This window comes from Carassius carassius, chromosome 5 (genome assembly GCF_963082965.1).
Source record: "Carassius carassius chromosome 5, fCarCar2.1, whole genome shotgun sequence".
Taxonomy (NCBI): Eukaryota; Metazoa; Chordata; class Actinopteri; order Cypriniformes; family Cyprinidae; genus Carassius; species Carassius carassius.
This window is the reverse complement of record NC_081759.1, coordinates 10,066,128-10,117,604: the sequence shown is the minus strand read 5'-3', so window position 1 is coordinate 10,117,604 and position 51,477 is coordinate 10,066,128. Positions and strand designations below refer to the sequence as shown.

At 34.5% G+C, this 51,477-nt stretch overlaps 4 protein-coding genes across 6 annotated transcripts in view; 1 reads left to right on the top strand and 3 right to left on the bottom strand.

Moving 5' to 3' along the window:
* Window positions 1–1,375: 1,375 nt before the first annotated feature.
* rnf167 (ring finger protein 167) lies at window positions 1,376–10,474 on the bottom strand. Its single transcript, XM_059549727.1, has 9 exons — window positions 10,320–10,474; window positions 10,041–10,121; window positions 9,805–9,945; window positions 8,818–8,905; window positions 8,418–8,508; window positions 7,438–7,543; window positions 6,409–6,502; window positions 4,657–4,737; window positions 1,376–2,908 (listed from the first exon to the last, which is right to left on the bottom strand). Exons 1-9 carry the CDS (start codon window positions 10,407–10,409, stop codon window positions 2,454–2,456), a joined length of 1,227 nt encoding a protein of 408 aa, XP_059405710.1. The 5' UTR covers window positions 10,410–10,474; the 3' UTR covers window positions 1,376–2,453.
* A 7,611-nt stretch (window positions 10,475–18,085) lies between these two features.
* Window positions 18,086–22,713, bottom strand: spag7 (sperm associated antigen 7). The gene is made up of 7 exons (XM_059549075.1): window positions 22,550–22,713; window positions 21,992–22,059; window positions 21,799–21,887; window positions 21,422–21,506; window positions 19,405–19,494; window positions 19,054–19,210; window positions 18,086–18,493 (listed from the first exon to the last, which is right to left on the bottom strand). Exons 1-7 carry the CDS (start codon window positions 22,632–22,634, stop codon window positions 18,375–18,377), a joined length of 693 nt encoding a protein of 230 aa, XP_059405058.1. The 5' UTR covers window positions 22,635–22,713; the 3' UTR covers window positions 18,086–18,374.
* A 1,808-nt stretch (window positions 22,714–24,521) lies between these two features.
* Window positions 24,522–35,064, bottom strand: slc25a11 (solute carrier family 25 member 11). Of its 2 annotated transcripts, XR_009433829.1 has the most exons (9): window positions 34,861–35,064; window positions 32,824–32,976; window positions 32,280–32,486; window positions 28,742–28,832; window positions 27,974–28,064; window positions 27,674–27,773; window positions 26,792–26,843; window positions 24,932–25,429; window positions 24,522–24,897 (listed from the first exon to the last, which is right to left on the bottom strand). XR_009433829.1 is itself a non-coding variant. In XM_059549725.1 (8 exons), exons 1-8 carry the CDS (start codon window positions 34,941–34,943, stop codon window positions 25,274–25,276), a joined length of 933 nt encoding a protein of 310 aa, XP_059405708.1. In that variant the 5' UTR covers window positions 34,944–35,064; the 3' UTR covers window positions 24,522–25,273. The 2 variants fall into 2 exon arrangements, 1 of the variants encoding a protein (XP_059405708.1); XM_059549725.1 differs by having other exon boundaries at window positions 24,522–25,429.
* Window positions 35,065–47,449: 12,385 nt separating this feature from the next.
* LOC132140763 (voltage-gated potassium channel subunit beta-3) overlaps window positions 47,450–51,477 on the top strand; it is a 70,730-nt gene continuing 66,702 nt past the window's right edge. For both annotated transcript variants that reach the window (XM_059549723.1, XM_059549721.1), the window contains exons 1-2: window positions 47,450–47,492; window positions 48,101–48,471. In XM_059549723.1, the coding sequence (XP_059405706.1) occupies window positions 48,182–48,471 (290 nt within the window). In that variant the 5' untranslated portion in view covers window positions 47,450–47,492; window positions 48,101–48,181. The remainder of the gene's footprint in view (window positions 47,493–48,100; window positions 48,472–51,477) is intronic.

The window sequence follows — 51,477 nt, the reverse complement described above, 5'->3', positions numbered from 1 at the left end:
ATGTGTTCTGTTTTTAAGGTTTTAATTCAAAACATTTATTTTGTAAGTGGTAACACTCACTCACAAAAAATAATAATGCTACTGAACGAATAATGAATTACCAATTACTGATTACCAATAACAACACTAGCAATAGTATTTGAACATATAATCTTAAAGTAAACAATTTTTCGAACGAGTATTTGCCACTGGCATTTTTTAAACTGATTGTATATATATATGTATATATATGTATATATATGTATATGTATATATATATATATATATATATATATATAAATAAACATATTTTATATTCATATATTTTTAAAACAAGAAAAATGAAACTTTTATTATAATATGTTATAATACTTTTATTATAATATGTTTAGATGTAATATAAACTTCGTTGTTTTCCTGTTGAGTTCAAGTAGTTTATATTTATCCAAAGATCATCCAAGAATCTTTGTATAAATTGTTGTGAAAATCCAGTTATTTATTTATCAGTCTGTTCAACATACAATTAGGCTGTATAGATATTAAATGGATCATTTAATAGATATTTACACTCACTTCAACTAACCTACAAAGCCATTCTACAGCATAAGTTGAAATATGTGATAGTATGTCTATTTCATTGTCCAGTAAAGAACCCGTTCCCTTTAACCACAGGAAATCATGTTCAATTAAATATCTCAATCAGCTGCTCTACAATTTATTATATAATAACTATTTTTATCACTCCATACATTTTTTTTTTTTTTAAGAAAAAGGCCTCCCAGTCCCAGGGCACAGCATTACGGTGTTATTTGTTAAATATTTTAAATTTGAGACAAATAGAGCAAAATGTTTTGTCTCATTGATTTTCAATTTGTGATTTCCATGTCGGTGATGTCAAAGACTTGAGTTTGAACCTTGAACTGAAAGTGAAATCACAATAAAAATTTAACTTGGGAAAGAAAAACAGACACGTCATTTATTTGACTGATTAGTGATTTAAAGGAAGAAACATATGGTATTACTTTTACAAATGGAAATCTGAAGGAGGCACAAGTTTATTTAGTACAGACAACACAGTTTAAGGACAGTAAAAGGTTATGAACATTGCTATTAAGTCATTACACTGTCAGCTATGATCAAAGTCAATTTGAATTTCAAACAGCAGCTAGCATTTATATTGCAAATATCTATATTTAACAAAGAATAAGACTGCTTGTCCATCCAAATTTACAGCTTGCATCAATAATGATAATAAAACTTTTAACTGCAAACATATGTATTAACTGTATATCAACATGACAGAGAATAATGCCATTATATGATGAAGAAAGAGAGGAACAATGAACTGGTTCAGACAGTCAGTTTATGTATTAAAAAAAGAGATTAAAAGTTGTAGGTTGTAGTAACCTAAAGAAATCCTGTAGAATGGTATTTTTTGATCGGTTAAACAGGTTGATTTATGAAGGTGTTTACTAAAAAATAAAGCAAGTTAGTTTTCAAAAATGCTAATTCAGAACTCTGCAATATTGTTTGTGTGGCCTCTGTATGTACAAACAAAATAAAAAGACTAATTTACAAACTGGCAACCTGTCCTTATTGCACATAAATAGTGACAGCAAGAAATAGTCCACCCAAAATTGAGAATTCTGTCACTATTTACTCATCATTTTGTGGGGCTTTTTTCTTAGTAAAACACAAATGGAGAAATTTAGTAGAATAAGGAAGCTGACCAAGCTCCCAAATTGACAATCAATCACCATTAAATTAATCCACGTGATTAATGTGCTATATTCTACATCTCTTGAAGTCATATGACAGCTTTATGCAAGGAACAAAGCAGAATTTTAAAGGGATACTTCAACTAAAAATCAAAATTATTCTCATTTACTCAGTATCATGTCATTCTAAACCCATAAACCTTTCATTTATCTTCAAAACACAAATGAAGATATTTTTAATGAAACTTGACAGATTTCTGTTCCACAATTGATTGTCTACAGACCAAAACTTTTACAAGTTTCAAAACGGGCTTAAAATTGTCATAAAAGGAATCCAAATGAAATCTTGATCGGTTTAGTCTTTAAGTCACTTTATATAACGAACTGATTCAATTTAGGATTTTATTTGCATATTAATTTGAATAAACACATACATGGCCACATCAGAATATGGTAAAAGTGGTAAATATGGTAAAAGAAAACACTTACTTAACACTTGCTTGCAATGACATGAGGGTGAGTAAATGATCTGTTCTAATTCATTTATTTATTTATGGATGGACTATTTTGTTAAGAAATCGTTACATTCACTTAACAAAAAAAGTTACTTTTAAAACTTCTATTTTTACTGTCAAAAAGAAAAATTGCTGTGTAGTGTTGATTGCACTAGCAATGGGGATGCATATCTCAGCGAGACTGGGGCGCGCTAAATATGAGCTCTGTGATATACAACAGAAGCTGTTTTTAATCGACCCCTCAGACTCGCACAGCGCCCCGTCCGATGAGCTCTGCGGTATCGCTATCTGAGGGGTGACCCTCCTCCTCATCAGTACCTTCATCAGAGTCCTCTACGGGTGAGTAGTACTCATCGTATCCCAGCAGGGGCACGTCAGGCTGGGGTGCATGCGGCAAGCATTGTGCGGAGGTTGTTACTGTAGCGATGACTGCCTCTGACGTTACTGTGGAGGCGTAGGTGGGAGGCGGGCTGGAGGAGGCGGGGGACGAGGGGTTGGAGGGCCGAAGGAGAGGTGTGCGCTCTGAATCAGCCTCGCTGGTCACTCCTTCTTCTTCAGCCTCATGTGGCACCGACTCTCCGTCGGAATCTGAAGAATCTGAGTATTCTGGGTTGGGACGGGTCACGCGTTGCTTGCACACTGGGCAGGTTTTCTTAGTTTGGGTGAGCCAGGGGTCCACACATCTGCAGTGGTAAGCTGAATAACGGAACAAAAACAGCTATGTTATGGTATTCTGAACAGGGACAAAAAATAGCTCTTTCTTCCTTTAAAATTATTTTTTTACAATACATACAGTCCTTGCCACAAGTGTGTAAACGTTAAGATATGTTAAATATTTGTAAATAAGTTTCTTATACTATCCAAGGAGTCAAGTCAAGTCACCTTTATTTATATAGCGCTTTAAACAAAAAGGATTGGGTCAAAGCAACTGAACAACATTAATTAGGAAAACAATGTGTCAATAATGCAAAGTTATAGTTAAAGGCAGTTCATCATTGAATTCAGTGATGTCATCATCTCAGTTCAGTTTAAATAGTGTCTGTGCATTTATTTGCAATCAAGTAAATGAAGTGACTAAGCAATAGGGCTGCTCCGATCACGATCGGCCGATCGTTATGCGCATCTCGTCAGTAAAGCCGGTTCTCTAATCAGCGGTAAATTCCCTCAGGTGCGTGAATTCACATAGAGCAGCTGTTACTACACAGAGCCATTGTTAACTGAGAAGATGCGCAAATCCACTTCATTTTCAGTGTTTATTTGCGCATCTTCTCAGTTAACAATGGCTCTGTGTAGTAACAGCTGCTCTATGTGAAATCACGCACCTGAGGGAATTTACTGCTGATTAGAGAACCGGCTTTACTGACGAGATGCGCATAACGATCGGCCGATCGTGATCGGAGCAGCCCTACTAAGCAACTAAGCAAGCCAGAGGCAACAGCGGCAAGGAACCAAAACTCAATCGGTGACAGAATGGAGAAAAAACCTTGGGAGAAACCAAGCTCAGTTGGGGGGGGCAAGTGCTCAAAAATACAATAAAACATTATTATTTTGTGAAATAGTATTAAAAAATAAAAACTTTTTTTTATTAGAATCACTCCAGAAGACGAGTAATGATGCTGAAATAAATTACAGAAATAAATTACACTTTAAAATATATTCAGATAGAAAAAATTGTAAATTAAATTGTATTAATATTCCACATTTTTGCAATTTTGACTGTATTTTCGACTAAATAAATGCTGCCATGGTGAGCAGAAGAGACTTAATTAAAAACACTAGAATCATATTATAGAAAATCATAATGTTTCCGAACTATTCACAAGCGCTGTATGAAAGCATTATTTAAATTGAAGATAGTAAATAATACATATTTACTAACATAATTAGTTTTCCTTTGTGGTTTCAAATTCAAGCTCACAGTTAAACGCCACTTCTTACATAAACATTAAAAGACATTGAGATTTTGTTGTTGTTGTTTTGGTGACTTTAGGCAGGAATTTTTTTTACACACAGAGATTAAGAGACAATTTTGAAAGACAATTTTTCCAAGCCATTATTTTAGAGAGCATTATGGCCTGATATTTATAATATCACACTATTTTATATAAAAGTAGTAAACAACACATGCATGGAGGATTCTTGCAATGAAATTTTTACATAATATTTACTAAAATAAGTAGAAATAAATCACTTAAAAATTGTTAATTTAAAATAATTGAACTTGATAAAAAAATATGTACAAATGCAGCTTCTGTGTGCGAGAAACCTCAAATGTGTCTCTGATCAGGTCCAATCAGCTCGAAATGTTTCACTTTTCTTTTTCAAAATCAACTAAACAAAAAGTCAAACTAAAAGATGTCATTTCTTGTAATATATGTGCACTTTATCTTTAACAGCCAAAGGTTAGATATGTTTAAATACACAGACTTGAGCAGCTCACTTACCATGGGAACAGGGCAGCACTCTCAGCTTATCTCCCTCTTCATATTCATCAAGGCAGATCGCACACACATCATAATTATCACCTGAGAAAAATATGCAATTATTAAAGTGCTAGATGATCCAGTCACACACACTCTGAGCTCTGACACCAGTGATCGTGAGTCTTCTTTGTTTGACCACGTGGTTTATCTCAGTGTTATTTCAGCGTCATTAAGATACTGTATAATGTTAATATTTTGAATTAGAAGTAATTTAAAAAAAAATTCTTTATTGTTAATTTTAGTTAAGGATTTTGTACTTTTATATGTTTTTGTGATTTTATTTTTATTGATTTGAAATGTATATCGTTTTTATTAATTTTATTTCAGTTTTAGTTAAGGATGTAACCATTAACCGGGAGCCGGTTGAAAATCAATTCAAATATGTGACGATTCAAATCGGTTGAGATGCTAAACAAATCGTGATTCAATTAGGGGTAGGAGTTTATATGAATATATGAATGTAGTCTGAGGGGAACTTAGTGTCTTTAGAAAAGTGTAGATGACATTTTTTTTTTTTTTCATCTTGCCTCTGTATAATGCATATTAAAGTTAATAAGTGCAGCACTGCTTTGTTTACAGCGGAAACCAAGCAAATGCTTTAAGCATCACCTGCTGGCAGAGAGTGAATCTGTGTCTCATTCAGCTCATCTGCTGTTTGTCTCATGCAGATATTTTTTATGTATAGATTAACAAAACTGAAGTCAAATCATTCTGTTTTTGCTTAAAATCTAGAAATCATACAATCTAATTTAGATTAAAAACTGCTCATGTTGCATGTATGCAGCATCTTTTTTTGGAATCATGATAAAAATGCAGTTGTTGCCTCTTATTTTAAATGGAAAGAGCACAGTAAAAGCCTTATTTTGTTTATATGAAGAGATTTATTTTATTTGTGTTATTTATTTGATTTGGGGTTTGTTTTAAAATTTCTTTTTTGTTTTGTTATTTACATTTACATTATATTTAAAATATCTATTTATCTATCTATCTATCTATCTATCTATCTATCTATCTATCTATCTATCTATCTATCTATCTATCTAGCAGATGCTTTTATCCAAAGCGACATACAAATTAGGACAATAGAAGCAAACAAATCCAACAAAAGAGCAATAATATGCAAGTGCTATATTAGCATATTATTATAGTGTTATATTTCAATTTCACAAATAAACTTGCAGCAATTTGTTCAAGCAATAATAAAAGGACATATTTAATTTATTAAAACAAAATTTTATTTTGTTAACAAAAAATCGTGAATCGACTAGAATTGTACGTTGAGTGAATCATCACATCCTTAGTTTTAGTTAAAATTGTTTTATAACACAAAATTCAACTAAATAAAAATGTTTCTTTGGAAACTAGCTGAAATTAAATAAGTTTAGCTTTTTTTTTTTTAATATTTTCTTTCAAATAAAACTTGCGCAGGAGTAGTTGCGCTAACTAAGATAAGATTTTAGTTCTGTGTATCTTTACACCACCCAAACTTGATGATTTCATGAAAAAAAAAAACTATCACTATCTCTCTCTCTCTATATATATATATATGAATTTCTCAGACATATCTTTGCCTTCTAACTTGCATTTCAGTAATTGTGTGTTTTTGTTGGTGGAGTCAAGACTATTTTCTGTGAAAAATAAAGGCAAACCACAGATCCATAGAGTTTATGTAATGTTTAATACTAAATAAACCTTAAATAGTTTCTTGCTCACCTTTAACAAACTTGTGAGTGGGGATTTTTTTCAGCTGTTCTTTGGAGAGTCTGTTTTTCCGAAGTCTCTTCCTGTGCTGCACGCACCGCACAATCTGGACCAATTCAAAACACAACATTATTATCAATGATGCACATAAGTTTCGCATAAGTTTGATTAATGACAGTACCTAGAGATTTGTTTTGGCACTCACTCTGCATGTACTGTGACCCATTAAATATAGCTTTAAAAATTTGAATAATTAATAATAGAATTATTAGGACTTTTATTTATTTATTTTTTCATAAAAATAAAAAAGTAAAGCATAATAATGCTATTATATTTTAAAATAAATAAGTGAGTATTAAAATAAAAATAAATTACTTAATAATAAAAAATATATAATTCTAATATCTACATTTTTTTCAAATGTAAAATCAGCAAGCTTTTATTTTGCCAGGTTGCCAGTAAGTAAATATATGCACTGCCAGTTTTATGGCTGCCGAGTGAAGCACGTCAGAGAATTACATTTTACAGTTTTGTGTTTTGCTCTATCAGCGCATAGCTTAGATTTATGCTTTCAGTTTGAATGTAAATCTTATACAGTATTCCAGTTAGTCAACCCTAAACAGGGATTATGTATTAATATGAGTATGTGAACCACTTGTGCACATGTGCATCCCTGATTATAACCCACCAATGAATGTATCATGATCGACTCTGTTCCAAACTCTTTATAGCTGCCTACATGGACAACACTGACATCACTCCTGACATGAGCAAAGCTACTGCATGCTCTACACTTTTTTCATACATTATGATAGTTCTTGGTGCTCCTTTTTGAAGCTTAAAAGCTCCAATCATTTTGTGGAGAGTAATAAAGAAAAGAATAATGGATTTTTGACTTTCATGAGCTCTAAGCTGTAAAATATGAATATAGCATATTATACTATCATTACAATATTTGTAAAAAAAAAAGTTCTAGACACCTTTACTTCCATGCACGATTCTTGTGTAAATCCACAATGATATTTATAAAGCAGCACTGACCAGTATGATGACCATGACAATGATGATCATGCCAACAACTCCAGTGAAGGGGATGAGATAGTAGGTCAGAGGGAAGGAAAACTCAGGCTTTAGAATCACATAAGCCCTAAAGCAAAGTGGGTCAACAAACAAAGTTACGCATACAACCTCAAAAACATACCTTTATAACAACCTTTATAACAAACTTTGCCCTGAAAGATGGTAAGCTGAATAAAATAATTCAAGTTTATCATAATGCTCTCTGACTGAAATTAGAGTTGTACACAAATTTAAATTGTGCTTCAGCATGGTATTTTGTTACAAATTTAAAAAAAGAGAAAAGATTTACTGAAATTCCTCCTTTACTGTTTACAAGAGCATCCAAAAAAGACATTACCAGAAGCTGAATAAGTAGGTCTTTAAATGGTTCTGTATTTTATAATTTGAAAATTCTATATGACAGTTTATGACCGGTTTCATTTGTTGACTATTTTGGGTCGCTACATAATTTCCACATGTCCAATTAATTTTTTTTTCATAGCTTTGATCACTTACTACTGGTATTAATACTAAAATGGTACAGTATATATAATAAATATTAATTATAGTGGAGTACATTCGGAAAAAGGAACAAAATCTGTCATTAGGACAGTACATTTTCAAAATATATTAATATACCAAAAGATGTACTAAAAGATATTTTTTAAAGTAACTCTGAAGTATTAAAATACACAATTTATGGGTAAATAAGGTACAAATGTGTACCTTTTGAAAAGGTACTGCTTTGGGGACAGCTTTTGTACCTTTTTTTCTGAGAACATAACGTCCCCAAGGAATTATTAGTTTCTCTCTGCATTCCGAGTAGTTTTGAGATACTGAGCTTCAAAGATTTTGTGTTCCATTCGACTGTGTAGTTAGAACCTTTTTGTTTTTTAAATAAAAAGTCACATAATCCATGTTCCATTTTCTGAAAGAATGTATGTAGACTTTATTATTCTCACCCTTTCTCTGGTATGATGAATTTGAGCAGTATCTGGGAGGCATAGTAGCTTGTGAACACAGAAGGAATCTCGATCTCCTCCGCAATGGTGTCTAAACAAAAACAAAATGGACAAAAAATTTACTATATTGCAAATACGATAAAGTATGCAAAAGTCTTACAACAAATGTCTTAAACCCCTTTCAATAGGGGATCAACTGTTCTGAAAAATTCCATAGATAGACTTCAAACATTCTATATACATTCACCACTGCTTATATATTCATTTCTTAAACTTTTTTTTCAGTTACTAATAAGACTGTAGTATTCTGATTACTTGTATACAACAAACCTATGAAAATGCACAGGTGTTATTTCTCACAATTTCTCAAAAGAATGTGGTGTGTGTGTGTCAATCTCACCATTGCTGTATCCCATACTTAGAAGTGAATTAGAGAACATGTTGTGAACTATGGCTGCACTGAAACCGGCCTGCTGTGCATGGAGCACCTATAACAAAAAAACAAAACAAATAAAAAAAAAACAATATTGCTCACATATTCTGTTATTCATTGTACATTAAATGTACCTGTGACCATATAAAGTCACTAACATTGTGATAGCCTTGACATTGGATAACAACCTTATGAAAATGAACTGTGCTTCATTGTATTGAATGTGCACTTATAGTGTACTTGAAATCTTTTATTTTTTTAAATTTATAATATTATTTACTTTCATGACTGTTTCTTTACAGACTTAATTACTCTTAAAAACTGCTCTGTGATAAGGTCAAATGAAAGGTTTTGCTTTTTAATCATTATGTTTAGTCATGCTTCAAAGTGCACTTATTTTGTTGTGTTGACTAATATAATAAATCTTACTAATATAATAAACTTGATGTTCCATTTAAAGTTAATATGTTTTAAATGAACTACATTGTGTTTTTGACTTTATCATTACAATTGTACATTTACAAATATATAATATAAATATATAATATAAGTTCATGAAACAAGTTTCAATTGAGATTAAAGTATTTTAGTTTACCATAAATACTTGTCAGTACATTAGGCAGCAACCATATTTCCAAGACAATAGAAGCACTTATGAAATTAGACAGAGATGCACTTAAGTCCTACTTAAGAGGGTCAGAAAGAATGGACGAAGTGGACAAAACCATAACATTTACTTCACACTCAAGTATATTAAAGTACATTATTACCATAATATGTATTTTATAAGCATGCCAAATTGTACTTCTTTTTCACAAGCTGACATTGTCTTTTGTCACATGCTTTTAGTTGTATATATATTCTTGTCAGTTGACCATATTACTTTACACTCCAACTTTTATAGCCCGCATTTTGGTATCTATTGGAATAGCACAGCTGTGCAAGAACATTAACCTTGATATCAAAGTTACAGTCATAGCGTCGGATAAGGACAATGTATTTTGTAGTGCTGTTGGGATCGGAGGGTGTGGGAGAAACTGGAGGAGGATCTATAGGTGTGCAAGCATTCTGAGGATGAGCTTCAACCAGCACACCCTGGAAGAGAGAACAAAAGAGAAAAGTTAGTCACTCATATGTAGTGACTTTATTCACTGGTCAAAACTACAAGTCCAGCAATAGAGATGAATTACCATGAGTCCGTCTTTTGGCAGAGTATGGCCGAAGAGAGCAGGCAGATCCTCAAACAGCATGGAGGTCATGTTACTGTAATGCTGCATGGAATAGAAAATAGGCCATTAGCAGCTGCAGTATAAAGCCATTATAAAGCAATCAATTGCTTCGCATTATAAAATTTATATTGACTGTTTAAAGGTAAAGTTTGTATATTTGTTGCAACCAAATACCCAACAAATGTACAGTACCATAAAATCCTCTATAAAACCAATGAAGACCTGAATGCAGACACTCACAGCATATATATATGCCTGGCCAGGAGACGGAGCCATAGTGCAGAACAAGACTAGCACTGATACGCCCAGCTGCGCCCCAACATACACCATCCTGAATTAGGCTGGGCCCTGTTGAGGGCGATCAAGACCTGCACACAGACGCATGATTTTACAATCTTCAACATGACAAACATTTTCAATGTTGACTATTAAAAAAAAATTTCTTTAATAATCTCCTCAATACATGAATCCCTGTTTATATACAGATTTATTTCACTTTAAAATAGGCCTAACTGTTGACTTACGAAACAATTCTAAGAAAGCACAACTCATGATTAATAATTTCTCACACAAGCAACACTCATTACGTTGATTACGTTTTGGTGTACTCTTCAAAATGGCAGAAGATGGTAACTTTGGGAGAAGAAGTGCTGAATAAATTACGTTATTATTGTTTTCTTTGCACACAAAAAGTATTCTTGTAGCTTTGTAAAATTACGGTTGAACCCCTGATGGACATGGACTATTTTGCTACATTTCTTTGTGTTGATTGTAGTAATATCATTGCATCATTGCAGCTCTCGGATTTCATCAAAAATATCTTAATTTGTTTTCTGAAGATCAACAAAAGTCTTTGAGGTTTGGAACAACATGAGGGTCAGGAATTAATGATAGAACTTATTTTTTGGGTGAACTAACCCTTTAAAGAGCTTCTTTAAAATGAACCACTTTTAATATGAATGCATCAAACCAAGTCATACGGAGAAATCCAGATTACTCATCTTTCCAATAACTAATTAACCCTGATCATAAAATGTACTGAGCACATTCAGCGATTTCAAGTGCTACTAAACTGAGCAACTGCTGTTTACATGAGTCATCAACAATGTATGAGGAATTAAAACTGCTTGAGAAAAGTCTGTGAAGTCCACATTTTGTTAACCTCGATCAAGCAGAACAATTTTATTGGGTTTATTTCATAAACTCTCCCTGTAAGGAACTGGTGAAATTACAAATTTCAATTTAATTCATTTCATTTCAAGAAAAACAGAATATTAGATAACACATGCATCATAAGGTGTGTCTAAAAGTCATCCAACGTGTTTTGCAGATATGTAAATGGACAGTTTTGGTTCCTTATTGTCATGGCCAGATCAAAATGCTGAGACTTTCTAAACAGGAACTGTAATTGTCACTTTCTTGACCTGCTTATAAAAAGATCAAGAAAAGAAGAATCAAAATGTTCTTGATATTTACACATAGAAGAGGCTACTCAGCAATATAAAAAAAACATACTGCAAGTTTCAGAACTCAAAACCTACTCTCAATATTAATTATTGTTTGAAATATGGTAGAATTGTGTCTGTTAGTGGATGTAAAGAACCTGCATCTCCAGGAAACCTACATAGATTCCCTAAAAAGCTGAGCAATAGAAATGCAGGGCTGGAGTTTATATTTAATGACACATCGGAGTGACTGAAACCTAATATTTAGTTTGTTCTTCACATTTCACAACGGTCATTTACAGTCACTGTCTTTGAAGAAATAAGTCAACAGTTATGTTTATACTGTTTTGCATTGCAAATGATTGTGTGGTTTCAGTTTTTTCTGACTCGGGCTCAAACATACACAGCTCTATCATGCTGTAAAATTTGCCCTTTCTTGGTGAAAAGATATATATATATATATATATATATATATATATATATATATATATATATATATAATATATATATAGCAAAAAACTTTATAAACTGTATGTTTATCAAATGATTTACATGTTCAATAAAGGATTATGAGGATGCACATCTATAACAACATGGGTATTACAATATAAACATGGTTTATGACGATCCTACCTTTGTCCTTGTAAAACAAAAGACTTAAAAACCATACTAAGTGGTGTTTTTTTAATATTATTATTAAAATAGCCAGTATTTTTTTATGACGGGTAGGTTTATGGTAAGGGGTGGCCAAAATCGGGTGGCCAAAATTCTGGAGAGCCACTGTGACAGTCCTGCAGTTTTGATCCAGTGTTGATAAAAACTCACCTTTAGTAACCCTTACACCTTGATTGGCTGGTTCAGGTGTACCTGAATAGGGTTGGAGTGAAACTCTGCAAGACTGTGGCTTTTCAGGACCATTGTAAACATTCAGTCTGTTGATGTTGTCAAGAGATACAGTTCAACAGGACAGGTTACTCTAGTATTCAGCCATTCGGAGATAATAGTCACCAGCCAACAACTAAGAGCTCTTAGCCAACTAACAGTAGTGGCATTTCATTTGCATGTAAGTTTGTTATCTAATCATGATAAATCATTAAATACTTAGTATTTCAAAAAAACACCACATCTGCGAAGAACACTCGTTATCTATTAGTGTTGACTGCCGCTTTCAAGTTCTCAGAGGAACTTCGGTGTATTGTGTTTGTATGTGTTGCAACGCATTGTTTTGTTATTCATTATTCTAGATTTCTCCACAAACATGGAACTAACATTTTTGTTTACAAAATGAAGTGTAAAGGATGCGCATTGGGAATGACATTACTGATGATTTGCGCATTTTACCGCCAAAACCTTAGATAATTCTAGGGAATAGTAAAACTAAATTTGCCTTTTAGCCATTCTGCTAAAGTAATATTTACTTGCAGACTGTATCGCTATTTATGGACAATACAGGCTTTACAACCACCAACAATTGCAACTTTTTAAGCCCACTTCTACCGCGAATTCTTTACTGACACAAGTCAAACACACAACAAATCAGGGCTAAACAAAATCCCGAAACTCCTCACTGGTGACTAACGTTATGTTAACGAACGAAATACAATCATTCATCAGAAATTGATGATCATCTCTGACTTGGAGGCTGCTACTTCCCGATCCCTGTTGTCTCATACAAGATAATATTTCCGATACCCCAAAGTATATCCCAAGTGTACAAACAATTCAATGTAAACAATGACAAGGACTCAGTTAAAATGTAGTTGAGATGCCTCTATGTTAATTCTATACTCACTGCCAGCTAACGTTAGCTGGCTTAATGTCTCCCAGTCGCGTCTTCGCTTTGACTCCGCTAAAATCGTTGTAACAAGCAGTTTTTCTCCCAAAAATGCTTTTTTCGAAGATTACAGCTCATGGATCTGTGTAGGTTTTTCGATGGACTGGCCTGGTTCGCCCCTTGGTGGAACTATGATCACACGTTTGTTTACAAGTTTGCAAGGACAACGGGAAGTGCGAGAACTGCAGTTATCGCGAGAGATGTTCGAGTTTACCAAAGGTTCGTGGATCCATCTGGATATACACGAAGGAACTGCAGGGACTGATGTCCAAGGCGAAATGAATGAATAAAAACTGAAAATAAAAGTACATACATAAATAATATAACAAGGTGATAAAATTAAATAAACAGAAATGTTCTGAATTATTGTAGGAACAAAAATAGAGAAGGGTATGGGTTAATTATTGCAATAAATGTTTACAATACAATAAGTTAATGAAAATATAAAGGCCAAACTAAGAAAAACATGTATAAAAATAAAAAATAAAAAAAAACCTGTATAAAATACATTAAAAAAATAAACCCAAATCTATGACACCACAATATTCTTTGTTTGATCCATCTAGTCCATATACATAAGGACATAAAGATTCACAGCTCAGAATGATGGAGAAAATGTGTTAGCTATGGATGAGATGATATACAACCTGCATACAGTGTTCGAATTGTGTCAAAGCTCTTGGGGGGTCCCCCCCACCCCACCCAAAAAAAACAACAACAACAAAAAAACTAATAAATATATAATAAAAATATATATTTGTATTTATTTATGTCATATAATAATATAATTTCATTTACTTTACTTGTGAATTTAATTTACTTTGTGTGTTTCAGAACATTTTTTTGCAGCTGAGCATTTACTATATGTACAATTAAATAAAAATCTATATACTTTAAACAGGGCACATGTATGCATTTTATTTAATTAAAAATCGAATTTATCTTGAAAGTAGTTACATAACCCTTTCATATTTTCTAGCGGAAGTTGTCATAGTTGGGTAAACTTCTATAGTGGTGAATGAGAGACTACATTAAATATATGTTGTCACAATAGTGTTTCTACAAGAGGGAAAAAAATAGAAAGAATTTGATACGATCACGATGGTGATGACCATTAATCAATTTCTATCTCTTGATTCACTATCAATTCACATAGATAGGCCTACTGTACTTACTTTTCTTGGGTTAAATTCAGTATTTTCTTGCATTAATTAATATGCCTCTTTGCATTGAATTTAAAACCCTTTTCTCAATTTAACCTTAAATACTACACAAATTGTATTAGGCTATACATAATAACGGAAAATGGGATACGATTCATAACAAAAACGGTTGATCTGCATGTTTGTCTTCGGCGTAATAATCAATGCATGTGTGTCTGACGCACAATTTGTGAGAGTTAGCTATAAAGGTAAATCAGTAGCAAAACTCGAGAGGTTGAAGATCTGAATGTGAGAACTTGTCATATTAATATTTGTATTCGTAAGTTAAAATTTACACTCACAGCTCTGATGTGAAAAGTTGAATCTTTCAATTTGCACACACAGACAATGATCAAAACACCCGTGTTTTGAATTGGAAGTTGTAGATTAATAGTCACAAATGTGTAGAATGACATTCACACAAAGAAAATGACATACACACATGTTTACGACATATTTACTTTTGCACTTTACTTCAGTTTCGCTGCACAACGTCAAGTCGGCACTTACAACCTCTCAGATCTGGAAGTACAAGTTCAAATCCTAGCGCTCTGACTTTTGCTACTCTTTTTGCGGTATTCTGTTGAAAAACTCACTTGTGCACTTGTATATGCAGATGTGAGAGAGCAGAGCTGGGGGCGGGGCTTTGGTGCGAATGAAGACATTTTATTGGTCGATGCCGGACCAATGAACAACGCCAACTGTTTTCACTGAATATCATTAGCTTTGACAGGATTTTAAGACACTGCATTCATTTTGCCATTCAGGTATTATCTAGTAGAAAAATAATGCAACAGATTTTATATGTATATCCCACTGCATATCACTGTACCAGAGTTGCAATATAATGCTGTTTTTATTATTTTTATGTTTTATAAAAATAATTTTAACATCTTCATTGGGTTAAATTCCTAATTTGCTTGTCAGTAATGAATCTTTTTAAATGCAACATTATTATTATTAATTTTTTTTAAAATAAAAATCGAGTGTTTAATGATGTCTAAATGTACATTAAACAGCAAAACCTAAAAAATAAGCACTTATGACCAGAAATACTGTTTTGAGCAACTAGTAGAGCTAAATACATGTATTTATTAAACATCAACAAGGCCATCAGTGTTTAAGCAATGGAATTGCATATGAATATTATCTTTCTGTCCACCAAATGCCTCTAATTTAAAGCGTGCCTCTTTGCACTGGAATTTAAACCTAAATACTACAGTTATTGTAGTATAAATAATAACCATATTAGAAAATGTTATATTTCAAATGGTCATTCATGGACCATAATTATTGCGCATATTATTTAGTACCATGATCTCTTCAAATTAACTAAACAGGACTGAGTTAACATGTAGTATAGTTATTTTATTGGTTAAAAGTTACACCTAATTGTTTAGTCAGATTTAACTGCCAAGTAATGCAGTTAACATAATGCTGTTCTATTTTCTAGTATAAAATGCTATTGTAAGGCATAGTCATTAGTCAACGTAGTTATCCATGTATAATCAATGCACTTTATGTGTTACAAATTACTAGAAATCGCTGCAAATATAATGAAACTACTGTCTGTCCCATTTAATACATTTCAAGCATATTGACAAAACGGATAGTTTAGTACTATTGATAGCTCCATGAACCACGTGACCGCGTGGCGGTGAGATCAAAGCATGCTCTGGTACAGCGAGTTTACTCTGCAATATGCAGTGGGATATACATATAAAATATGTTGCATTATTTGTCTACTAGATAATACCTGAATGGCAAAATGAATGCAGTGTCTTAAAATCCTGTCAAAGCTAAGGATATTCAGTGAGAACAGTTGGCGTTATTCATTGGTCGGCCATCGACCAATAAAATGTCTTCATTCGCACCAAAGCCCCGCCCCCAGCTCTGCTCTCTCACATCTGCATATACAAGTGCACAAGTGAGTTTTGCAACAGAATATCGCAAAAAGAGTAGCAAAAGTCAGAGCGCTAGGATTTGAACTTGTACTTCCAGATCTGAGAGGTTGTAAGTGCCGACTTGACGTTGTGCAGCGAAACTGAAGTAAAGTGCAAAAGTAAATATGTCGTAAACATGTGTGTATGTCATTTTCTTTGTGTGAATGTCATTCTACACATATGTGACTATTAATCTACAACTTCCAATTCAAAACACGGGTGTTTTGATCATTGTCTGTGTGTGCAAATTGAAAGATTCAGCTTTTCACATCAGAGCTGTGAGTGTAAATTTTAACTTACGAATACAAATATTAATATGACAAGTTCTCACATTCAGATCTTCAAACTCTCGAGTTTAGCTACTGATTTACCTCCATAGTTAGCAACCCTGCTTTGTCATCGTTGACATAAAAAAAGCCTTCACCTATAGTGTCCTTAATTAAATTAACACTGTTTTTGAGCAGGTACGCCCTGTGTCAACCAAGCGTTTTTAGGCAGCTGAAAAAGCCAGGCGCTCTGCTGAAAACGCCCACCTGTAAGCGCTTGAGAGCGCTTTTTTTCAGTTGAGACCACTGATCTATATATGATATCTTTATTATAGATCAGTGGTTGAGACGCTTTGGTTGCTATTATACAGAATAACCGATAAACTGTTACTTGTATCTGATTTGGTAAATAATTTGTTTTCTGACTTAAATGCTCTGGATGCTCAGAAACCAGCAATATTAATTTATATTCCATTTTTCTCGTTGTTGCGCTTGTTGACACGTCATTGTAACAAATAACAGTTGTGACCACTGATCTATCAGTGGTTGTGACAGGCGATTAGTGTGGAATTTGGCCCGCCCCTCCTGCACTCTGATTGGTCAGCTGACTAGAAAGTGACAGTGATGAGCGTAGTGTTTTATCCAAAGATGAACATTCTTCAACTCTCGGCGCGAGGAAAAAAAAAGCCCAATGCTCAGCGCTCGGCGTGAATAAGACGCTCAGCGCATGGCACGCTCAAGGCGTTTTAAAAAACGCGGCGCTCCCATAGAGAACAACTGAAAAAATACGCTAGCTGCGGGGAAAAATGCTTTGGTGGACGCGGCCTTAAGGTTACTAGATTTAAAATTATTTGTTTAATTTAGAATGGGTGCACGCTATGTTTTTTTTTTCTCAGAATTAGTGAGCTAGCATCATAAGATAGAAAAAACAACTATTGACAGACCAAGATTATAATAAAAGTGACTGTCCGATTCTAAGATAAACACTTATTCAGTAGCAGTAAATTAGGTGTACTAAACAATCATAAAACAAATAAATATGATCTTACCGTCATTGTGAGGTAAAATAATGAGGAAGGATCACTCTTGTCAGCCAATCACACAGCGACGTCGCGCCCGCAGTCTGTAAATTCCTTCAGAAAACAGCGTGTGGCGCACTTGAGCGTATTTTCAGACGCACATCTAATTTGAAATAGCTTTTTATGGGAGCGGCAGCGCAATACTTTGATAAAAAAAGATAAAGCTAGGTCAAATATTGTTTCCATTTTAGTTTTAATGAAAAACCAGGGGGGACCCCCCCAAGGTCATTTTTTACTTTAAAAGGAGCCATTATATCACCATGCCAAGATACAAAAGGAATTTTCAATATTAAATAACACATTTCTGTTTATTCTAATAATGATTTCTAAAAACACATTATTTGAGACAGTAATATAGAGGTGAAAGCATTTTTGAACAGTACGGTTATCCTGCGGCAGTTTTAAACTGCCTTTATGTGCATGACAATTCATCTTTATCAAACCCTGCTCTTCATGTGAAACACTGTTCAATCGCTCTTCTGTTCTGCATAATAACGGATTATATACACAAATACACACACCACTTTCACACACTGCTGCCGCTGCCAGTGGCCTCCACCTCGCCTTTCTTCAGTCTTTTTTTGGCTCTGATCTCATTCATGGCTTCTTCAATGGAGCGAGTGTCTCTCTTATTGGCCACAGGGACTATAACAACAAAACAAACACGATTTCTAAAAATCAAGGCAAAAGCGGTGTCCTCTGGTGATCGCATTTGTTAGAAAGAAATTACAGTATTTTATACCTCACACAGAATAACAGCCAATTTTACTACCACTACTTTTCTTAAATGGGACGTAGTTAAATTAAATTAAAATTACATTTATGCATTTAGCAGATGCGACTTACATTGCATTCAGGTTAACAATTTTTCCTAACATGTGTTCCCCGGGATTCGAACCCCCAACCCTGCGCTTGCTAACGCAATGCTCTACCACCTGAGCTACAGGAACACTTGCCTTGCAGTGCTTTAACATGTAATCTTGTGCATTGGGCATAAATTATCATCTTATTTTTTCGGATTTTTCTGTCTCACTATCCTGTTGCAAACAGTAATGTTTTTTTACTTTGGTGTTTTACTTAATAGTCCTTTATGCTACTAAATATGTATGCCTTTGATCATTTAATAATTTTTTAGGGGATAAAATTTGGATGATTCAGATTTAAAGTGTTTTTACAAAGTGTGCAATTCCTTTAATTATACTCACCACAGCCATATGCCCGGTTGGCTTGAAGCGTGTGGGCGGCATCTTTAGCAGCAGATGTTCCAATCAGATGGCTGTATTTGTCTCTGTAGTTTGAATTGGGTGACACGGGCCTCTTCTGAGTGTGACTGGCCTCTTCCATCTCCTGTGCAGCCTGTTCCTGAAGAGTACAGTAAAACAACTTGAACATGGTGTTCCAAGTAGTCAAATTGTGAGATAGCCAATTATAAAGACATGAACTTACAGAAAAATTAACTCAAAGCAAAGTTCTCCAAGATAATGAAACTACTTTCTCTCCTTATCTTACTTCTTTGAGGTTTTGAACAGGTTCTTGCACAGCATTCGGGATATTACCTTTAGCCGACGTCTCTCCTCGGCTTTCTGCGGGTCCCACTTCTCACCCTTGCGATAAGCCTCCAGTTCTTCATCTGATGGTGCAAACTCCTTCATAACAAACACCCAGCCAGTCAAACACAATAAGCATTAATACAGAGCAGTGGTGTAATGTAGCAAAGTAAAAATACTTTGTTACAGTACTTAAGTATTTTTTGGGAGTATCTGTACTTTTCTTTTTGTTTTTTTTATATTTCAGCCAACTTTTTTTCCTAATTTCCTAATTAAAATGTATACTTTACTCTGATACATTGCCCCGAAGCATATTCGTTACTTACTACAAAAGAGTCAGAAGAACACAGACTGCAGGAAAACAGGTTTAACGAATCAGTTGTCTGGCGTTTGCAAGTAAGACTCATAAAAACACTTTTGCTCATGGGCAAACAAGTGCGCATCTTGCACAACCGCAGATGTTTTCATTTTCCACTCAAGTCGAGTCTGGGGTGTGCGATATACAGCATTGTCTGGGGTAATACGATAAGTGTTGTTGTAATGATGTGCAATCTGACGTTATCAAGTAGGCTATATCACCAAATCACACAAAGAGTGCCCGCACATTGATTTATTAGTCTATTAAAACTCAAATTCCAGCCATTCTAAATTGTAGAGGGCAAAAATGCTTCTGAACGCTTTTTATATTTATATGATTTAATGTAGGCCTAGTTAACAATTTATATCACACAAAGTGTACCGTTTTTCTGCAGATGCATGAACACATTTAATAATTATTTTATACAAGTTCAGTAAAGCAATAAGTGACTTACATTTTTTTTTTGCTCAATTTTGCTAACAAAAATAGTTCCAACCAGATCACAGCACTGTTTTGAGCAATGGACGGTGTTTCCTTATTGAATGAATCAGCTTTTTTAAAGAATAGTTGAATAAATTATTCAGTTTTTCACTCATTAACCCGATCAAGTGCTTTGTTTCTGAATGAATCGGCCATTTGAATGAATTGGTTGAATCTCAATGACTCACTCAATAACCTTCACTTGCCGTCACCTACTGACGGTTTTAATTTCACATTTCGCCTATTTCTTTCTTTTTTCATGTTTTTAATTATATACGATGTCAGTATACAATGTTTTATGTTAAAAACAAAAGGCATTTTTATACAACTGTAAGTGCAGTTTAAATGAATCCATGTCCCCTTTGAGATGTGTACTGTGTAAATACATGGTATTTCAGATGCAGATTCCAGAAATGTTTTCTTATGTTGTAATGAAAGACAGTAGCTGCATCCTCCGGAGGTCGCATTTGAAGGCTGCATACGTCATCGGGGATGTCTCATTTAAGAAAATGAATTATAATAAAATTGACTGTTATTCCTTGTGATGTTTAAAATGCTATAGTTTATTTTTTACTTTGCAATTTAATGGTTACTTTTCTTAAATGAGACTTCCCCGATGACGTATGCAGCCTTCAAATGCGACCTCCGGAGGACGCAGCCTCTGAAATGAGACACAGCGACTAAGTACAGATGAAGTGCTTCTCATTCTTACCCAAATATACAAAATGGAAGAAATGGTTAAAACTGAACACAATCTTGTTACTCAAGCAGTGTTTGAACATTTATTTATTTATTTGCTTCTTTTTTATTTTGCATTTACTTGTATTTCTACTTTTAATACTGAAGTACGTTTAGGAGTTAAAAAATAATTTTCATACTTAAGTATGAAGATGACTTCAACTTCTACCAAAGTAATTTTCTGGTAAGATATCTGTACATTTACTTGAGTATGACTTTCAGGTACTTTATACACCACGGGCCAGAGTAGAACTGATTCTGAGTCTGGCTTCTCCTGTTTTTTTTTTTTTTTTTTTTTCTCCATTTCTTGGATCCCAGAATTTTAAGTCATTTCATAATTGTTGCATTTTGCTAAATGGTTGTTGTCCTGTTCATTATACACAACACTAAACACAAGGAAACACATTTACAAAGATCCTTGTGTGAGGAAATTGCACAGTACATACGAACCTTTTTAAACAGCATGACATATCTGCTCTCTTCATCCTCACCAAAAGAAAACGATGTCAGTCCAGCCACCTCAGCCACATCATGCCTAAGAGAGATGGAGGTGTTTTGCATGAACTGAATGTCACACAGGAAAACCGGTAGTCCTGCCTAAAACTCATGCCACTGGTTAAACCAGTAGTTGAATGAGAGCAGTGGCATACTTATTAAACTAGAATAGCAGTATGCATTTAAAATAAACACATTCTAACATTATTTACATTGCACTTTGGTAATCCCAGCTGATAATGCTATTCTGGAGAACATAAAATTTAACCTTAAACCAGAAATTGTACTTGACAATCTGAAATCTCTCATATATAACACAGTGTTGAACTCACAATATGCTTCTCTCGATCTTGCCCATTGGGTCATATTTCTTCTTCTGTAGTGTGCTGTCCTGAATGAACTCTGACATTTCCTTCTCCATCTAATGGAAAACCACACTGATTTTCAGAAACAAAAGCTCACTATGTCATACGATCATGTTTATGCGGGACAAATAAAGTCATAAGTTATAGTCATAAATTATACCTTTTTTCTAAACTCTGCTTTCTTTCTCTTCTCATCCTCCTCAATCTTCTTCAGTCTGGCAGCTTGTTCTGCACAGTTACAGTAAGAGAGGAATTAGAATAGACAATAAAATTACAAAAATGTCAAATGTATGTGAACTGTCTGTGAAAAATGTAATAAATACATTAGCAAACGTTATCATTGTTTATGACAATTTTGTTGTTGCAGTAAAGCTTAGACATCTGGGTGTAAGTTCCTCCTTTTTTCCTCATTTTAAAAGTCACTTTTGCATAAAAGCACGGCTTATTCATGAAGCAATTTAATAAATTAAGTGTATAAAAAGAGATAAACAAACCAGCTATGACGTCTAGAAGCTTTTCAACGGCAGAAGTGAAGAAACATGACGTATGTACTTGCATCTAGCATTTCTTAGGCGGTGATTGGCTCATTTTTATTACAGCGTTAGTGTCGCAGAGGACACTCAGATATTTCTAAAGTTTCACTTGGAAACCTACAAGCACACCCAGGTTCATTTTCCGGAATGTAAGGAAGTGTATCTGTAGGCTTAAAACTTTCTACCTCTAGCTTTCCGTCGGCTTTCTTGGTCGTGAACGGTTGGAGGCTTTTCCATCGAGCTCAAGATCGAGCCCAGGAGGTCCGCCATCTTTGGACTGTCTTATTTTCACCGGAAGCTCGCTGCATTCTTGAAATGGCATTGTGGGTAATGTAGTCCAACCACAGGCTTTCACAATGACGTCATTAAGACGCTCGCTGTATTTTGAATAGTTTGATCTTAAAATTATGAATGTGGTGGTCTAAACTTTCTAGATTTTACTTCTTTAAATAATACTTTCAAGATAAATTGGTTAAAACACTATTTAACTAACCCTGATTCATTCTGGAATACTCTTCCTAATCTTGTTTTCTCTAAGGTGGGTTGTCTGCCTTTCCTATTGTTATGTAATTACAATATCACCAAATTGCCCCTTAATTTGTCAAATTTTCATAAACAAGCGCTTTTGGCCTGGCACCTAATTTATAAACACAATTTTAGTCCTCTGTACTTTATTTGGAATAATTGTGATATTATCTATAAAAATAAGTCGTTATTTTTCCCAAACTGGGTTAAAAACAATTTTATTTTGGTTTCTCAATTAATCAATTCTGATGGATACCTGTATTCATATTCAGAGTTTCTTAACAAGTACAATGTACCTGTCACTCCAGGAGAGTTTGCTATTGTAATGGATGCCATCCCTAATGGAGCAATAACTCTTCTCAGAGATTCAGCTAGATCCCAGATTTCTTTATCAGTTGCTCATCCTTTTGATACAACGATTGGAAATATTTGTTTTTTATCTAACTCTCGTATCCGGAACAAAAAAATTAGACAGCTATTTCAAAATGAGATTGTTTCTCTCCCGTACATGTGTCGTAATGGCCAATTTGTCAATATTCCATGGAAGAAAGTGTGGACTTTGTCATCTAAATATTTAATAACCAATAAGGTTAAGGATGTGTCTTACAAATTACTTCATCTTTTTTATCCTGTGAAGCTTTACTTAAAAAAGACACTTTATGTTCTTTTTGTGGTGCTGAACACGAATCCATTTCTCATCTTTTCTGGGAATGCACATATACAAGTCTGTTCTGGAAGGATTTTTGTATCTTTGTTCGCACATTTTCATCACAGAGCTTCTCTTTGTTATACAAAGATGTTTTATTTGGTCAGCACAACTTTGATAAAGATTTAAAGGACCAATATTTTTTGATAAACCTATTTATTTTTCTAGCAAAATTCTTTTTACACAAATGTAAATTTCAGGATGCTTAGCCCTACTTTTTTATTTTCTATAAGGAACTTAAATCCTACCTGGACACTCTCAGTACATCCAGCAATTCCAAAGCCCTTAAAACTGTCTCATTGTGTCACTTGCATAATATTCTCCTGAATATATAATTTGTAGCTGTACTCGCAATTGCATTTAACCCTGGCATTGATTTTGTATGTTCTTAGCAATTCAATAAAAAAAAAAAAATTAGTTTGATCTTAAGATATTCAGCATATGATCGACATTGAAGCTTCTGAATATAAATAAATGACGGTGTACAATTATCAAAGAACAGTGTCTTTGCATTGAAGTTTGCCAAAGGTTTTATTACCACGTAAGACTCTCGTGTTGATTCATTAAAGCATAATATCGGCCCTTTACATCAACTCAGTGTAGATTAATAATTGCTAATTAATACCACATTATGCATATGAATCATTTTTTTGATTTCCATTCAAGGTATTTTCGTTTATTCTGGAATTGTCTTCTCCTCATTTATTTACATTTGAGAAATTAAATCAGTGTAATATTTGTACAAGTAATATGTGATCAATTATTATAATTCTTTCTGGTGCATGTCAGGACCAAATGTTTAAACCTGAAATCCACCAGTACAACTACAACTGTTATTTAAAATGGTTTCATTTAATGGACTAGTTTTATTCAGAATGCAAGTTGTTAGTTGTTTCAGCATAGCAAGCAAATAAGAAACACAATGGTCAGTATTTTAATTCTTTACTTGATGAAAGTTACAGTAACAGGATTTTTAAAAAGCTGGGCTGTTTGTTTGATTCGACTCTTCATTCAAAACAAAACTTACTATGCCTTACATACTAGAAAGATATCAAGTTGTGTCTAGTTTTGTAACTCCTCAGACCGGAAAATGAACCTTATTATATCATTGAATACATCACAATGAGCTATAGGGTGTGGTAGTGGCCTTTACACACCACTTTATATTCTACACTTTCCAGTTAACTGTGCTCAACGTTGGCAAACACAACCAATGTTCACTGCAAAGCAGTCCTTTATGTTGGGACATAGGGTTGATTGGGATCATAGGTATTTTGACCAAGAATCAGAATTATATCTGCACTGCCGTAGATTCCTCACAGCTACTTCTGTTGACAGGTCAGTACAGCTGTTGACCTTAAAGGGGGAACGTTTGTGTGGAAGGTGGGGGCGGAGTGGGTGGGTTACATAAATATCATTTAAAACTAAAAGAGGGATATGACTGGTGTGAACAATCCCTTAATTCAATTCAGTTTATAGTTAAGCTAGTCAGTCTGTGTAATATGAGAGTCAATATTGTCTTCACAGTCACCACCACAGCAAAGGGTCACAAACCAGTTGGTAAAGTGGCTCTGTTACCAATCATCAAAAATGGAAACTATTCTGGTATAGGATGTGGGAGAGAAACACAATGTGGAATTATGGCCTGTGCTGTCCACCGATGACCTTCAGGACTAATCTAGGAGTCAAGGAAATAGATCTTGTAGAATTTGTTCATCTGCTCCAGGAAGATGAAGGTGAGAACTGTATGTGGCCCGAGACGAGCGTAATAAGGAGTAAAACCCTTCCACAGACTGAAGAATCCTTCATTCCTTATGACCTTCACCAACACATCCTACAAGAAGAGAAAGAGAGAGTGAAAAAGAATGAGAGGGAGGGTGGATTTCTAGAGGTTTTACTGATACTATTAAATCTATAATTTTTGTCTCAATGTCAGGTTTCAACAGTATATTCAATTTAATGGATAGTACAGTACAGACCAAAAGTTTGGACACACCTTCTCATTCAAAGAGTTTTCTTTGACTATGAAAATTGTAGAGTCACACTGAAGGCATCAAGGGCTATTTGACCAAGAAGGAGAGTGATGGGGTGCTGCGCCAGATGACCTGGCCTCCACAGTCACCGGACCTGAACCCAATCGAGATGGTTTAGGGGTTTAACTTCTTCAAGACTGTTGGAAGACCATTTCAGGTGACTACCTCTTGAAGCTCATCAAGAGAATGCCAAGAGTGTGCAAAGCAGTAATCAAAGCAAAAGGTGGCTACTTTGAAGAACCTAGAATATGACATATTTTCAGTTGTTTCACACTTTTTTGTTATGTATATAATTCCATATATAATTCCACATGTGTTAATTCATAGTTTTGATGCCTTCATTGTGAATCTACAATTTTCATAGTTATGAAAATAAAGAAAACTCTTTGAATGAGAAGGTATGTACGGTACAAACCTTTGGTCTGTACTGTACATATATCTACTGAATGCAATCACTTTGATTATAAACTAAAAAAAAAAAAACACTAATTACAACAACTTGATATAATTGTAAAAACATGAAAACATTATAATTGACCATGGGCGCTGTAGCAAAAAAATGGCTGCTTCAGGTGTGTGTTCACGGTGTGTGTGTGTGTGGGTGCACTTTGTATGGGATAAATGCAGGTTCAGCAAGCTCTCAGATTTCATAAAAATACCTTAATTTGTGTTCTGAAGATGAACAAAGGTCTTACTGGTTTGGACGACAAGGGTGAGTAATGACAGAATTTAATTTTTTTTTTTTTTTTTTTACTAAAACAATTTATTATGTATTATGTATTTATAATGTATTTTCAGCAAAACTGAAATTATGTGTATTTCTATGTTTGTGTCAACACTGCCACAAAATAAGAAAAAAAAAGCCCTTTGAAATTATGGTGGGACTGACTATTACACAACACGACCATAACACTGGCACTGAAAACATCATGCTGTCTCGGCCTGCTGCTGATCACGTTACTGTCGGTGCACTAATACCTGAAACCAAATGCAAATCTATATTTTACTGTTCCTCTGGGTTTCCTCCAAGACAAGGGGTTTTACAGAAACTTGATTAATTTCCTGACGTTCTCCCTGCATCAGTGTGACTGAAAGGACAAAACTCCAGCAGTCTGAGATCGGCTGCTTAAAATGCAAAAACTGAAAAGGAGTTGAAAACTTACCAAACCATTTTTGTACTCTGGCTTCCCATCAATCATTCTCATGTTCTGGATTCTTTTGAAAAAAAAAAAAAAAATGTCAACATTAAATATGAAACAATTTCTACAGAAAACAAACAGAATCAGCTGGAAGACTTTTTAATATTTTGAATCTTCTGTTTTAAGCCAGGTGCTGTTTAATGGGTGAATCATTTGTTATCTGTAATCCTATGTTTTAGTTTTTAATCCACTTGTTCTTAATGAGAACGGGCCTTTACTGTCATATACATTTGGTCTGTTTTTGGTTACCCTCATTTGCTATCATTTCATACATAGAGACTGTGTATTCTGTGATATCAGTCACCATTCTCTCTACATATGAACAGCAGTATTAAAGTCACAAAAAAACAAACAAACAAACAAAAAACATCTTAATTTGTCATTAGCATGAATACGTAAGATAAGATACAATATATCATAATGAACTATCATGTTGCCTTAGATCAGTTACTGTAGCTTAATTATCAGTCCCAGAATTTACAAACCTAACCAGAAGACAACTGAACAAAACATGTGCGGTCAGTTACATGCGTTGTCCTGCACTCATCATTCCACCAATGTAAGATTTTGATATTTTTGGAACCCAAAAGCACACTGATGCACAATTTCAGGGGACAATTCAGCAATATTAATGAATTTCGTGGAATGTTTAGATTGTTTTCTGCAATACTGATACACCTGTCGTCAAGCTAGGTCCTTATATACTGTAGCAAATATATTGCAAGATTAACAATATAGCAAAATCTCGAACGATAGACACTTTATATTATCATCATAATATTGTCATACCACCCTTTCTCATATAGTAGTCTAGTAATACATCCCAGGAATTAAAAGTGATTGTACCTGGTCTTAACAATGTCTACAGGCATGGAGGCAGCAGTGGTGACTAGTCCACTGATCATACTGGCACAGAAATGACACAGGATATCATCTCTGAAATATCCTGCACAGAACACAGAACAAGAGAGATGCTTAAGTTCACTGCAGCACAACTCACTCATTCAGAAGAACACACAGAGAATGATACATCTAACAGGGTAAATAAATAAAAGTTAGCTACCATCTATATCTGATATTCGCTAGATTTTCAAGAAAAGCTAACAACACAAGTTTGTGACTGATAAGATAAAAGAAGGCTCATACCAGAGTCCAACAGTGCTTGTTTGGACTGGGAATATGAAGCAAGTTGGGCTGCGTTCACAACAACTGCTCTAGCCATGGTGGGTATGCAACCCTACATTAAAAATAAAACAATACATGCATCATTAAGTGTACACAGGGTTTCTGCAGGTTTTATGAAGGTGAATTAAAAACATTAAGAAAAAGTGAAGAATTTATGGGACAATCTAAAGGGAACACAACATGCTTTCTCAATGTAAATGTATACATGACTAGGAAGCACACTGAATGAGTTACATTAGCAAGCCTTAAAATACAACTTCCTTCAAATCTTCATTACTTTTAATTCATTTCACAAAAAAAATAGCTTAAGCTTGAATACCTTTGCTCCAAAGTATCTTGTGATCACACTGCAAAACTGCTTACTTTTATTGCCTTGTTTTCTTGTGCAAATGTATAAAGATTCACTTGAAAATCAAAATGACAAGATTTGCTAACGCTAACGGAGTCAGAAAAATCTAAAGAAAAGCATGTTTTTACTGACGAATAACTCAAATTTGTTTAGTTTCTTAAAAAACAAGACTTTGTATCTTCATTTTGCATCTCAAGTAAATGTATCTTGATTTAAGAAAGACAAAAAGACTGAAGGACATGTTCATTTTTTAAAGTGAATGCAGCATTAAATGCCATGACTTTATTCAAGACTTTCAGCTCTGATTTATGCAAAAAAGAAAAAACTATATAAAAAGTTTGAGAATAGTAAAGCAAACACACACACACACACACACTTACCCTCCAGAGTGTTGTCACTCCCTCCTCCCTTGTAATTCTGATGAGGGCATTGAAGACATTTGTGTAACCCCTTCTTTGATCTGCAGGCAACCTGGACAAGATAATGCAGGAAGTTATATTTTATTAATTGTTTCAATAGTTTAATAGCAAAAACACAAGATCATGACAATATTAATATTATTAAGTGTTATTTCAATATTATTTAAATACCATTATAGTGTTTTTTTTTCTTTTTAATTGAACATAGAAAAATAAAAGCTGAATCATCGTAAATGTATGTAATATTTTGTCATTTATATTTTTTTTCTATTTTTTTGTTTCTATTTAGCTTTAATTAGTAATTTAATACTTTAAACGGCAACATTTCTAATTTGCTAGAATTGTTTTTTTAATCTAATATTTATTTTAGATCGATTTCAATCATACAAAACCATTTTTAATAGTTTTAGTTAATGATAACGATTAATTTTGGCACAATGTATAATCAATAGTTCATATGACAATCACGATGTGTGTTGCGTGTTTATTCTAACAATTAAATTCCAATAATGCTCACAAATCTGCGTTTTTATAACAGTAAAAGCTTTTTTTAGTGCACTGTTATCTTGAGTCGTGTTTATCAAAAAACACTGATAAAAGCATATATACCCCCACTTTAATGGTATTTAGTAGCCTATATGTTTCTGTTGAACTTTGTTCTTGAACAGATGGCGCTGTATTAAGCAGTATACAAAAAGTGTTCCTGTTGCTCATAAAAATGTTTTGTGTATTTGACAAAAATTGAATTTACTTTTCTGTGATAAAAGTATGAGAGAATCACTACTGGGAGCAGAAAGTATCCAACTTTTAATTCTACTCCGACAGCAAGCGACTACTCTCTCCCGCCTGTGGTAGGCTAGTATAGTTCATCTCAAACAAGCTTATTCGAAATCTGGCAATCTGATTTGTCGATGCAGTTCTTTTTAGGATGCAAGTACTAAGATCTTATTGGAGTTTGTCTGAAAAGGAACCAGGTTGTTGGAACAAGCACTTTTCTAAAGAACAACTAATGGCTTAAAATCCTATAAAGTCTATTTGAGATGCATTTTAGCAAGTTAACTAGATATCCATGTGCAGAGCTATGTACGCCTTTTATAGGTTATTTCTTTAATTACAAATTGGCATACGTGTTTATTTTTGGATAGGGGTGCACGATATACAGGGCCGTAGCGGAGATTAGCAAGGCCCATTATTGTTTGAAAAGGTTTCATTTGTATGTTAGTTCTGTTTATTTATTTGTGTTATTTTCACAATGTTTAAGTTTATGCAGTGGCGGTTTCTCCATTATGGCGATTGGGCTAACGTGCTTTCGTGCGAAACCTTAATTTGTGGGAACAGTGACATCCAATAATATTTAAAAGCTATTTTGAATTTTAACAACAAGAAAAAAATGAAAAACTACTTTAATATCTTAATCAAATGTGAAAAAAACAACAACAAAAAAAAACAGAGACGGGGACAGCTATGTCTTTGCCAGCTCAAATCAGTTATCAGCTGAACTTTATCGACATCAAGGCGAACGTTACTTCAGCGCAGATTAATTATATTGTGTCATTGAAAGAAATACCATTTATTCATCGTAGCAATAATGATAAATTGGAAATTAAAGAATTAGGACAACCAAGACCAAATTTAAACATCAAACAAGTATCTACAAAGGGCAGGAAGTCGTATAAACAAGTATTTTCGAGGACGTGGTATGAGCGAAAAAAAGACTAGCAGGCTGCGAAGTAGCTGACGCTTTATTCTGCTAATTTACAGCTGCTTTTTGTTCCATCGCGAGAGAGTGACGAACATGGACAACTTCAGGTGTCATCTCTCGGAGAAGGTGAAAAAACACGAAAGAGCAAAGATGCATATGGATAGTAGGGAGCAGTGTAATATAAGGGAGAACTGTAAGTAAGCACTGTATTATAAGTGTGCAGTGTAATATAAGTGAGTTGTGTAAACAGTGATTTATGTGACTTCAATTATTTTTTATTAAACTGAAATCGAAGAAAAAAAGTTAATTTTTTTGGAAAACCTACATCCTGGCATCAGTCTTCATTTGCTGCTGAATTGTTGACACGCATATAGAAACATAAGGAGAGCAAGAGATTGATTCCTAATGTCAGTTTATTTTTAATTAAATCTATAGTAGTTCAATTCCCTTTACATCTTTAACTAGCCGTTAATTTATCAATTGAATGGGTGACCTATCCTCATTAATTGAGCAAACATTTGTCCCCCCTGAGAAAATTGCAGGAGCCGCCACTGAGTTTATGTTTCAAGTTTATAGGTGTCCAGGTACAGAAACCGAATAATCAAATGTAAAATAGCACTGCATAGTCTTCAATGTAAAATAAAATATACAGTCAAACAAAAAAATGTATTCAGACACCGTCAACATTTCTTACATTATCACAGTTTATTTGCTTTAGTTTAGAAATTGGTAATAAAATATAAGAACTCTGTGTCAGAACTATAATTCCTCTTGATAATGTCAGATAACTTTGATAGAAAGATATGTTTTACAGTCAACCAAAATTTCAGACAACTGTTAGTATGACAATATTTACACAGCTATCATTACTTTATTGACCAATTACCAAGCAATGCTTAATTTTGTTCAGTCTGTGGTGTGAAAAGATTGAAGATTTGTTTTAAGTGCTTTCAGACAGTCTCTGCATGCGCCCTGAACACCGCGGGTGCTGAATTTCACATCTTTTTCTGTTTGTTTAAACTGCGATTTGTATTTGTTCGTTCAGGTGCAGGAGGACACAAACTTCCTGAATGAGAGCTCGGTTTGGTGTTGCTGTCCGTGAGACGCGGCTCCCTCATAGACTGAATGGGCTCACTGTGTGCGCACCGAACACAGCGCACAAGTAACCTACTCAGTCGAGCTTTACCGCGTCTTGTGTTTGAACACTTTAAACTAAAAGAAAGTTTAAATTGGCAAGGTTTAAAAACATGTGAAAATATAAGCTTTGACGACGTGCAGCAGTGGCCTGTCAACTGTCCTGAGTGTCTTTTTAGGCTGGCCTCAGCCAGTCGGTTGATATAATCATTACCACCTTTCACCCCACTAGCGACGGCTCTGATGATATATATCGGCCGATGATTAACGCACATCTCGTCAGTAAAGCCGGTTATCTAATCAGCAGTAAATTCCATCAGGAGTGTGATTTCACATAGAGCAGCTGTTACTACACAGAGCCGATGTTAACTGACAAGCTGCGCAAATAAACTCTGATAACGTGGATTTGCGCATCTTAACAACAGCTCCATGTAGTAACAGCTGCTCTATGTGAAATCACACACCTGATGGAATTTACCGCTGATTAGATAACCGGCTTTACTGCTGAGATGTGCATTAATCATCGTCCGATAGATATCGTGCACTCCTATTTTTGGATAGGCCGAAATTCTGATGGTAGTTTTGTCTATTTTGTCTATTTGTCTATTAATTACAAACTATTAGTAAGAATGCTACATATGGAGTGTAGTTGTATTCTTCTACCTCCCATCAGCTGTCATTCGAATAAGCGCCACCTCAGCTGGAGTCCCAACAAACGCCCCCGTGGCCCCAGCAGTCATTCCTATTAAAGCCTTCATTAAGAAGTTAGGAGGTGTGCCGTCTGCTTTGGACATGCGTTCAAACAGGATCGTGTAGATGCCCAAACGGGTTGTGGTATAGGTAGCCTGCCTCAACAGACCCGCAGAAAGCCTACAACGAAAAACATGGGAGAAAACACGACAAAGACGAGAAAACTGTTAAATGTGCTGTCAGACAATAACAAGATCAGATAAAAATCAGATATAAACCTAATCAGATATTTACTGCTTGTGTAAAGCTATGGGCTCCCTCTACAGGATGTCCATCTACAGCTCCCTAGTTTCTCACATCCAGTGTCTGGTAAAATTAATCTTAAAAAAACAAAAAACATTCATTCAATAATTCATTCAGCTGTACTTGGACTGAGGTAACACATTCCTGCTTTCTGAAAAACTTGACCTCTCGATTTACAACGCCTGCGTCAGTGTGGTGTGCCTCTCTTTCTTACCCAGTGTAGATACCGCGGACGCCCTCGTTGCGAAGGATGCTGGCCACAGCATGGAAGCTGGTCTTGTATTCTCGAGCCTTTGAGCCCTGACCACTCAACTGCATTCGGTTCTTTACCAGGTCCAGGGGCTGCACAAACACAGTGGCTCCCATCCTGGAAGTCGGAGCGAATGTGTGTTAGCCAAATCATTTAAAGTATTGTGTTAATGCTAAAGGATTAATCCCATTTATGTTAGCGTCAAAATTTGAAACCAATCCTAAAGAAACATAAACTGAAAAAATACATTCAGACTATTTGCACTCATAAAATGCTAGCAAAATTCACAAACAATTACAAAGAAATGCCAAGTAGGACACTAAATTAAATGTGAAATTCTGAAGTGGAAAGCCTGTAGTAGTATTTTCTTGTAAAACATACTCCAATCTTTTTTTTTGTTTGTTTGATTTTTGTGAAATGAATTTTTCAAATTATCCCCAATAACGGGGAAAACCATATAATTGAAACTTTAAACAGAATCATAAAAGGAAGGAGACATAAAATCCAGTAGGAATTAAATTCTATCCTGTATGACCTAATTAGAAATATCATTTTATCACATCAAGATCCTTTAAGACTACAGTATTTTCCTTTTTCAAGATTATGATTGAAATGTGTTAGGATTTTATAATAATAACATGGGTGCTGCACACATCCTTTGAGGATCACACAGAGTACCTACAATGAACAGCTGCTGTTTCTTTAACAAATGTCACATCAAATGAATTTCCTTAGGCTCAGTTTAAACACATTTAAGAGTATTACGCCTTCAACTTCTACATGCAAGAACAACCTGTATATGCAATAGAATTGATTTACAGGTCTTGTGTTTGTTTCAGAGTCCATGTGTTAAAGTCCTGTCTTACATGTCAAAAATATTATTATATTTTCTTCATAAAAAAAAATGAAGTATTATTTTAAGGATGGAATTCAATGATTAAAAAACTACTTTTTTCAATAAGATCACCTATAAGTCCACACAATATGCATGTTCCTAAAGATTCTTTAATTTGAATTAATTCAAACTTAATTTAAATAATAATTAAAAGAAATGCTCAATTTAATTATGTTTTTGGATAAACTTAGGATGGCTCCTTTTGCCATAAATTCACTTGAACAGACCTCTCACACAAAAACCATGTTCTAATATATAATATATATGCACCACAAGAGATTTCTATTATTTTTGTGATTTCAACACTTGTAAGCTGCTCATTATGTAATGGCACGTTATGATAAATCAGATTTTATCATTTTATATTATGTTCCCATTAAAAAAAAAAAAAAAAAAAAAGCACAAGAAAAATCCAATATTGTTTAGTAACTTATAAAAAGATTAAAAAAAAAGATTGATTACTGTAGTCACAAGAGAGGAATTAGCTGTCAAAACCAAAATTCTCTTTTTATAATTAAACGTTAGTTAACATAAAGTACAGCATTAAAAAAAAAAAAAGAAATATGAAAAAAATGCAAATGCTGTATTTATGCAATGTGTAAAAATGCGGTTTATGTTAATTATAGTGAAAATACATCATCCCAATCTGTGATTTTCACATTTCTTTTTTAGACAATTTGACAAAAAAGTTGGAAATGTGTTTACAAGTTATATTCATTTGTTTTCTGTTTTTTATTATCATTGTTACATATGTCATATATTATATTAATCATGCTCTTCACTGAACCTACAGAGTTAAGGAACCAATTCGAACAGGAATTCCTCAGTGACAGCAGATCAAACCCATGCACCTTGACATTTAAACTGAAGATCAGACTGTCACGGGGTTACCAGGCTTCCTCTGGGCCCGCACATTCATTCACAACTGAACTGACAGAAAGAGTAGAGAAAATGTATAACACTAACGAAAGTAATAAACGCTCTTTGCTTATCGATAGCTCGCCTAGCGGATAACTAACCCTTATAAATAACCTCCCATCAAACTGATAATTCAGTTGATGTCCATGCAGCAGAGAGCGCCGCTGCATTCATGGACGCATACGTACCCAGCCAAGCCACCGAAGAGAAACTTAATAGATTTGGGCGAGGTTTTGGGCCTGGGTTTGGCCGTGTCCGCTGCGGCTGCCATGGCTGCAGTGCTGGTTTGGGTTTCTGGAGGACACCTTCGCTTCTGCCGCTCCGCTGATATACGGCAGCTACTGTGAACAGCAAGGTGACTGGCCTGAATTGCACAAGTCAAACGGGAACACGCATGGACCAATCCAATGCGAGTTTTCAGTCGCGGTGCCGAGCACGTAAGTGACGTGTTTGTTTTCGTGTAATTTCTCTTAAAGAGACAGACGCCGTTTTCATCTTGAACGGGCATCTATTCAAAATAGACAATCCACTGAAATCAATTGCAGAAGTCTAATTAACAACAACATAAAAACAACCTTCAGAAAGCTTTTGCTATTTTAACAGGCTATTTTAAAGATGGTCAGTGTCAGTGAAACGTTACAAATGAAGCATTACATACAGCGTTACTCTTGTAACTTTTCACACCATAGCTCACAATGGACCAATCACAATCGTCTGTGATTACTGGCTATATATTTTTCTTATACTTTATATGGAATACTACCATGTCTTGATTCCTATTTTATGTCAGGCAGCAGTCTTTGGTATTTAATGGATTTAAACGATTGTATTTTTTAGACTATAGATGTGTCTAGTAAGACTAAGCAGCGTAGGATTCGGGTCTCTGAGCTGTCATGCGCATGCGCCCTCTTGAGGTGACAATAAAAAAGAATGTGACCATCCAAAACAGTGTCCCTATCGAATTGTATTGCTTACTTTTTGTGATTATCATTAAAGACACCTTAACTCATAATTGTATACTGTGTTTTCAATTACTACTTTTTTTTCAGTGTCAATGCTGACGTTAAAATATTGTCCAGATCAATATATCCAAACCACTACTTTTCTCAGTGCTGTTTAGAATGGATCAATCACAGTCTGTGAATACTGGATTTCCCCCCCCTGTGGTTATTATCTTTAACCATTATCTACTGAGAATCTGGAAAACTGCACATAAAATTTTGATAAAGGATATACATTTTTTATTATTATTATTATTATTTTATTAATATTTTAAATGATTCTAAAGGTAATAGTGAAAAGGTATGGTAAACTATTAATCAACTGACAAAGAAGGACTCTAAATTAAGTAAAAAATAAAAAATAAAAAAGACAAAAAAAGAAAGTTTAGAATTACAATTTAGATTATTATATTAAAAAAAAAAAATCTGATGCTAAAGATGGTTTAGATAGTGATTTTTTTTTCACCAATTACTTACTTAATTTTTATTTATTTATTTATTTTTTATTTTTTTGAGCTTGGTAAACAGCATTTGACAGACATTTCTGTATACTATTCTATCGAGCAAGCTCCAGTGAAATTTAGACAAGAGTGGGGTTGTGGGTGCTATGTTTCTTGATTTACAAAAGACATTTGAAACACAAAATCATAATATACTGTTATCTTAATTATTACATTTGAACTTTTCTGTACATAAAATGAAATGTATTGAGTCTTATCTTACATCAAACAGGGTACCCGCATTAAACATATATCTTCTTTAAGAGATTGTTCCACAGGGGTTCCTCAGGGGTCAACCCTAGGGCCGTTACTTTTCTGTTTGAATGAATATTGGTCCTGATGTACATATTTAAATATACGCAGATGACACTGAGATTTATGTACATGACAAAACAAATGAACAGGTGGCACAAAAATAAAAATATTATGTGATGTCAAAAAAGTTTCAATGTCAAAATTTTTACATTGGCTTATTCAATGTTGTTTAACATTAAATGTTTAGAAAAATGCCTGTATGTATTTAAAAATAAAAAAGGACGAGGAGGTCTAACTTAAAATATTTGTTAATGGTGAAAAATTTATAAACTGTGAGTTATTTTAAACCAGGGCTGGGCAACTTTGGTCCAGGAATTCAACTGTGCTGCATAGTTTAGCTCCAACCCTAATTAAACACCCTTCAGGACCGTATTTTGTATTTTAGTATTTTGTAGTATTTATATAAGGGATCATATTGCATTTCTTATTTCAATGCATATGCTATTATATTGAGGTTTTTGTTATGTAATGTGTTCTGTAGCTAATTCTGAGGCAGTCTTTGATTGTCAATTGTCCCTGCTAAATAAATAATTAAATATTATACAATACAAAACAGTGTAATGCTCATTCTTTTTTCTCACCAGATCAAAGGTACCAGTCTAAGAATGACAGCAGCAACAAAATCATATGAAAAGCATAGACAGCTGAAAGTGATTAAATTAAGTTCTCACTTTTCAATACTCAAAGTTTCCCCTTAAAAGAATAACACTTTCATAGGTTTTAGAAACATAAAAGGTTTTTAGCAACATTCGCCATCTAAAATAATGCAATATTGTCTCCTGTTGAGAAGAAGTAGTTTGTCTTCAACCCTAAAATATATTCCATTTTATTCATTGTTTTATCTAAACTCACGTAGAAGGGCAGTAACACTTGTATAAGGACCCATTTTTACTATTTACTAGTTGCATATCAGCATGCAAATTATTAACATATTGGCTGTTTATTAGTATTTATAAAGCACATATTCTGCATATTACATCCCTAATCCTAACCAATATAAATTTATTTAGCACATGAGCAAAGTAGGAGTTTACTACGCAGTGGTTTGTTAATAGCGAGTATTGGACACTAAAATATAATATGACCAAATGGGCTTTTTGAATATCAAAGCAACCTAATCTGATGAAATATCTTGAATTCCATGAAGATAATTCTTAAACTCATTAATGCTTGAATTTCCCTGAAAAAGATTATAATATATATGAAAAATGCATAATTTTCACAGTTTAATACAAAAATAAAATACAAATAAATAAATAAATAAATAAAAATAAAATAACAAAATGGTTTTTACACAACATCATATTTTTGGCTGTATACTATATAAAATGGGTTAATCATTTGCGGTTTAATGCCATCCAGGAAAAATTGTGGATTTAATTTAAGAAAGATGATTGTCTACAAAAAAATAAAATGTAACATGACAATAGGGGGCATCCTAGGATATTGCAGAGATTTGACATTGTTCCAGAAGCAGGGTCATCCTTTCGTTATCTGATGAATGTAATGGAACAAGTGCAGACAGTCTCACTGAACTGAAAGAGGTGGAGGTGACAGGCTGCACATATTCAACTCAAGCCAACTTCTATCTGTGCTTAGAAGTACACTGTAGGATTAAATTCTGACTTTAAATTAAATTCTGTGCTTTTCCTGGAGCAGATACACAATTAACATATACAATATGAGAAAATAACTACAGTGCCCTCCATAAGTATTGGAACAGTAAAGACAAAACTGCTTTATATGCTGTGGAGTCAAGACATTTGCAAATATGATGAATATGCCACAAAACTACAGAATGTCATAGTTTATTATTAGGTCTTTCAACACATACGTTTTACCAAATAAAAAGGACAGCAGTTTTAGAGTTCATCCCACTATTTGATGTGAGTATAAGCATTGGAACAGCTGAATTTAAGGCAGATGTAAAAGATTACAAGCTAATATTTAGTTGCAGATCCCTTGCATGCAATCAGAGCAGTGAGTCTGCAACCCATAGACATCACCAGAATCTTGCTTTGAAATTCTTTTCCCAGCCTTTAATGCAGCCAATTCCAACTGTCGTTTGTTCTGGGGAGTTTCTGTCTTTAGTCTCCTCTTCAGCTGGTGAAATTAATGTTCAGTCTGATTTAAATCTGGATAATGATTTGGGCAATCTAAGACTTTACATTTCTTTGCCCTGATAAAGTCCTTGACTGAACTGGCAGGGTGTTTTTGGGTCATTGTCCTGATCTAATATGAAGTGACTTTGGTGGCATTTTCTTGAATGTTGGTAGGCAAGATGATTTTGTACCCTTCCAAATTAATTCTGCTACTGCCATCATACATTAAATCATCATTAAAATGAAGAAGTCCTGTTCTAGAGACAGCCATGCATGCCCATGCCATGACACCACCTCCACCAACCTTTACAGATGAGGCTGTATGCTTAGGATAATTTGCAGTTCCCTTTTCCTCCACACTTTTGCTTTCCAATCACTTAGATAAAGGTTAATCTTTGTCTCATCGGTCCATCAGCTCCGTTCCAAAACTCTAATGGCTCACATTTGTGAAGAATCTTGCATTTCTATTTTTTGTGCTGATCATAGGTTTGCATCTTGCTATGTAGCTTCTATAATTCTGTGTCAAATTCTCCTGTGGACTGTATTTTGACAGAGCATCACCCCAGCTTTCTGGAGGTTGTTGGTGATTTTACTGACATGTATTTTAGGGTTAATTTTCACAGCTTTTATGATTTTTCTGTCATCAACTACTGTTGTTTTTCTCAGCCAATCATGTCGTCGTTGGTTACTGATGTCGCCGCTAGTTTCCAAACTCTTGATTTCTCCATGCCCTTTGTTTTTCCTATAGTTCTAATTGACTTCCTCTTTTCTTTTAGCATCCAAATGGCTTGCTTTTCTTTCAGAGTCAGCTTCATTGTCTTCATCCTGGTTTGTGTGTGTCATCATCGAATGTAAGACTTAGAATGTAGAAGCAATGGATATAACTGATCATACATATTCCCTTCTTTTAATATCTGAAGGATTAATGCAACAGAACACAGCTGATCACTTAGAAAGACCTGTGAGGCAACTGTTCCAATACTTATGCTCATATCAGATGAAACCCTAAAAGTGCTGATCTTCTTAGCTGGTAAAACATCTTTGTGTTGAATCACCCAATAATAAAATGTGACATTCTGTAGTTTTGTCTCATATTCATCTTGTAATCATATTTACATATTTCTTGACTCCACAGCAAACAGAACATTTTTGTCTTTACTGTTCAAATAATTATGGAGGGCACTGTATACACAGTATGATAATCAATACATGAAGTAATAGAAGAGTGGAGCACAATGAGATAATGAGGCAATATTTAATGTTCAATTGTCTAAATAAATTAATATCCTTGTAGTGCAACAATCAGAAACAATGCGCTTAATCTTATATAGTGGATGAATAGCATATTCTGATATACTGAGTGTTGAAATTAGCGTTAAAAAAAGAAGAGGCACTGGAATGTTATTTCTGCATACATGCATGAATACATTGTATATTTATGTTTATGCATAAAGCATAAAAATATTTAAGTTTATTTATAAAAACTACAACTGTGTGTGTTTACAGCCATGTGTGTAATCAGTGATGAAATGTACAAACCCATACAACATGTGTCCAGTTGATGTTCATACCAGGTTAGTGTATAATTTATTGTTTGCTACCTGTGTGTGTGTGTGTGTGTGTGTGCTCTTGTTTTTGTGACATATCAGGACAAAACTCTGTATAATGACATGGGTATGACACAGGTATTACAAGGAGAGGGTGACTTATGAGGACATAACCCATGTCCCCATTTTAAAAACACTTATAAACCATTCAGAATTAGTTTTTTTTTTTTTTTGAGAAATTAAAAATGCACAAAGTTTCCTGTGAGGGTTAGGGTTAGGTGTAGGGCCATAGAATATACAGTTTGTACAGTATAAAAACCATTATGCCTATGGGATGTCCCCACATTTCACAAAAACAAACGTGTGTGTGTGTGTGTGTGTGTGTGTGTCTGTTTTCTGATCATGTTCAGTTTTCTTTTCCCTTTGACAGTATTTGTTGGCACTTTTCCTTTGGTGCATCATGATAACCCATCACAGTTTCTCCTGAAATCTCTGCGATGCCTTTGGCGTCTCCCTGTCACAATGTATTATAACTCTTTTACTTATTCATGTGTGTGTGTGTGTGTGTGTGTGTGTCAGTATATACACCAATGAATTGGTCCGTTAATGTGTTATTAAATGCTTTTAGGTCTCAGATTTTTCCGTTATATGTGTTCTGGATATGGCTTTTTACAGATAGACCATTTTATGACATCACCTACTGGAGATATAAATAGACAAATGATTTCTCAGGAGTCACAGCAGCCTGAAAAACTGCTCAGCTTAGATCTTATTATTCAGTTTTGCAGCTGACCACTGATTCACCAAGCCTATAGTGTTTATGCTTGTTTGGAAATAAATGAGATATTGGGTGAAGAAAGAAAATGAGATCACTTAAATCGGTCCTGTATACAGCAAATGTATTTGTCATTATACTCAAGGTGGCTATTTTATTGTTTGGATATTAGTATAAATACCTTTTCTTGTTTGTACATAAACTTTATACAAAGCCTGTGAAGGACATGTCCAGGTCATATTTCATTTCAAAATTATCCCAAACAATATTTAAAAAATTGCTTAAAACTTGACACGATTTCGTCTCTGCTCTTTGCGGATGATGTTGTCGTGTTGGCCTCATCAAGCCAGGACCTTCAGCATGCACTGGGACGGTTTGCAGCCGAGTGTGAAGCGGCTGGGATGAGAATCAGCACCTCCAAATCCGAGGCCATGGTCCTCAGTCGGAAAAGGGTGGCTTGCCCACTTCAGGTTGGTGGAGAGTTCCTGCCTCAAGGTGAAGGAGTTTAAGTATCTTGGGGTCTTGTTCACGAGTGAGGGAAGGATGGAACGGGAGATTGACAGACGGATCGGTGCAGCTTCTGCAGTAATGCGGTCGATGTACCGGTCTGTCGTGGTGAAGAAAGAGCTGAGCCGCAAGGCGAAGCTCTCGATTTACCGGTCAATCTACGTTCCTACTCTCACCTATGGTCATGAGCTTTGGGTCATGACCGAAAGGACCAGATCCCGGATACAGGCGGCCGAAATGAGCTTTCTCCGCAGGGTGGCTGGGCGATCCCTTAGAGATAGGGTGAGAAGCTCAGTCACCCGGGAGGAGCTCAGAGTAGAGCCGCTGCTCCTCCACATCGAGAGGGGTCAGCTGAGGTGGCTCGGGCATCTGTTCCGGATGCCTCCTGGACGCCTTCCCGGGAAGGTGTTCCGGGCGCGTCCCACGGGGACGAGACCCCGGGGAAGACCTAGGACACGCTGGAGAGACTATGTCTCCCGGCTGGCCTGGGAACGCCTCGGTGTCCCCCCAGAAGAGCTGGAGGAAGTGTCTAGGGAGAGGGAAGTCTGGGGTTCTCTGCTTAGACTGCTGCCCCCGCGACCCGGCCCCGGATAAGCGGAAGAAGATGGATGGATGGATGGATGGATGGCTTAAAACTTGATTTGGAGAAAAGTTGCATTACATCACTTGCTGCAGTGAATGGATTCAAAAGTACGAGTCCAAAGATCTGATAAAACATCACAATAGTCTCCAGTGAAACAGTCATCTCTTCTGAATCATGAGAGATATGCACAGATCGAGCACTGTGTACAAGTGAAAACAGTCCAAAACAGTTGTAAACAAATATGCTTGTGGATTTTGCTGTGAGACGACCACAGGAAATGGACGTTGTATGGATTATGGATTGGTATTTTGGCCAGAAGCAAAATGCCTTGATGGATTTTTTTTTTTTTTTTTTACAAACATGCAGCTTTTCTCTTCTCACGATGTTAATTGATGGACTGGAGTGTACACATTTTTCTTGACATAAAGGAAATTGAAGTTTGAAAAATGTAAATTTTAACCATAAATTTCCAGTACAGTATATTAATATCCAGTATATTAATATCCAGTACAAAGAGTGTTTTTGTTACAACTTAACCCACTGCCAAGGTGACAGTAAATGTGCTGGACTTTAACACAATAGAAAACGTGGATTTATGGATTTATGTAGTTGCCATGGCATCATAGCACAAGCTCTGGGGAAGCTGGAGTGACACTGACTTTGCCCTCTAGTCTACATATAGCATTTTGGATTACTGGGGTTAACATGTCCCTTCTCATTTAGCACCTTAAAGATAGATCATTTGAGGGATTTCAAAGTGCTCCATAGCAAAGAAACTGTAATGTAGATTCACTTTGTACATTTGCTGTGTTTTTATTTGCTTTATATAGTACCTTGCGATTCCTATTATATTTTCAGCCCTGGTCTGTTCTGATTGTGTTATTTCAGTTTCAGTCAGTCATCATTACTAAATAATTATATGTGTATTTATTAATTAAATATTTTTATTAAATATTTATGAAACTATCAAATAGATGCAAATAAATGTTCTATTTATAAAAAATATAAATTTTAAAATAAAAAAAAATCATCTAAAATGTAGGGTTTATGCATGTAAAATAAATGTATTTAGTTTGAAATATTTTCAGAGTAATATTTATGTTGGTTTGATGATGTTTTGATATAAATAAATATGCTTGTTTAATTTTGAAGAATGTAATTAAACATTATATATACATTAAATATATACATACATATGCCCTATTTCTTTTGCATCATAGTTTTGGATTGGTTCATGTGAAATCTTTAATTTAAAATAATTTCTACATTCTACAAGGAGTAAGTGCAGTAACATGATAATAACATTGTAACGCTAAAAACTTGGATTTATTTCATATTCACACATATTAAGTTGCTTATCAAATACAATACTATTTTAAATGAAAAATATTACATGAAAAAAAATTCTTTGAATTGCGATTTGTTTTAGAATGAAAAAAATCATATACAGATTTTGAATGCATTATGAGGTTAAAATGAAGGTTCTTTATTGGCATTTACTTTCCATTCCACAAAAGGATCTTTATAGTGTAAAAGGTTCTTTAGATCATTCAAATACTCTTAACACTAAGAGAAGGAAAAATTGAAAAATTGTTTACTGAAATTTTCTTTGGTGAACCTAAACTTCTTCTGTGGCATCACTGCGAAGAAACCCTTTTATTATCTAAATTGTTAAGGCAGTGCTTATTTAATTACGATGGAACAATATTCTAAAGTATTTCCACTTCAGCAACAACCTAACAGCAACCCAGAACACCCTAGCAACCGCACAGCACCGAGATAAAAGTCACTCAGAACATTTTAGCAACCACTAGATTTATGCGGGCTAGCAGTTTATGGGAATTTTACAAGCATAACATGCAAAGTCAAAAGAGCCGAATATTGGAATATCTCTCTTTTTTCTACCCCACATCATAAACCATTCTCTCGCTTTGGCGGGAACCCAGTGTTCCTGAATGAAAGCATGAAGTGAGAGTGATTGATTGAATGAAAGAGACGAGATGAGATAGAACAGCTGTGCCCAGAGGAGCTGCAGTCAGATGCAAGAGTTTAATCCCTGATAATCTGACCCTTTTACAGCGGATGATGGATCAAGGGCAGCTCAGCGTCCCATCTCTCACATTCTGTGTGTGTGTTTGTGGTTTTACACTTCGAATCAGTTTGTTAAACACTTTTTTGTCAGAGAAGTTCAAATAAATTCTTCCAAAGATAGTTCATTTAAAAAAATAAAGCAACCTTCTGCAAAGCATTTAGCTAGTTAATATAATAGTTCATTCAAACTACTATTTTAAGCTAAATTACTTTTCCTCAGTAAGTACATCTCAGTAGTAGTCATGAGTTTGTATGGTAAAGTTGTGTTTGAATTTGCTGTCACGGTGTGGTGTGGGAGAGAAGCACGTAACGAGGAAGATGATGACACAAAGTCTTGAATAAACACACGTACACATCGACGAGCCCGGACAACCAAACACTGTACTGAATGCAACTTATGAGGCGAACGTTAATGAGGGTAATGACAAGACACACCTGAACATAATGACACACAATAGCCATGGTACAAGGAACACAAGGACGGAAAGACAACATAATGAGTCCAGAGGCATTACATTAACTACGGGTCAACTTGATTTCTTATTTAGCACCTCACATCATTTAAGGGCGCAAACGTGATAGCAAAATTAATGAAGTACTGTAACTTAACACTATTCATGAGATGAAGTCAATAAAGCAACCATTTATTGATGTGTGCAGGGTGCAGTCAGTTTAAAATTGTACAAAATAAAATATCAAATAAAAACACAAAACCTCATGCAAGTTTTTGTAAAGTTTCTTCAACTTTATAAATGTCCGATTTAATTAGGGAGTCTGTTTGTACATGGTGTCTTTTTGCACTTTTTTGAGGATGTTTGCTGCTCCTTATTTTTCTACAAAGACTGACTCTGCAAACGCACTAGAATTCAGGTGTAAAAATCCCAATAAATCTAAACCTATCAGTTAAAGTTGCTACACAACAAGCTCAATAAAAGAAAAATAATAAACAATTTATGTATTTTTTTTTGTTTGTTTGTTTGTTACTATGAAATATTGCAATAAATCATTTGAAGTTCAAATGATTACATTATTTGCTAATGTATAGCTGAATGCTTTTAGAGCAAGATATATGTTATATCATAAAAATTGCAATAAAAGTCAAACTACAAGTTGCACATTAAAAGAACTCATTGTTTTAATAATCGTTTGTTGTGCTTTATTTTAACTCATTTTGTTATGTTGACTTAAATATTAAGCACATGTAAAATATCCGGTTATAATTTGAACTGAAATTACATTTAAAGTGAATATATTCCTAATGTACTAAATTGCAAGTTCATCATTACAATGGGTAAAAACAAATGTATTTAAACACATACAAGCGTCAATAGAAATTACATTAAAGTATATTTTAGTTTAACATAAATGCTTGTCAGTACATTTTTCAGTAACCACATTTCAAAGAAACAGGCTAATTATGAAATTACATATAAAGATGTACTTACATCAGTCAAAAAAGGGATCTAAAGTTCAGCTACTTGCATTTAATAAGTATTTAATATACTCTTTATAAGCAAGTCTTTTGCGCATGTTTGCAGGATGTGCTGTGATGGATGAATAGTGTTCTGTTAAAGAATGCAGTGCTTAAAGCTAGAGCTGTGCTGAGTTCAAGAGATTAATCACTGTGAATCTGCTGCAGTCTATTACACTGCTCTCTAGTCTCTCATCCCCCTCCCAGTCCTGTGACACAAATGGGACAGAGAGCAATACATCTGTGTGTGAGTGTGTGTGTGTGTGTGTGTGTGTGTATGTGTGTGTGTGTGTGTGTGTGTGTGTGTGTGTGTGTGTGTGTGTGTGTGTGTTTGTTTGTGCGTGAGAGCAAGAGAGATAGATCGAGAGGCAGGGAGAGCTCAGCGTTCCATAGAGAGGCTGTTAAAAAAACATCCAGAGAAAAGTCCCATATTATATGTATTGATTTTTCATGACCAATGGAGTTCAGCTCATGTCTCATTTGATTCTCACCTTTGTTTCATATGTTTCTCATTATGCTGCATGTAATCCCCTTTTTACTGACATTCTGTACAACCACAGGATTGCAATAGAAACATTGTGATACAGCAGTTCTATTAACAAGTTCATTTTAACATTACATTTTACAGAAGGAAGCCAAAGCTCCATGTGTTGCATGACGCAGGATAATAAACTGACTAACCGCTAAATGAAATGATCCAATGATGATAAAAAATTGCCTCCTGTATACCTTACTGTATACGAAATAAACATGTATGCAATATGAATGTAACTCTTTACATACAGAAAAAATATACATAAATAAAATGCACTTGACCCTAAAATTACTCATTTTAGGGAATGTATTCAGATTTCTTTTGGATTACTTTTAAGATTGTTACATTTAAATGATATTAAATTTAAATCCCAGGGAGACTTCAGGTAAATATTTACTCTCAGGAAAGCTAGGGAATCTCTGCATCATGAACAAACATTTATGAACATGAAAATAGTAATGACATAGTCAAAGACTTCCCGATTTTAAATATTTTTGTCAGTTATACATCAGCAAATTTGAGTAATTTTGTAATCATTCACCTCTAACATGGTATAACTGACTGAGTGGTGATCTTGTCATCAAATTCAGATGCATTGATTTCAAATTAATTTAGATGACATTTTATTGTGAATACTCACTGTATTCAATAAGGCACACAATAGAATTTCTTAGAACGTAATACAAATTACGGAGAATAACTAAATTGTGAATAATTTACTGCCACTGTGTACTAAAAATTTGTATTCAACTTGTCCATAAAAAAGTAACTGTTATCTGTAATTTATGAGGATTTTGAAATGTAATATGACCTAATTACAAGTACTGGATTTTTGGAATCTGATTATGTATTTAGTTACCACTCAGCACTGTCTGGTTTCATTTGTGCTGTCATTTGTTTTTTTGTTCTTTCTGTATGGAAACCAATACCAATTAATACTAACTATAGTTTTTACTTCACATCATTTTCTATCATATTCTGTATTTGGTGCTCTAAGAGGTCTACTGTTTGCAGGTTATATTATGATGGCTCAGATAATGCCTGTGAAATCATTTATGTCAACCATCCATTTTTATTATTAGATCTACGTGTGGTATTTTTGGTTTACCGTTGAATGTCAGTCCTTTGTTGCGTTGTGTCTTTTTTAGCATTTCCTTTCCGACATCATGCGTTTAAGCTGTTGGAAGAGGGAGGGGTGACCTGGTCACATTTCATCTGAGAGGTTTTTTTTTTTGCCAATCAGGCCCAATGCAAGCTGCTTTTGCATTAGTCTCTCACTCTGTGTGTGTGTGCATTAAATCTAAATGACATCATTGTAAATCCCCTGTCATCTTTCATTTCAAAGAGCAAAAGAGATCGGGAGAAAAAGAGGAATAGATCAAAAGAGACAAAAGTAAGAAAGAAACTGCATTTTTCTGACATTTGTGAACTTTTTAGAATTTTTTTTTTGTTTGTTTTACGTTTTGGGTTGTTTTTATTTGTTGTTTATTTGTTTATTTGTAAGAGCGGATATCAAACTAAAGCTTTATGCTTAAAGCAACAGCATTACACTAGTATGATAGTTTTCACTATTATTGAGTAAAAAAATAACCTTAAACCAGGTGATATTCTTTTAAAGAAAATCTTATTTTCACATTTGTGATTTTAAGTAAATGCTTTTTTAGATTGTATAAATATATTTACTATAAGTTTAAAATTATTTGGTAAAATTAGAAATGTAGAGGGTAGAAAATTAGAAGCTAGGATCTTTTTACAGTGCAAGAGAAGATGTTAAAAGAGAATGTGTTTGTGGGTGTTTTGACAGTGATATGTACAGATGTTTCGGCACCATTTTCATAGTGTAAAAGAACAAACATCCAGGATGGGACTTTTTTTTTTCTTTTGTCTGTGTGCGTTTCGGATAAATGTGGCATCTCTAAATGATATATTTATTTTTTTACCTACATGCTGAAACTTTGTTCTTTGCTTTTTTTTGAATTTCTTTTATCTTTGTACATTAAGTCCTGCCAGTTGGAGTGCGTCTAAACGCTCAACTGAGAGCTCAAACCGAGGACGAACACAAACCAAACCAAACCCAGGAATATGGCCATGTTTGGTAGTCGTGGGGCGAAGGGCGGTAAGTTCTCTGTTGAGGACTTGTATGGGATCAGCAAGAAGCCTAAAGCCTCGTCAGTGCCATCAAGCAGCGCCGGGGCAAAAGGACCTGTGCAAGGCCGTGGGAAGGGGCAAAAAGGAGAAAAGGATGCCCTGGCCTCTCAGATTTTGGAGGCGGCGCACAGACTGGTTGAGCGGCGACGACTTGAGCTTTACCTGAGGGAGTGTGGCCTCAGCATCAATGACTGCCAATCAGAGAGACAAGCCATGCTGTACCGGTGAGTGAGGAGCTGCACAGCTCTGAGTGTGTGGAAGTGTTCGGGGAAATGCACTCTCAGTGGTGTCAAAATGTCAAACCTGATAAAGTGAATGTGAAAGGATAATAAATGAAGGTGTATATAAATGGAGGTAGCAGTAGCAGAGCAGAAGCTGCATTCAGAGCAGGATACTGTCATACTGTTTGCTGCAAAGTAAACAGTATGCAATTATACATGTCTAACACTAGTAGTTGTTTTGTGAACACACTATGTTGCACGTTTAATTCAGCTAACATTGTCCATTTATCAGCAAATTTGGTTGCATTGCATTATAAAGTCAAAACTAAATAAAAATTTAACCAATAAATTGAATGCACATAATACTTGTTATTATAATTATAATACATTAGTTTTGCATGATTCATTGGTAAACATTATTACTAATGCACATGCAAAAATGATCAAAATGTATTCAACAACACATTTAAAAAACAACACCATCTAGATGAGGTGACTGGTGATTTTGAATTAAAATAAATGCCTGATAAAGATCATGGTAGTAAAAGTTTGCTTTTATAGATTCATTTTGCAAACTGAAATAGTGTGCTGGAATAGGTGTTTTTGTTGTTGTTTGTTTTTAAATAGGCCTAAGGTGCACTATGAACCTATCAGGTATCCTGTAGGTGTGGAAATGTAATTGTTTATTAAAGTTTAAAGACACATACAGTACCAGCCTGTTAATTGGATAACTGTAAGTTACCTTGCCATATATGATGAAAAATGATGGTTTAACATTGCCGATTTACCAATGAAATTCATGGTAAAAAGTGATTTAAAAAAATAATAATTTTATTTAATTGTAATTGAAAACAATTGGGGGAGGGGGTAAATTAACTTTATATCACTTAATGTTTAAAAGTTGTAAAATAAACAGTCATCTAATATGCAATCCCAAAACACAGTCTCTGTACTGTTTTCGATGAATTTCTGTAAACCACAGCTGTTGTTGTACTCAATTTAATATGATTTTTATTATTATTTTATTTTTTTACAGTGTAAAAAAGGTCAAATATGCAGTAATAAGTATCTTTGAGAGTGGTTAGCTAATAATGCTACGCTGTTCTCACATTAACTCCACTACCTGTAGATTCCTTGTGTTTGTCTCTGTTTTTTGTTTCTTTGTTTTTTCCATAAAAGACCCTGCTTTTAGATCCACGCTTTAGCCTGCTAATTCCCGTTTTTACAACCTCACTATGTTGCACATATCATTGAATATTTATGGTTATTTTGCATTAAAAGTGCAGAGGAGATATGAGAGCAGTGGATTTACTGATTTATTTACTGTATGCTACACTGCTGCCAGATCTGTCATTTCTTTCCCATCTGTTTATCTTCACAAACATAACTAGCAGTTTTTGTAACTCATGTGTGTATCTGACAGTTAAAGTACAATAAGACATGAAAGAGAAGTTTAGTGCTCAAATGCCAAATGACAGCCACTTTCTGTGTGCATGCTTCGGATGTGTGCACTCAGAAAACCATATATTAGAAATTTAAACATAAGGTTTTTATATCTACTTTTGTCTATGGCTGTATTTATTAATGAGTTAAAAACCAAGGCTAGTATTTATTTTGTTCATAACCCATTTAACCCTAAAAAGTGAGTATTAGCACCTTAAGGACTCTAAGTTACTAATCTGCAGCTTTTCAAAGTTAAATAAATCCTTTTAAAGGTACTACTCCAGTAACAAGATGTTATGCCTTACAGGTACAACTTGTGCACATTTGGGTTGAGTTGAACACTTTGTATTTTGGGATGTAGTGGATTACAAAGGGTGTTCTGGTTATATATTGAATATTTCTGGCAAATCATCCATGCATATAATAAATCAACATACAATGCACAGTATACTTACTGCAGAAACAGAGATTAGTGTGCTAGACTAGCATATCTGTATAGCAAGGAATACTAATTAATACAAAGACTGAGACACTTCTGGCATAATGGACATTTTGTGAAGTTTATAATACAGTACTTGATCCTGTTATAATTGCACCACAAATCCCATAAGGCTGTTCTGTGTCCCCAGGTGATTAGTTCTATGCAGGTTGCCATGGGAACTGCTGGCCGTGCTCGAGGTTCGCTGGTTTGAGGCTCAGGGGCTACAGTGTCCTTATTTAGCCTGAGAGAACAGTGTGTATGTTTGTTTGTATACGACAGAATGATGGGTCCTCTATGGCTTGACTGGTGTCAGGTCTGGTGTATTTTGACATGTCACTTCATGCAGAATGGATGCATTTGAACACCATATTTACAGTGGATGCAAAACAGAATGTTATTTGATTCTTCTTTCCAAGCACAAACTCCAGAGACAGCCCGAAAAATATAATTAGTAAAATTCACAAATCAAAATATATTTTAGGTGCAAGAAAACAAATTTCCAATTTTACAGTAGCCAAATGCAAATGTGGATGGAAAAGGTCAAAACAAGATTTATAATTATTTAATAATAAGTTATTTTTCATAAAAAAAATTGAATGTTGTAGTTAATTATTTAATTAACTAATTATTTTGTTTTTTATTGATTGATTTACATAACAATGAAATTATGTTCCCTGTGTGTAGGGAAGCATGAAAGTAAGACAACATACATTATAAATGCATTACAAATATATCTATATTTTTTAAATACATTTTCAGAAATATACCAAAAATGGCCAAAAGGTATTGGTTGAATAAATATTTACATGCATATATTTTGAAACATATTTTTGCAAAAATATTTGCCCATTAGTTTATTTGTATGTATATATATATATATATATATATATATATATATATATATATATATATATATATATATATATATATATATTCAGGGCTGGACTGGGACAAAAAATCGGCCCGGGCATTTTTGCCCAGCCCGGCCCACTATATGATCATAAACACCACCCATCTTTGCACGCCCTTAATTATATGCATACCAACTCCTATTCATTAAAACCACTAATGCCATGTAATGAGTG

Bases quoted from the DNA above. Each gene is read 5' to 3' on its own strand.
- slc25a11 (XM_059549725.1), bottom strand. From the start codon at position 34,943: ATGGCAGCCGCAGCGGACACGGCCAAACCCAGGCCCAAAACCTCGCCC. The intron at 32,977-34,860 runs GTACGTATGCGT...TCCGACTTCCAG, and splicing joins CTCTTCGGTGGCTTGGCTGG to GATGGGAGCCACTGTGTTTG. The intron at 27,774-27,973 runs GTATGAGCCTTC...TGTTCTGTGCAG, and splicing joins ACAAGCACTGTTGGACTCTG to GATATTTCAGAGATGATATC.
- spag7 (XM_059549075.1), bottom strand. From the start codon at position 22,634: ATGGCGGACCTCCTGGGCTCGATCTTGAGCTCGATGGAAAAGCCTCCA. The intron at 21,888-21,991 runs GTATAATTTATG...GTTTTCCATTAG, and splicing joins AAGCAGAGTTTAGAAAAAAG to ATGGAGAAGGAAATGTCAGA. The intron at 18,494-19,053 runs GTGAGTATAATT...TTGTTGTTATAG, and splicing joins CAACCGGGCATATGGCTGTG to TCCCTGTGGCCAATAAGAGA.
- rnf167 (XM_059549727.1), bottom strand. From the start codon at position 10,409: ATGGTGTATGTTGGGGCGCAGCTGGGCGTATCAGTGCTAGTCTTGTTC. The intron at 10,122-10,319 runs GTGAGTGTCTGC...TATTCCATGCAG, and splicing joins GCCAGGCATATATATATGCT to CATTACAGTAACATGACCTC. The intron at 9,946-10,040 runs GTAATTCATCTC...TCTCTCTTCCAG, and splicing joins TGCCAAAAGACGGACTCATG to GGTGTGCTGGTTGAAGCTCA.